The 72,089-nt window shown below is 31.7% G+C and overlaps 2 protein-coding genes and 1 long non-coding RNA gene across 3 annotated transcripts; 2 read left to right on the top strand and 1 right to left on the bottom strand.

The window, feature by feature from the left end:
- The first annotated feature begins 16,910 nt into the window (after positions 1 to 16,910).
- LOC112749047 (uncharacterized) lies at positions 16,911 to 19,892 on the top strand. Its single transcript, XR_011872333.1, has 2 exons — positions 16,911 to 17,731; positions 18,910 to 19,892. It is a non-coding gene; the product is annotated as an uncharacterized lncRNA (long non-coding RNA).
- A 4,109-nt stretch (positions 19,893 to 24,001) lies between these two features.
- On the top strand, positions 24,002 to 26,801 carry LOC112750900 (bidirectional sugar transporter SWEET4). The gene is made up of 6 exons (XM_025799819.3): positions 24,002 to 24,138; positions 24,372 to 24,408; positions 24,502 to 24,718; positions 25,552 to 25,713; positions 25,802 to 25,924; positions 26,440 to 26,801. The coding sequence occupies exons 1-6, from the start codon at positions 24,096 to 24,098 to the stop codon at positions 26,602 to 26,604; spliced, it is 747 nt and encodes a 248-aa protein (XP_025655604.1). The 5' UTR covers positions 24,002 to 24,095; the 3' UTR covers positions 26,605 to 26,801.
- A 24,383-nt stretch (positions 26,802 to 51,184) lies between these two features.
- LOC112750899 (glutamine synthetase nodule isozyme) lies at positions 51,185 to 56,002 on the bottom strand. The gene is made up of 12 exons (XM_025799817.2): positions 55,632 to 56,002; positions 55,250 to 55,289; positions 55,001 to 55,104; positions 54,726 to 54,774; positions 54,479 to 54,585; positions 54,103 to 54,190; positions 53,097 to 53,225; positions 52,772 to 52,846; positions 52,618 to 52,671; positions 51,834 to 51,871; positions 51,608 to 51,767; positions 51,185 to 51,532 (listed from the first exon to the last, which is right to left on the bottom strand). The coding sequence occupies exons 1-12, from the start codon at positions 55,706 to 55,708 to the stop codon at positions 51,380 to 51,382; spliced, it is 1,074 nt and encodes a 357-aa protein (XP_025655602.1). The 5' UTR covers positions 55,709 to 56,002; the 3' UTR covers positions 51,185 to 51,379.
- Positions 56,003 to 72,089: the final 16,087 nt, after the last annotated feature.

Here is a 72,089-nt window from a genome sequence, read left to right as displayed (position 1 = left end):
ACACAATTGACGAAGACAGAGACAAAGAAAAAATAAGACAATTAGCAATGCAGGAAATAATACGAATGAAATATAATAAGAAGGTACAACCAAGAACGTTTGCCGAGCAAGACCTCGTCCTCAGATGAACAGAGGAAGCAAGAAAGCCTCACATACATGGCAAACTAGCAGCACCATGGGAAGGCCCCTACCGAGTTATAAAGGTTGTCAGAAAAGGAGCATACAAACTCCAAACACTTGAGGATGGAGACGTCCTTGGAATTCAGAATGTTTCATCTTTGAAGTTTTACTTGTCATAAAAATGATATGGACAAGAGGAGGCACTCTTTTTCCTACTCTCAATTTTTTATCCCACACAGGATTTTTCTGGGAGAGGTTTTAATGAGGTCCCTCACACCCATGTCATCCACGTGTACAAATCTTGTTAGCTAATAGAAATACAAAATCAAAATCCAACACATGCATTTTACAAATCAAAAAGGTTACCAACAAACCCTACAAAATCATAGTGTATCAAAAGTCAATTACAGTCTATCACAAACTTCCAAAACAAACAACTTTACAAAAAACACAGCCTAACAAACGTTTCAATCTGCTTTCCCAACAGAAACACTCTCGTCCTCCTTATTGGACAGAGCCTCATCATCAAGCAACTGACCATTACTAACGATCTTTGTTACATCCAATTTACTAACATTAGCAGTAGGAGCAACAACTCCTATTTGCACAACAACACGATCAAATCCAAGAGTAAAAGCAGAAAGGACCTCCTCCTCCAACTCAAGAATACGAGCTCTAGTCTTCTCGGCTTCCTCTACTTTAGACTCAAGGTCGACCTTGACCTTCTGCAGCCCAGACTCAGAATTTTTGAGCTTCTCTTTCAAACTCCTCACTTCGCCCTTAAGCTTCTCCACTCGTAAGTCTCTCTCATCCAAAGACTCCTTCAATTTTTTTATAGCAGCAACCTGGTCACCATCTAAAATAGCATCCAACTCGAAAATCCGGCCAATAGACAGAAGCCTTGCTCCAATCACCTAAAGAAAAAATAACAAGTCATTTAAAAAAGAGATACACTAAAGGCAAAGAACAAGTAACAAGCAAAGCTACCTGTAGATAGTGGGCAACCCCAACTTTCCCAGCATCGTGGATGATCTTAACATCAGCATCCACTTGGGCAACTTCATCAGCAACAGCTATGAACGGATAGTAAGAGGACCAGAGAGAATTTCGAGGACCTTCTTTGTAACCATGAAGAACCATCTGACTCTCATATGCTGCACTAATCTCCTCAGCAGTAAAGATAGCAGAACCCTCCTTTACGTTAGTAAGATCAACTACCTTTGACGAACCATCACCCCTTTTCCTCTTAAAACTTCCATCCTGCTTCACCCCACCTCCCTCACTGTCCTTAACAAAGTTTGTAGATGACTCATCCTTTTCCTTCTTTTTGGCTTTAGAAACAAAAGCCTTCAAGTTTGCAGTAGTAAGCGTGGGAGCTTTTTCACCTACAGCGCAACAAAGAAACTAAATAAAGCTACAGCAAAATAGCAAAAAACACAAAATAAACCACACAGCACCTAAATTACCTAGGTACTCCTACATCGCCTCCATATCCCCTTCAAGCTCCAGCAAATTAGAAATAGAAAGCAAAGAAGACGAGGACATTGCACTCATTAAAAAATGCAGAACATACTCTTCGCTAGCCACTCTATTCTCACAGTCTAAAATCTGCTTAGGTTCTGGAGACCAGAAAACAGGTGGTGCACGAATTGTGAATCACACTTTTCACAACTCGTACCACTAACCAGCAAGTGCACTGGGTCGTCCAAGTAATACCTTACGTGAGTAAGGGTCGATCCCACGGAGATTGTTGGTTTGAAGCAATCTATGGTTATCTTGTAAATTTTAGTCAGGAAATCAATTATAATTATCAGTATGAATTGCGAAGAATAAAAGAGCATGGATTAAATACTTGTTATGCAGTAATGGAGAATATGTTGGAGTTTTGGAGATGCTTTGTATTCTGAATCTCTGCTTTCTCCCTGTCTTCTTCTTCATGCACGCAAGGTTCCTCCTATGGCAAGCTGTGTATTGGTGGATCACCGTTGTCAATGGCTACCATCCATCCTCTCAGTGAAAAAGGTCCAGGTGCGCTGTCACCGCACAATTAATCATCTGTCGGTTCCCACTCATGCTGGAATAGGATCCATTGATCCTTTTGCGTCTGTCACTACGCCTAGCCCTTGTGATTTTGAAGCTCGTCACAGTCATTCAATCCCTGAATCCTACTCAAAATACCACAGACAAGGTTTAGACTTTCCGGATTCTCAAGAATGCTGCCAATGGATTCTAGCTTATACCACGAAGATTCTGATTAAGGAATCCAAGAGATATTCATTCAATCGAAGGTAGAACAGAGGTGGTTGTCAGGCACGTGTTCATAGGTTGAGGATGATGATGAGTGTCACGGATCATCACATCCATCATATTGAAGTGCGAATAAACATCTTAGATAAAAACAAGCGTGTTTGAATAGAAAATAGAAATAGTTGCATTAATTCATCGAAACACAGCAGAGCTCCTCACCCCCAACAATGGAGTTCAGAGACTCATGCCGTCAAAGAGTACAAAGTTCAAATCTAAAATGTCATGAGTTGCGAAATAGACCTCTAAAAGTTGTTTAAATACTAAACTAGTAACCTAGGTTTACAGAAAATGAATAAACTATGATAGATGGTGCAGAAATCCACTTCTGGGGCCCACTTGTTGTGTGCTGGGGCTAAGACTTAAGCTTCTCATGTGCTTAGGCTATTTCTAGAGTTCAACGCTAGGTTGTAACCTGTTTCTGGCGTTCAACTCCCATTTGTAACCTGTTTCTGGCGTTTGACGCTAGACTGCAACATGGAACTGGCGTTGAATGCCAGTTTACATCGTCTATCCTTGAGCAAAGTATGGAATATTATATATTGCTGGAAAGCCCTGGATGTCTACTTTCCAACGCAATTAAGAGCGCGCCAATTGGACTCCTGTAGCTCTAGAAAATCTATTCCGAGTGTAGGGAGGTCAGAATCCAACAACATCAGCAGTCCTTTTTCAGCCTGAATCAGATTTTTGCTCAGCTCCCTCAATTTCAGCCAGAAAATACCTGAAATTACAGAAAAATACACAAACTCATAGTAAAGTCCAAAATTGTGATTTTTATTTAAAAACTAATAGAAATGTAATAAAAACTAACTAATTTATACTGAAAACATACTAAAACCAATGCCAAAAAGCATATAAATTATCCGCTCATCACAACACTAAACTTAAATTGTTGCTTGTCCCCAAGCAACTGAAAATCAATTAGGATAAAAAGAAGAGAATATACTATAAATTCCAAAATATCAATGAAACTTAGCTCCAATTAGATGAGCGGGACTAGTAGCTTTTTGCCTCTTGAATATTTTTGGCATCTCACTTTATCCATTGAGGTTCAGAATGATTGGCATCTATAGGAACTTAGAATTCAGATAGTGTTATTGATTCTCCTAGTTTAGTATGTTGATTCTTGAACACAGCTACTTTATGAGTCTTGGTCGTGGCCCTAAGCACTTTGTTTTCCAGTATTACCACCGAATACATAAATGCCACAGACACATAACTGGGTGAACCTTTTCAGATTGTGACTTAGCTTTGCTAAAGTCCCCAATTAGAGGTGTCCAGGGTTCTTAAGCACACTCTTCTTTTGCTTTGGACCTTGACTTTAACCGCTCAGTCTCAAGTTTTCACTTGACACCTTCACGCCACAAGCACATGGTTAGGGACAGCTTGGTTTAGCCGCTTAGGCCAGGATTTTATTCCTTTATGCCCTCCTATCCACTGATGCTCAAAGCCTTGGATCCTTTTTATCACCCTTGCCTTTTGGTTTTAAGGGATATTGGCTTTTTGCTCTTGCCTTTTGGTTTAAAGAGCTTTTGGCTTTTTTCTACTTGCTTTTTTTTTTCTTTCTATTTTTTTTTTGCAAGCTTTTGTATTCACTGCTTTTTCTTGCTTCAAGAATCAATTTTATGATTTTTCAGATCATCAAATAATATTTCTCCTTTTCATCATTCTTTCAAGAGCCAACATATTTAACATTCATAAACAATCAAATTCAAAAGACATATGCACTGTTCAAGCATTCATTCAGAAAACAAAAAGTATTGTCACCACATCAAAATAATTAAACTAGTTTCAACGATGAATTTGAAATCATGTACTTCTTGTTCTTTTGTAATTAAAATATTTTTTATTTAAGAAAGGTGATGGATTCATAGGATATTCATAACTTTAAGGCATAGACTCTAATCTTTATTTATTATTTAATGATATAAATTAGGCATAAAAGCAGACACTTAATAATAAAAGACAGGAAATTAAGGACTTAAAAATAAATGACTCTAACTCTAATACTCATATACTCTTAAAATAGATAAAAGGTTATCTCAGAGTTAGGACTCAACAACCTTTATTTTGGGAGGTAGATGCTTCTTTAGTCTGTGGGGTGCTTGGTCCTTCAAGAGACAGCTTCTGGCGCTTTAGTTCCTTTATGTGACGCCCTTGCTCTTCTTGTTCTTTAAGCAGTTTGCATAGCATGCTGTTTTGATTTTGTTGTTCTTCCTTCAGTTGATTCACAGCTTCTTGCAACTTGGTGATAGATGCTTCTAGGCACTCCCAGTATTCAATTTGAGGGATTTTCGGGAGGAGCTCCTCTGCTTTTCTCTTGATGGGGTCGTCCTACACTTGTAGTCCTTCCATAGATTTTTTGGTGATTGGTTGCTCAACTGAGATATACTTATCTACTCCCATTTTTATTCCAGTATCTTTACATAGCAGAGAGACTAAGCTTGGATAAGCCAATTTAGCATCTTTGGAGTTCTTGTTTGTAATTTTGTAAAGCTTACAAGCAATCAGCTGATGAACTTCTACTTCTTTTTCTAGCATAATACAATGAATCATCACTGCTCTTCTGATGGTGACCTCAGAGCGGTTGCTAATGGGCAGTATAGAGCGCCCAATGAAGTCCAGCCAGCCTCTGGCAACTAGTTTGAGATCTCCTCTCTTGAGTTGGTTCGGGGCACCCTTTGTGTTGGTTGTCCACTTGGCTCCAGGGAGGCATATGTCCTCTAAGATTTTGTCCAATCCCAGGTTTGATCTCATCATTCTCCTATGAAAGGAGTCTGGGTCATCTTGCAGTTGAGGCAGCTTGAAGATCTCCCTTATTTTGTCAGGGTGGGTGTGAACAATCTTTCCTCTGACCAGAGTTCTATAGTCATAGAATGCGGTTCCATCTATTCTCTGCTTGTCCGTCTGCCATAGATTAGCATAGAATTCCTGAACCATATTTCTTCCCACCTTTGTTTCAGGATTAGGTAGGACTTTCCAGCTCCTGTTTCGAATTTGCTCTTGGATCTCCGGATATTCATCTTCTTCCAGATCGAATTTAACTTCCGGGATCACTGACCTTAGACTCATTATTTTGTAAAAATGGTCTGAATGTTCTTTGGTTATGAACTTCCCTTGATTCCAAAGTGGTTTTGAAATATTCTCCTTCTTGCTTCTTGAGTCGGTTTGTTTTTCCTTGGGAGCCATGATCTTAGTGGGTATTGGCTTAGTGATCACGGATAAACACACCAAACTTAGAGATTTGCTTGTCCTCAAGCAAAAGAAAAGAAAGGAGAGGGAAAGAAGGAGAGCCAAGCGCAACTTGTGGAGGAGAGGGGGAGGCCGAATTAGGATTTAAAGGGAAAAGGGAGGGTGGGTTCGAAAATTTTGAAGGAGATATGATAGAAGATATGATTTGTAAAAGATAAGTATGATAGGAAAAAGATATGATTTAAAATTGAAAAGATATGAAAGATATTTGAAAAAGATAAATCTGAATTTTGAAAAAGATGATGTGAGGATTTGAAAAAGATATTGATGATTTGAAAAGATTTTAGAGTGAAAAGAGATAGATTTGTTTTGAAAAGGATTTGAAAATAATTTGAAGAGGATTAAGAAAAATTAAAGGGCTTATGAATTAAGATACATTTGATATCTTTTTGAAAAAAAAAGGATTTAAAAAATTAGGATTTGTAACATGTTTGTGCAAGAAATCATGAATTGAAACATAAAAAATGAAAAAAAATTTGAATTGAAAACGAAATTGCCTACTCCCCACAATCCTGGCGTTAAACGCCCAACTGCTGCATGTTTTGGGCGTTTAACGCCCAGTTGGTGCTTGGTCTGGGCGTTTAATGCCCAGCTGTTGCTTCTAGCTGGCGTTAAACGCCAGAAACCCCTTTGTCACTGTGCGTTTTTCTGAACGCCCAGGATGCTGTCAATCTAGTGTTAAACGCCCAGAAGCTGCTTCTTTCTGGCGTTTAACGCCCAGATGGCTATCTTTACTGGCGTTAAACGCCCAGTTGTGCCTCTTACTGGTGTTTTTTTGCCAGTGAGCTCTTTTTCTCTATTTTGTGTGCTGAATCCTTCTGTAACCCTGTGAACCTATGCAATTGACTCTTTACCTTATTAACATTGAACTTATATGCTTTAGAAATAAATAAAATGAAGAGTAGGGCAAAATAACAGAAAAAGTTTTACCAATGGCTGGGTTGCCTCCCAGCAAGCACTTCTTTATTGTCTTTAGCTGGACTTTGTTGAGCTTTTAAACTAGCCTCAGCCTTGAGCACTCTTGCTCAACATTGCCTTCAAGATAGTGTTTGATTCTGTGTCCATTAACAATAAACTTCTTATCAGAATCAATGTCTTGAAGCTCCACATAACCATATGGTGATACACTTGTAATCACATATGGTCCCTTCCACTGGGATTTTAGTTTCCCAGGGAATAGCCTGAGCCTAGAGTTAAACAACAGAACCTTTTGTCCTGGTTCAAAGACTCTTGATGACAGCTTTCTGTCATGCCACCTTTTTTATTTCTCCTTATAAAGCTTGGCATTTTCGGAAGCAGTGAGTCTAAATTCCTCTAGCTCATTTAGTTGGAGTAATATTTTTTCTCCGGCTAATTTGGCAGCAAAGTTCAGGAATCTGGTTACCCAGTAGGCCTTATGTTCCAGTTCCACGGGCAGATGACAGGCCTTACCATACACAAGCTGGTATGGAGAGGTCCCTATAGGAGTCTTAAATGCTGTTCTGTAAGCCCACAGAGCATCATCCAAGCTTCTTGCCCAATCCTTTCTACGGGTACTTACAGTCCATTCCAGGATTCTTTTTAGTTCTCTGTTAGAGACTTCAGCTTGCCCATTTGTCTGTGGATGATATGGAATTGCCACCTTGTGGCTAATCCCATACCGGACCATGGCAGAGTAAAGCTGTTTGTTGCAAAAATGAGTGCCCCATCACTGATTAGTACTCTAGGGACACCAAACCTGCTGAAGATATGTTTCTGGAGGAACTTCAACACTGTTTTAGTATCATTAGTGGGTGTGGCAACGGCCTCCACCCATTTTGATACATAATCAACTGCCACCAGAATATAAGTGTTTGAGTATGATGGTGGGAAAGGCCCCATGAAGTCAATTCCCCATACATCAAACAACTCAATCTCCAAGATCCCTTGTTGAGGCATGGCATGACCATGAGGCAGATTACCAGCTCTCTGGCAACTGTCACAGTTACTTACAAACTCTCGGGAATCTCTATAGAGGGTAGGCCAGTAGAAGCCACATTAAAGGACCTTGGTGGCTGTTCGCTCACCTTCGAAATGGCCTCCATATTGTGATCCATGGCAATGCCATAAGATCTTCTGTGCTTCTTCTCTAGGCACACACCTACGGATTATTCCGTCTGCACATCTCTTAAAGAGATAGGGTTCATCCCACAAGTAGTACTTTGCATCAGTAATTAATTTTTTCTTTTGTTTCCTGCTGTACTCCTTGGGTATGAACCTTACAGCTTTATAGTTTGCAATGTCTGCAAACCATGGTGTTTCCTGAATGGCGAATAAATGCTCATCCGGAAAGGTTTCAGAGATCTCAAAAGAGGGGGGGGGGACGCCCCTTCTATTGGCTCTATCCGGGACAGATGATCAGCCACTTGGTTCTCTGTCCCTTTTCTGTCTCTTATTTCTATATCAAATTCTTGCAGAAGCAACACCCATCTTATAAGCCTGGGTTTTGAATCCTGCTTTATGAGTAGATATTTAAGAGCAGCATGGTTAGTGTACACTATCACCTTTGATCCTACCAAGTATGATCTAAACTTGTCAATGGCATAAACTACTGCAAGCAATTCTTTTCCTATGGTTGTGTAATTTTTCTGGGCATCATTTAAAACACGACTAGCATAATAAATGACATACAGAAGCTTGTCATGCCTCTGCCCCAATACTGCACCAATGGCGTGATTACTGGCATCACACATTAGTTCAAATGGTAATGTCCAGTCTGGTGTAGAAATAACTGGTGCTGTGACCAGCTTAACTTTCAGAGTCTCAAATGCTTGCAGACACTCTGTGTCAAACACAAATGGCGTGTTAGCAGCTAGCAGATTGCTCAGGGGTTTTGCAATTTTTAAAAAATCCTTTATAAACCTCCTGTAGAATCCTGCATGTCCCAGAAAGTTTCTAATTGCCTTAACATTAGCAGGTGGTGGTAATTTTTTAATTACTTCCACTTTAGCTTGATCCAACTCTATTCCCTTGTTTGAAATTTTATGCCCAAAGACAATTCCTTCAGTCACCATAAAGTGACATTTTTTCCAGTTTAAAACTAGGTTTGTCTCTTGGCATCTTTTCAGAACAAGTGCTAAATGGTTAAGGCAGGAGCTGAATGAGTCTCCAAATACTGAAAAGTCATCCATGAAGACTTCCAGAAATTTTTCTACCATATCAGAGAAGATAGAGAGCATGCACCTCTGAAAAGTTGCTGGTGCATTACACAGACCAAAAGGCATCCTTCTATAAGCAAACACTCCAGAAGGACATGTGAATGCTGTTTTCTCTTGGTCCTGAGGATCTACTGCAATTTGGTTGTAACCTGAATAGCCATCCAAAAAGCAGTAATATTCATGACCTGCTAGTCTCTCTTGCATTTGGTGTATGAATGGTAAAGGAAAATGATCCTTTCTGGTGGCTGTATTGAGCCTTCTGTAGTCAATACACATGCGCCACCCTGTAACTGTTCTTGTAGGAACCAGTTCATTTCTTTCATTATGAACCACTGTCATACCTCCCTTTTTGGGGACAACTTGAACAGGGCTCAACCAGGGGCTATCAGAAATAGGATAAATAATCCCAGCCTCCAGTAACTTGGTGACCTCTTTCTGCACCACTTCCTTCATGGCTGGATTTAGCTGCCTCTGTGGTTGAACCACTGGCTTAGCATCATCCTCCAATAGGATCTTGTGCATGCATCTAGCTGGGCTTATGCCCTCAAGGTCACTTATGGACCACCCAAGAGCTGTCTTGTGTGTCCTTAGCACTTGAATTAGTGCTTCCTCTTCCGGTGGATTTAAAGCAGAGCTTATGATCACCGGAAAAGTGTCACCTTCTCCCAGAAATGCATATTTCAGGGATGGTGGTAATGGTTTGAGCTCGGGTTTAGGAGGTGTTTCCTCTTCCTAAGGAAGTTTTAGAAGTTCTTTTAGTTCCTCTGAATCCTCCAACTCAGGCTGAACATCTTTAAAGATGTCTTCCAGATCTGATTCGAGACTCTCAGCCATGTTAACCTCCTCTACCAAGGAGTCAATAAGATCAACTTTCATGCAGTCTTTGGGTGTGTCTGGATGCTGCATGGCTTTGACAGCATTTAACTTGAACTCATCCTCATTGACCCTCAGGGTTACTTCCCCTTTTTTCACATCAATGAGAGTTCGTCCAGTTGCTAGGAAAGGTCTTCCTAGAATGAGAGTAGCACTCTTGTGCTCTTCCATTTCCAGCACCACAAAGTCAGTGAGAAAGGCGAATGGCCCAACGCTGACAATCATGTCTTTAATCACGCCTGATGGGTATTTAATGGAGCCATCAGCAAGTTGGAGACATATCCTGGTTGGTTTGACTTCTTCAGTTAAACCAAGCTTTCTGATAGTGGATGCAGGTATTAGGTTGATGCTTGCCCCAAGATCATATAAAGCTGTCTTGGTGCAATTACCCTCTAAGATGCATGGTATCAGAAAGCTCCCGGGATCTTTAAGCTTTTCTGGAAAGCTTTTCAGAATGACTGCACTGCATTCTTCAGTGAGGAGAACTCTTTCGGTTTCTCTCCAATCCTTCTTATGACTCAAGATCTCTTTCATGAACTTGGCATAAGAAGGTATTTGCTCAAGTGCCTCTGCAAATGGAATCTTTATTTCAAGAGTCCTGAGATAGTCTGCAAAGCGAACAAATTGCTTATCCTGCTCCTCTTGGCAGAGTTTTTGAGGATAAGGCATCTTGGCTTTGTATTCCTCAACCTTAGTTGTTGTAGGTTTATTTCCTACAAAGGTGGTTGAGGGAGCCTTTTTAGAGGGGTTGTTATCAGCACTTGTGTGTGTCTGATCCCTCACTAGCATTTGAATGCCAGAGTTAGAAGCTGGAGTGGCGTTGGACGCCAACTCCTTACTTGTTCCTGGCGTTTGAACGCCAGAACTGAGCTTCCATTGGGCGTTTGACGCCAAATCCTTGCCTGTCTCTGGCGTTTAAACGCCAGAGTTATTCCTCTCTGGGCTCTTACTGTCCTCAGAGGGATTTTGAATAGCAGTTTGTTCATTTCTTGGCTTCCTGCTGCCCTGAAGTGAGGTATTTAATGTTTTCCCACTTCTTAATTGAACTACTTGGCACTCTTCTGTTATTTGTTTTGATAACTGCTGTTCTGTTTGCTTCAACTGTACTTCCATATTTATATTATCCATTCTTGTATCTTGTAATATCTCCTTGAATTCGGCCAGCTATTTTGTTAGAAAATTTAATTGCTGATTGAATTCAGTAATTTGTTCTGCAGGACTGAGTTCAGCAGTTACTGTTTTAGCCTCTTCTTTCATGGAAGATTCACTGCTTAGGTACAGATGCTAATTTCTGGCAACTGTATCAATGAGCTCTTGAGCTTCTTCAATTGTCTTTCTCATGTGTATAGATCCACCAGCTGAGTGGTCTAGAGAAATCTGAACTTTCTCTGTAAGCCCATAATAAAAGATGTCTAACTGCACCCATTCTGAAAACATTTCAGAGGGGCATTTTCTTAGCATCTCTCTGTATCTCTCCCAGACATCATAAAGAGATTCATTATCTCCTTGTTTAAAGCCTTGGATGTCCAGCCTTAGATGTGTCATCCGTTTTGGAGGGAAGTATTGATTCAGGAATTTTTCTGACAGCTGTTTCCATGTCCTTATGCTAGCTTTAGGTTGGTTATTTAACCACCTCTTAGCTTGATCTTTTACAGCAAATGGAAATATTAATAATCTGTAGACATCCTGATCTACTTCTTTATCATGTACTGTGTCAGCAATTTGTAAAAACTGTGCCAGAAACTCTGTAGGTTCTTCCTGTGGAAAACCGGAATACTGGCAACTTTGCTGCACCATGATAATGAGCTGAGGATTCAACTCAAAGCTACTGACTCCAATGGAGGGTATACAGATACTGCTCCCATATGAAGCAGTAGTGGGGTTAGCATATGACCCCAGAGTCCTTCTGGACTGTTCACTTCCACTTAGGTCCATGATGGAGAAAAGGAAATTGATGTGAATTGCAAATATAATATATTTTTAAATTTTTTAAAAAAAATGAATAAATAAATAAAAAAATGAAATAAAATAAAATAAAATAATTAGAAGTTAAATATAAATTTCAAAAATTAAGAACAAAAATTTAAAACTAAAATAATTACTTAATTAAGAAGATTTGAAAAACTTTAGATATGATTTTTTTTTTGAAAAAGATTTTAAATTTTGAAATAAAAATCTGAATTTTAAAAGTAAATTTCGAAAGTTTGCTTCAAAATAGAGAGAAAATATATTTTTGAATTTAATGAGGAAAGAGAAAAACAATAAAATAGCACAAGATTTAAAATTTTTAGATCTAATGCTCCTTGTTTTCGAAAATTTTGGAGGGAAAACACCAAGGAACACCAAACTTAAAAATTTTAAGATCAAGACACAAGGAAAACTCAAGAACACCTTGAAAACTCACAAGAACAACAAGAACATGAAGAAAGAACACCAAACTTAAAATTTTTAGAAAACTTACATAAATTTTTCGAAAAGAAAAGAAAAGCTAACAAGAAAACACCAAACTTAAAGTTTGGCACAAGATTTAATCAAAGAAAAATTATTTAGAAAAAATTTTAAAAAGAAGATAGCCAATTACCAAGAGCATAAGCACAACGCTCTAACCAATTGAGCTATAAATTTAACGTATTTTAATATTGTATAAAAAAATAAAATTTTCCTTGGAAACTGATATTTTGAAAAAGCATAAGAAAAACAAGAAAAGACACAGAACAAGAGAAACTAAAGATCAAACAAGGAAAATAAACAAGAACAACTTGAAGATCAAGAAAGAACAATGAACACTAATTCGAAAATTTTAAAGGAAAATAAAGACATTCAATTGACACCAAACTTAAAATAAAAAACTAAACTCAAACAGATAGAGAAATTCAATTATTAGTAAAAAAAAATAAAATTTCCAAAAATTATTTTTGAAAAAGAAAATAAGGATTCTAAAATTTTAACAAGAACAATAATAAAAGACTCAAAGAGAAATCACAGATTAATAAAGAAAAATAAAAATCTTTTGAAAGATTTTTGAAAAAAAGTAAAAGACTCTGACCCAAAAGACAAAATCTTCCTAATCTAAGCAACAGGATGAACCGTTAGTTGTTCAAACTCGAACAATCCTCGGCAACGGCGCCAAAAACTTGGTGCACGAATTGTGAATCACACTTTTCACAACTCGTACCACTAACCAGCAAGTGCACTGGGTCGTCCAAGTAATACCTGACGTGAGTAAGGGTCGATCCCACGGAGATTGTTGGTTTGAAGCAATCTATAGTTATCTTGTAAATCTTAGTCAGGAAATCAATTATAATTATCAGTATGAATTGTGAAGAATAAAAGAGCATGGATTAAATACTTGTTCTGCAGTAATGGAGAATATGTTGGAGTTTTGGAGATGCTTTGTCTTCTGAATCTCTGCTTTCTCCCTGTCTTCTTCTTCACGCACGCAAGGTTCCTCCTATGGCAAGCTGTGTGTTGGTGGATCACCGTTGTCAATGGCTACCATCCGTCCTCTCAGTGAAAAAGGTCCAGGTGCGCTGTCACTGCACGGCTAATCATCTGTCGGTTCCCACTCATACTGGAATAGGATCCATTGATCCTTTTGCGTCTGTCACTACGCCCAGTCCTTGTGAGTTTGAAGCTCGTCACAGTCATTCAATCCCTGAATCCTACTCAGAATACCACAGACAAGGTTTAGACTTTCCGGATTCTCAAGAATGCTGCTAATGGATTCTAGCTTATACCACGAAGATTCTGATTAAGGAATCCAAGAGATATTCATTCAATCGAAGGTAGAACGGAGGTGGTTGTCAGGCACGCGTTCATAGATTGAGGATGATGATGAGTGTCACGGATCATCACATCCATCATATTGAAGTGCGAATAAACATCTTAGATAAAAACAAGCGTGTTTGAATAGAAAACAGAAATAGTTGCATTAATTCATCGAAACACAACAGAGCTCTTTACCCCCAACAATGGAGTTCAGAGACTCATACCGTCAAAGAGTACAAAGTTCAGATCTAAAATGTCATGAGTTGCGAAATAGACCTCTAAAAGTTGTTTAAATACTAAACTAGTAACCTAGGTTTACAGAAAATGAATAAACTATGATAGATGGTGCAGAAATCCACTTCTGGGGCCCACTTGGTGTGTGCTGGGGCTGAGACTAAAGCTTCTCACGTGCCTAGACTGTTTTTGGAGTTAAACGCCAGGTTGTAACCTGTTTCTGGCGTTCAACTCCCATTTGTAACCTGTTTCTGGCGTTTGATGCCAGACTGCAACATGGAACTGGCGTTTAACGCCAGTTTACGTCATCTATCCTTGAGCAAAGTATGGACTATTATATATTGCTGGAAAGCCCTGGTTGTCTACTTTCCAACGCAATTGAGAGCGCACCAATTGGACTTTTGTAGCTCCAAAAAATCCATTCCGAGTGCAGGAAGGTCAGAATCCAACAACATCAGCAGTCCTTTTTCAGCCTGAATCAGATTTTTGCTCAGCTCCCTCAATTTCAGCCAGAAAATACCTGAAATTACAGAAAAAGACACAAACTCATAGTAAAGTCCAGAATTGTGATTTTTATTTACAAACTAATAGAAATGTAATAAAAACTAACTAATTTATATTGAAAACATACTAAAAACAATGCCAAAAAGCGTATAAATTATCCGCTCATCAACAGAAAATCTTTCCTCAAGCAAGGAATCCAAAAAGAATGGATAAAAATCCTCAACAATCTGAACCTTTACAAACATTTCTTTAAAGTCTTTGAAAGATTGTTTGTACAGACTAAACACACCATGACCCGGATGGCCACTCAAATTTACCCAGCCACCCCTACGGACTCCTTTAGCTTGGAACAAAGAAAAAAAAAGCCAAGAGATGGGTAACACTCTAGGTATTCTATCAAGCACTAAAAGGCTCGAACAAACGCCCATGAATTTGGGTGTAATTACGTCAGAGCGCAGTTCAGCTAGGCTAAGACTCCACATTCGAAATCAATAAAGGAAAGATGCATACCAAGTTCAGTTAACATGCATGTATAAATATATAAGTAGCTCCAATCAGACCTCTTCTCACAGACTCTATCACTCTCATCACATGGTAAAAACCTAACCTCTAACTCGCTACCATTCCTCACTCACCTAGCCTCGTTCAACTGTTTTACCAACTCAACACTACTGAAAATAGAAATGTGACCCCTTACATCACCATCAACCTAACTATATACATCACCCTCATCAACCACAACTTGTTCCTTTCTCCCCATTACAACAAAGAAACAAGCAAAACAACAAAAAGTACAAGACAAGAAGTTCACTAACCTTTTTTAGTCATGATGTGTCCCTTGGTATAAGTCCAACATTTAGAAGACAAAACGTTCACCACACTAACAGGCAGTTGAAGGGACAAATCCAACTCCCAAGACATTCACTACCCTGCGATCGATTACCTGCTCGAAACAAAAAGAGCGAGAGAGTGGGCAACACACATAAATGCGAAGCCCAAGTACCTGAAGCCCATAAAAAAAACACGTTGACCTTGGGGGCTCCAACATAGTCTCGTAAAAGATAAAAAGCTCCAGAAGCCGAGAATAAAGAAGTTCAACCTGTTTTTTAACAGGCCAAACTTGGGGGCTGTGATCCATACCAACATACTCGACTTCAAGAGCTTTGACCGAGCTCAGCATAAACAGAAAAGTAATCTTCGGAACTCACCAACAAACCGAGATTCTCGGACCAAACAAACCACCGGATAATATCCCTAAAAATTCAATTAATAAGCTCAGCACAACGGCTGGAAATCAGGACTCCCTGGCCTATATAAGTTTACCATCCAACCCTCCTCAGGGCACACTTTTTCTGAGCAAACGCAAAGAATACACCTCTCACTAATAATCTCTTGTTGTTTTTAGTTATTTTCTCTCTATTAAGAAAAATCACTGACTTGAGCGTCGGAGTCTCTTTTGCAGGTTCCATGCCAAGGTCATCCAAGTTCCGAGGACACTCACTACAAGAAAATGGAACATTTGTAACAAAAAATTTGTATCAAATTTAAAATTGTTACAAAAAAATAGTATTTTGTAATAATAATTTGTGATTGTTACAAAAGAATAATGTTTTGTAACAACCTGTTTTATTTTGTTACAAATTATGTTAGTTTTTGTAACGAGATGGTGTTTTGTTACAAAATATTATAATATTTTGTAACAAAAAAAAAGTCGTTGCAAAAATTTAAAATATTTTGTAACAAAATATTTTTTTATTTCAAAACCTTTAATTGTTTTGTAGCAAAAAATTAATTTATTACAAAATTCAACATTGTTTGTAACAAGTTACTTAATTTGTCACAAAATATAAGTATATTTTATAACAAAAAAATTATTTCAAAATGTTAAACACTTTAGAGTAAAAAAATTGTTTATATAATTCTTTTTATAATAATTTTATTTTGTTTCAAAAATTAAAATATTTTACATATTGTCTATATTTATTAATTTTTAAGAATTGTAAATATTAGTTTTATATTCTTTTAAAAAATTAATATATAATTTTTATTAATAATCAAATTTTTAGTGTTAAATAAAAATTAATTTGTGAAAGTTTAAAAAATTTAATTAAACTATAAATATAAAATCAATAATTAAATATAAAAGAAAAAAACTAAGATACACAAATATAATTTAAGTAATTAAGATTTTTGTGTATTTTTTTATAATTGATTATTTCATATGATTTGAAATTAAAATTTAGTAATAAAAGTATTATATAATTTAATCTAAGTAATTTTTATTATGAATAAATTATAGTTTATTTTATTAAATTGAGCTCTAAAAGATTAATTTATTTGGAATGGTTAATTTGATTTTTATAAATTCTTTAATTTTAAGTTAATTAATGTTTAGGTATAATTTGTATTATAATTAGTTGTTTTATATAAATTAAAATTAAAATTTTAGTAATAAAAAATAATAAAAAATTATATCAATAATATGAATAATTTATTTATTTATCTATAATTTTAAATTAGAAGTGTTTAATAAAAAATAATTTGTAATTTGAGAAATAAGTAGTATTCTTAAAATTAATTATATTGATTGAATTTGGTTTTTAAATTAAAGCTCTACACAAACCCTAAATTCCCAATTCTAAACCCTAATTTCTAATTCACTAATCCTAACCCCAATTTCTAAAATACACAGATGTAACACCCTCCCTCTACCACCTGTTCATTCTCTACTGAGCCACATTTACCCTCCCTCATGACTCACTCACCACCGTCCTCTTCTTTCCAGATATACACCCACACACAGACTCACTTCACTCACTCTCAACCTCACCAACGCACTCACACTCAAGTTCCTCACTCTTGCTTCCTACACGCACACACAAAGAAATCGAAAGGGAGAAGAGAGAGCTCGCGAAACAGAGAGGGATGGAGCCGCGCCCTGCCGTCGACCCACGCCTCGCCCCCGCCGCTGTCCTTATCGCCAAGGAAGAGGGACGCCATCGACGCTGTTCAGGGAGGAAGGGAGAATTGCGCGAGAGCCAGTGGAAGAGGGAGCCTCTGCTGCATCACCACCGTGCCTTCATCATCGCTGAACCGCCTTGTCACTGTTGTTAGGGATCGTCGTGAGAGGTGTCACCGTCGCCGACGTGCCCTAGTGCCATCGATAGAAGCCACAACCGTCGCCTGAGAAGAACCCGAAGAGAGAGAGGGAGCCCGCAAAGAGGAACCCGAAGCAGGAACTTTCGTGTCGCGCCGTAGATCTGTCACCATGCTACTGGGCTGTCGCCACCACCGAAGGTCCATCGTCGTCGCCCTGAGTTGTTTCTGCCGTCCAAGCCATCAATGAAAAGAGCCTTGCTACTGTGTGCTAAGTGGAAGAGGAGCCACTATCGGAAGAAGATGCCGCTGCTGCTGCTGATCTGATTTAAGGCTATTGCTGCTGCTGCGGGTTGGAACGAAGTTGAAGTCACGCTTAATTTTGTGGTTTTTGACTATCTAAGGTAGGGGATATTTTATTAAATTAAATATTTTAAACTTTGAATGCCTAAGAAATTTACTGAATTATTGCAAATATATGAATGCTTGATTTATGATGGATTTTGGATGCAGAGTAAATGTGTGATTGGTTGCGTCTCTTGGTGGTTTTATGTGGTTTGAGATCTTTGTTAAAAGAACGTGTATGTTGGTATGAAAGTTTACTGAAAATGTATTGGGTGTTTGTAATTGTGAAAGCATGTTTTGTTCTTCGTTTGAAATATGTTTGAATGATGATTTTAAAGACGCTTGGTAATGCTGATTTTGGTTTTTAAGAACGATTTTGAGTTAAGATCGTGATTGTGACTGGATTGCTGGAAATTCTGGTTCTAATTTTTATGTCAGATGGTGGTTATTGAACTGTTTGTTTGATTAGGTTGTGATATATTGAATTAAGAGTTCTTGGGCAACTTTGGTTAGTCAAAAGAAAGTTAGAAATGTAGTTTTAGATGAATCCTAGGCTTGAATATAGGATTTGGTATGTGAGATTGTTGGAAATACTTTGTGCAAAATTTCTGCAGAAATCTGCATAATGTCGAGCTCGCCGTCACTGGAGGTAAGGTCATTTTGGCATATTTTCAAAAGTTTTGTTCGCATGTGGAGCTTTTTCATTTTGTGCTTACAGGTAATAAATATTGCGTTATGTATTTATGTTGTCACTCTCCCTCTACGTTAATTGTTTTTTCCTTTAATATAATGCAAAATAAGATCTACTTCTGAATAGCTAATATTTGATTAGGCAATGATTATTGTTGCATGGAATGGATCTGGGAATCCAAGTGCAATTTTTAATGGTGATGTCTTCAAGAAGGTGCTGAGTGTGTTTATAACAGCAGCCATATTGAAACTTGGACAAGATAGGGGATAGCAAATTTTACCTGAAGATATATTACTGTCTAGTGTAATTCAATAGCTAATTCTATCATTGTTGCATGTGTTTCTGTAAAAATTGCAATCATCTACCTTGCTACTTTAACCGCTGTTTTGGAACCATTTCTTCTGCCGCTATTAATGTCTAACATGCAAGAGTATCAATGGCCAGAGTCTTTCTAAACTTGTTTACTTTCAAGCTTTTTACATTATGAGGAGGTTGTTTATGGTTTTTCCTTTTTCTTTATCCTGGTTCTGTTTTTCACTTGGGCAGCTACTCTGGATGTGATTCTCAGTTGGAAAGAGAGAGAGGGAGAACTTGAAAAGAGAGAGCTCAGAGAGGGAGAACTTGAAAAGAGAGAGCTCACCACCATTTCTTCCTGTCCCCTTTTCCCTGTTCTGCTTCTACATTCCCAGGTCATTTACTGCATTTTTCTTTCAATTCTGTTAAGTTCATTTAATTCTGTTAATTTTTCTTAGTTAGACTTAGTTAAATATGCATGTTGTAGTGGATTCTAGGTTGTTAGGTAGGCTGAACATAGTTTGTAGAGGAATTAAGTCTAGAAAAATTTTACTGTTTTAAATGTGTTTGGAATAAATTTTTGTTAATTGTTTGTTGAATGATCATGAATGTTGTTTGAATTTTTGTAAATCTGTGATTGGATGATAATAATTTTTTTCTTTTCTGAATCGAATTGTGAACTGCTACTGTTATGTGAATTTAGTTTGTGCAATGATGATGATGAATTTAGATTGTGCACTCAAGTTGTTTGTTGCTTATTTCATATGGATGAATAGGTGAATTTTGTTTAATTGTTATTGTATTCATATGGATATTGATTTGATTGAGTGAATTTGGGAAATATGCTAAATTGCTGCTGAAATGCTGCCAGAATTTGTTTAAATTTGTTTCACTATTAGTTTTTTATTTAAGTTAAATCTCCTCATCTTTCTATGGATTTCAATTACACCGAAATTGAGAATTGAGACTTGTGAGTGCTCTGGTTGGTGGTCTTTTCAAGCGTGTGGCACTTATTAGAAGCTTCTCCATGACCATGAGAAAGGAGCTGAATGAACATGATGGAGTTTGTAATTTGTAGTTTATATTTTGGAGATTTATAATTTCTTGTTTTTCTTGTCCTATATATCTATCTAGTTCATTAGGGTTCTTCAATATGTCTTGTTAGTTTGTACTTTATAGTTTATATGTTGAAGATTTATAAAACAATCTTAGTTAAATGAAAGATATTTGAACTATCTATGTTATTATATATTATATAAATGTTGACTTGTTGAGTAAATTAGTTAATATATTAATTAATTAAAAAACTAATATAATTTAGCAAATTATGTGTAATTTGTATTTAAAAAAATTATTACAAAATAAATAGTGTTTTGTAACTAAAGAAAAAAATGTTACAAAATCAAGTTACATTTTGTAACAAAATTTTATGATAGGAAAAAATATATTGTCACCAAAAATATTTTGAAGATCAAAATTTGTTATTACTTTTGTAACGACTATTGGTTTTTTGTATCAGAAAAATTTGTTACAAAATATAACTTTGAATTGTAACAATTCCGTTTTTTGTTACAAAAACTTTTTGTAATGGGACATACTGCAACGGCCCTTTTTTTGTTACAAAATCCTTTTGTTTCAAAATTTCGATTTTTTGTAACAATTTTTTTGTTACAAATATTGCTTTTTCTTGTAGTGACTTTTCGAGTTAGAAGAGACCTGCCGAGGAAGCACGTGTCCGAGCTATAATTCCGAAGAAGTATCCTTGAACGGAATTGTATTATTCTTAAACTTTTTGTTTTATATTATGTATGTGATTATTGATTTATAAATTTCTAAAATTTTATTTTATTTGTTAGATTTTAATAATTATAAGAATGGGTAAGAATGAGATAAATATTTATATAGACGAATTAGTTTTTTATTATCCACAAATAAGGACAAAACGAGTTTTATGCTGATTTTTGTAGAATAGACAGAGTTGAATAAGGAGAAAATTCGCATACTGTCATCCCTATTTAATTATCTTATAAATGTTTATATTTTTTTCTGGCGTCTTTAAAGTTTTTTTTTCCAAAAAAAAAAAGCTTCTAGATGTTTATAATTGCCTCAATCAATTATATGATTTTATTAGAGAATTTGTTTTTCAGATCTTTTGTTATATTAAGTAAATTTTAAGATAAATATTTCAGATGTTAAAATATCAAAATAAGGGACTATAATTTCGAAGAAGTATCCTTGAACGGAATTGTATTATTCTTAAACTTTTTGTTTTATATTATGTATGTGATTATTGATTTATAAATTTCTAAAATTTTATTTTATTTGTTAGATTTTAATAATTATAAGAATGGGTAAGAATGAGATAAATATTTATATAGACGAATTAGTTTTTTATTATCCACAAATAAGGACAAAACGAGTTTTATGCTGATTTTTGTAGAATAGACAGAGTTGAATAAGGAGAAAATTCGCATACTACCATCCCTATTTAATTATCTTATAAATGTTTATATTTTTTTCTGGCGTCTTTAAAGTCTTTTTTTCCAAAAAAAAAAGCTTCTAGATGTTTATAATTGCCTCAATCAATTATATGATTTTATTAGAGAATTTGTTTTTCAGATCTTTTGTTATATTAAGTAAATTTTAAGATAAATATTTCAGATGTTAAAATATCAAAATAAGTGACTATAATTCCGAAGAAGTATCTTTGAACGGAATTGTATTATTCTTAAACTTTTTGTTTTATATTATGTATGTGATTATTGATTTATAAATTTCTAAAATTTTATTTTATTTGTTAGATTTTAATAATTATAAGAATGGGTAAGAATGAGATAAATATTTATATAGACGAATTAGTTTTTTATTATCCACAAATAAGGACAAAACGAGTTTTATGCTGATTTTTGTAGAATAGACAGAGTTGAATAAGGAGAAAATTCGCATACTGCCATCCCTATTTAATTATCTTATAAATGTTTATATTTTTTTCTGGCGTCTTTAAAGTCTTTTTTTCCAAAAAAAAAAAAGCTTCTAGATGTTTATAATTGCCTCAATCAATTATATGATTTTATTAGAGAATTTGTTTTTCAGATCTTTTGTTATATTAAGTAAATTTTAAGATAAATATTTCAGATGTTAAAATATCAAAATAAGTGACTATAATTTTGAAGAAGTATCCTTGAACGGAATTGTATTATTCTTAAATTTTTTGTTTTATATTATGTATGTGATTATTGATTTATAAATTTCTAAAATTTTATTTTATTTGTTAGATTTTAATAATTATAAGAATGGGTAAGAATGAGATAAATATTTATATAGACGAATTAGTTTTTTATTATCCACAAATAAGGACAAAACGAGTTTTATGCTGAATTTTGTAGAATAGACAGAGTTGAATAAGGAGAAAATTCGCATACTGCTATTCCTATTTAATTATCTTATAAATGTTTATATTTTTTTCTAGCATCTTTAAAGTCTTTTTTTCCAAAAAAAAAAAAAGCTTCTAAATGTTTATAATTGCCTCAATCAATTATATGATTTTATTAGAGAATTTGTTTTTCAGATCTTTTGTTATATTAAATAAATTTTAAGATAAATATTTTAGATGTTAAAATATCAAAATAAGTGACTATAAATATCTTCATTCTCTCTTAATTATTGGTTTTTTCCTAAAAATATTATATATATAAAAAAAATTAGTTATTATATATTTGTATATAAATATATATTATTTTAAGTTATTTTTATTATATGTTTTATATTTTAATATGTATTATATATGAATAATTAATTTAGTAATTGATTTTAATATAATATATATGTGTATATGTATGTATGTGTGTAGCATATTTTTTTCTCAAAATAATGTCATTCTCTTTATTTATTTTTTTCATAATTTATGTTTCATTTTTTCTCCTTAAAAAAAATATGTTAAAATTATTTTTTAATAACTTTTTATTTAAGTTAATTTTAAATATTTGCCTTAATTTTATATAAAACAAAAATTTAATATTAACCTCTTAAACTTTTATTAGTTCTAAAATCAAATAAACTAATCTAACTCAAATCATTGCAAATTGTTTGAATCAGATTAAAATTAATTAGACTGAAAAGTTAAATGAGACCAATTTACTCAAATCCCAAAAAATTATATATTTTGAATCAAAGTATCTAAATGGCAGTGAGTGTGAGCCCCTCTGAGTTATGGATTTATGGGGCTCAGATACACAGCAGTTTCGGCATGCTAGAACAGTGCCGATGCAGAATAAAAGACAGAGGCAGGTGTCATGATCATGATCTTTGGATTGTATGCTATCGGTAATGAGATGTGGATTCTCTCTTTATTTGAGATAAGTTGCGGTTGACTGTTTGTGTGACATATACCATGCAATTGTAAATTGACTAACATTACACCCTCAATTACGTAATCCAATTTGCATCCCCTCACCACATAGCACATACATGCAAGATGCAATGCAACTGCTCTCTCTTATTTATGTATATAAGTATAATTTTTTATTATTAATTTTATTATTATATGTGAATTTTTACCACAAATAAAATAATACTAGCATAATTTTAAATAAATACCTATATATGTGTGCATATGTGTTTGTGTGCTTTAACAAATTAATAATTATATTTAATTAAAATAGTTCTCTAAGAATATTAATTAAGATAATGAATTAACCTGTATCATTGTTGTATGTGGAGATGTATAGCAGCGAAAGAAGGGAAGAAGCTATAGAGACGAAAAGAAAGAACGAGAGAGGACAGAGCGCATATAATTGTGGGAGATAAGTTGAAAAAGAGAAGTAAATTAAAAAAAAATGGAAATATTATAAAAAATTGACCTGCTAATCATTAGTTTTAGGGTAATACTTGGTATACACCTTGTTAAATTTTGTCTCTAACAAAATACTTGCCGGTTTACTGCTCTATGTTAGAAATTAATGATTTTCTTGAATAATATGAACAATAAATTTTAAAATTGACCCAATTTAAATAAAATATATTATACTTTAAATTATTCACCTAAATCTTAATATTAAAATAACTAATAGCATATCTATTTATTATTCACATTATTTAATATTTTTATTGGCTATCCATATTTTTTCATACTTAAAACACTGATTGTTTATCTGTTAATTATTTAATAATATTTGTTTAATTAATTTTAACTCATTTTTATAACAATAATTCTTAATTTTTTATTTTTATACTTTTTAAAAAAGAGTGAAGTTGATATGACTAGAAAATAGAATTTTTTACTACCTATGACAAGATGATTATTTTCTTTTTTCTTTTTCTTTATTTCATATTTCTATATAACTTATAACCGTCTTAACAGCTTGCGCATTCCTGCTCTCTCTCTCTCTCTGTTTATGTGTGAAATTGTATGTGGTGCATTAAATCAGTAGCAAAAGAAAATGGTGAGCGCCGCAGTAGCTCGTAACGTCATCGGCATTATCGGTTAGTTCTTGCCTTGCTTCTTGATTTCTCTTCTCTTTCTCCTCCATTACTTAACCTGCAAGTTGCAACGTCGTCAATTACCTGATTTGCTTTTCTTTCATCCGAATCGACAACGGAAATTCTCAATTTCTTTTCTACTTCTTTAGAATGTCTTCAATCTTTGCATGCAAAAGAAAGAACCCGATTAGAGTAAGGTTTTCGCGTTTGATGGTGTGTTTTCCGTTTCCGTGCAGGAAATGTCATCTCGTTCCTCTTGTTCTTCTCACCTGCGTAATTAACTTCTCTCGATTCCTCTATTTTTTTTTTTGTATAGAATTAAAAATTTTCGGTTATTTTTGTTATTTAAAGAAATATTAATTTCAGGCCAACTTTCTATACGATAATAAAGAAGAAGTCGGTGGAGGAATTCAAACCTGATCCATACATAGCAACAGTGCTGAACTGTGCATTTTGGGTGTTCTACGGGCTTCCTTTCGTGCACCCTCACAGCATTCTAGTCCTCACCATCAATAGCGTTGGCCTTGGATTTGAGTTCATCTATCTCACCATATATTACATTTATGCCCCCACCAAAGGACGTGTACGTCCATTTCCTCTGCTTTTTGGTTTTCGTTTTTTTTCTACCTCTTATTATGTAATCTTTCTTGTGCTTATAAGGCTATGATTGGGTAAGCTGAAAAATTATGCTTATTTCTAAAAATTGTTTATTTGTATAGAAGGTTTTTTTTTATATATATCATTGCTTATTTAAGAATAAATTTATGTTTGGATAATTTAGTTGGAAAGTAGTTTTAATTTAATCTGTGGTGTTTGGATTTTTAAAAAGTAAATGTTTTTGGTAAATTACTAAAACAGGTATGAATCAATTAAAAAAAAAAGTAACATAGCAATGTAATAGGGTAAAATATGGTATTAATTTATTTTTTCAAATTGAAACAAAATTTTTAAGAGAAAATTTCAGGGCCTAATAATCTTTATATTATTGATCAGTAATTTTAGCTAACACATTCTATTATTGTGTTTGAGCCTTTTTCTTAATGTCAGTTTATAAAAAAAATTGTACTAATTCTGTAGCTTTATTTTTTTTTTTTCCAGAAAAAAGGGTCCAAATTTCAGTTAGATTTTTGCTTGAAAACAATTTTTTTAGCAACTCTAATGGCTTAAATTATACTTTTTAAATCACTTGAACATACTAATTTTTGTAAAACAGCTTTTTTCGTTTAAAAAAAAAATTGCTATCCAAACATGCACTAATTCCTGTTACCTAAAAGTACTTAGCTGAGTTATCTGTAAGTTAAGCTTATGTTTTAGGAAGTCATTATTATCTTCACAAAATTAACTATGCCTCTGTTTAATTGGCCATTCAAGAGATGCTCAAAGCATTGTATTAATTATGTAACCATTTATGCTCAGAAAAAGGTACTGCTTTTCCTTTTCATCGAGGCTATTTTCTTTGCTGTGGTTGCACTTGTGACATTGCTGGCACTGCATGATATAAACCGGAGATCAATAGTGGTTGGTGTTTTGTCTGATATATTCAATGTGATGATGTATATCTCTCCTCTTACAATCATGGTACGCCTTTCATTTCTAACCCTCCTGTGAATCTATAATTGTAGTTACTTTGTAATCATTTTATCTTGTTCTTTGTTGAATTGAACAGGCAAAGGTTATAAGAACGAAGAGCGTTAAGTATATGCCATTCTGGCTCTCTCTTACCAACTTCCTTAATGGTTTGTGCTGGACAACATATGCTCTCATAAACCCCTTTGATCTCTTTGTCCTGGTAATTAATTCCCAAAAATGTTCTTGGATATGTATGTTGTAACGTGTAATTCATAGCCACTTAAATTTTGTGTAGTTCTCATTCTAGTACTTGTTCAATTTTTATTTTTGGTGAGTGTTCAATTAACACTTGCTTTTGAAGCTCAATTAATTAACATTAATATATTACTCCTACTGATTTACAATTTTGGTCTGACGTTGTTCTTAAAAATTGTATTAACATATTTAAAATTAGTTGTCATTTTAGAACTTTAATACGAAAGCTCTTTCTATATATTTTACCCTTAACATATTTTGGGATACATGAAAGTGATAGGTTATAACTTATAAATTATTATGGTTAATTAAATGAATATATATATATTAGTTCTTTACTTAAGTCTTCTTTCTAAAAAAATTTTAGATTCTAGAATATCAAATCATTTCCTTAAAGTGAATACATCACTCTGTTCTCAGTCAATTAACAACGTTCCTAAGTGAATACTTGACCACCGTTTGTATTATATATTTTTGTAGATAAGCAATGGTATTGGAGCAGTTTCTGGACTTGTTCAACTCATATTATATGCTTGCTATTGCTCCTGCAAGGAACAAAAAGATGAAGAAGGTGATGATGACACAAAGCCACCTTCTGGCTCTGGGGTTCAACTCTCTACTCCTAACGGAAAGTTTGCTGTTTGATATGTTGACATATATAGGGTATCTTTTGTGCTTGTCTTTCTAATGTGATTACCATAAATGCATATAGTAAAGAATTTATGGCTCAGTTTTCGTTTTCGATTTCTAGAATGTTAACTTGAATACTGTGTAGATATTTTCTCAGACTATGGGTTCATCTCTGGAAAATGTTAGCAGCTCATAATTTTTGTTTGAAGCTATTCATTAGAATAATCTAGAGGATATGATAAATCAATTATGTTAAGTATATACTAAAATTAAATATAAATTGAAAATAAATTAAACAACATATGTATTATATTCAATATGTATTATATTCAAATACATAATGACTGATTTTAATATATATATATATATATATTTTAAATGGATGCCTAATACGTTGGTTTTGGTCATTATTATTTTTCTTTCTAATAGCCACCATTAATATTATTCGAGAACTAATTTTTAGCTTTCAAAAAATGAGCTAACTTCTTTTAAATTTATTTTTGACTTTGGATTTACATTCTCTTTTCTTTGTAAATAATAAGCTAACTTTTTTTCATTTTATTTTTTACTTTGGATTTAAATTCTCATTTCTTTCCTCCAAGACCTCACTCCTATCACCACCAGTACCACTAAATGGTGTTTTCATTCGACGACTTAATACTTAATTTATTTAATTTGATCTTTAAAATTTAAAATTGAATTTAAATTGATTTTTAAAATTATAATTGGCTCAATTCGATTTTTAAAATTAGGTTATACTAGATAACTAAGGACTTTTTTGAACAACATAAAAAACCACTAATAAAGGGATAAATATTGTTTTGGTCTCCAACGTTGAGGGTCAGAATCGAAACCGTCCCCATCGTAATTTGTGATTTAGAATCATCCTTAACGATTTTTTTCGTATTAACATCGTCCTTTTAATTTTTTTCGGACAAAAATACCCTCCACCACTACCGGCACCTTTACCTCCACCACCACCACTAGGGGTGGCAAACGGGCCTAAACCCGCCGGGCCGGCCCGCGTAACCCGCCAAAAAAGGCGGGCCGGGCTGGAAAATTGGGACCGCCAAACAGCAAAAGCCCGCTTAACCCGCACCGCTTAAACCGCTGGTTTTGGCGGGGCGGGGCGGGCTTTCCCGTCGGGCTTAGTATTTTTTTAGCAAGGGGTATTTTTATAATTTTTTTTTACCAAAACCCAACTTTCCCAACCCAACTTACAAGAGAATGAAGATGAAAATTGGGTGTTTTAGATTATGTTTGTTTTGTTTTGGAGACAATATTGTTAATTATGTTTTGGATTATGTTTATTTTGCTTTGGAAACAATATTTATAATTACAAATACTTTAATATTTGTGAATACAAAAATTATAATTTGTTTATACTTTTAGAAATTATAATAGTTAAAAGTAAAAAAAAAAAGAGATTTTTTTATATCTTTATATATATTATTTAATAGTTAAAAGTAAAAAAAAAAAGATATTTGGCGGGCTTAGCCCGCCGTTAGGCGGGGCGGGCCAGTCCGCCAAATGGCGGGCTTCTGGCGGGGCGGGGCGGGCTTCCCCGCTTGCCACCCCTAACCACCACCAACACCAGCACCAACACCAACACCACCAAAAATAACATCAATGAAATCAACACAAATTCAACAAATTCAATAACTAAATCAACACAAGCAGAAGCAGAAAGCAGAAAAAATCAACACAAGCAAAAGCAAAGCAGATGCAGAAGAAGCAGATACAGAAGAAGAAGAAGCAGATGAAGAAGAAGAAGCAGATGCAGAAGCCGAAGCAGGACAACCGGCAGCTCGTGGGCGGCGGAGCAACGACGGCTGGGTAGATCGGCGGTGGCAGGAGCATGCATGAACGGCGGCGACGCACTCCACGGCTGGGTAGATCGGCAGCTTGGGCACCCCTTCCCGGCGACGCACTCCACGGCGGCGGCAAAAGCATGCATGAACGGCGGCGACGTCTTCCTCTGTTCGCAGTTCTGGCAGCGGGTAGTGGGCGGACCGGCGACGATGCAGGTGTCGGATGGTGGCGGCGGCTATGGCAACGGCCTCCTCCCCTCCACCGGTACTCCCTCTCTCTTTCTCAAATCTCCTCTCTCGCTGCTCGTGCTCAGTGGCGAAGGATCCAAAGGTGGCGGCGATGTCAAGAAGCGACGGCGGAGACCCGCGGTGAAGGCGATGGCCTCCTCCCCTCCCTCCTTCGCGTTTCCTTCCGCCCCCACCCCCAACAAAAACGCGTTTCCTTCCCTCCCCCTCCCCCCAAAACGCGTTCTGTTTTTTATTTTTTAAAAAATTTTATATTTTTTATTAAAAATGACGATTTTAATACGAAAAAAACGTTAAGGATGATTCTAAATCACAAATTACGATGGAGACGGTTTCGATTCTGACCCTCAACGTTAGGGACCAAAACAATACTTATCCCTAAAATAAACATCCGATATATCTATTATTCACATTGTTTAGTATTTTCATTCTCTACCTATACTTTTCCTTTAAAATTTACAATAGTAACTCACGTTTGCCCCTAAGCTGATTTCTGTAAATGGCGCATTGATTTTGCACGTTAACTTACTAAAATTTTGAGTCATTGCCTAGATTCCATGTGAGTAAGATCTACTAGACCTTCTAGAAATTTGATTGACTCTCCAACATCCTCACGAAGACTATAATAATAAGTTCAATTTGAAAATTTTGTTGTTTTGAAAGCAACAATCAAACTTTTGGAACTCTAATAAATCTTGATCACATGAGACCTAGGTGAGGAATCTAAATCACAAGTCAATATACCAAATCAACATGTCGTTATCAGAGATTAGCTCAAGGGTTAATGTGAGTTACGATTATAAATTTTGAAGTCCAATTTGAATCTATTAAAATTTTAAGGGTCAAATTAAATCAGACTTCAAATTTTATGGGCCAAATTAAGTATTAACTCTCTCATCGACCTAAGATGAAAAAAGACAAAAAAAAAAATCTGTATTTTGAACATAAAAAAATACTATATTAGAACATCCTAAACTAAAATTTTGAATTTACCAATATACAAATAAAAAAATGAGAAAAAGGAAGGTACTTGCCAAAGAAAAGAACAGAGATAAAAGCTATTCCAACTCCAAGGTCACCACCAACCACAAGTCCAAATTCACAACATAACATTCGAAAATGCAAATTCAAATAACAATATAGCGAAAGAATGAGGTTTAAGTTTTTTCTTTTTTTTTTTTTTTTGTCTAGAGGGTTTAACTATTTTTTTTTTTGTATTAAATCGGGGCTAAAGCCCATAGATGGTTTAGGTTAAGTTATATCATATAGCTACCTCTACTTTTTTTGGACGAAATAACTCCCTTTCTTAGTGAGAATTATTTGTATCTACAATAATCGTACTAAAAAACCTTTTTGTGAGAGAGATTTTTTTCTTGGACTCGGGTGGACGGTTTTACAAAGTTACGCCTTAGTTTTTAATCCACTGAAAATCTTTTAAAGACAAACCGGCATGGGACTCAAACAAAATACTAACTTGACTCTTATTGAGTAGGCCACATAACCCAAAAATTTAAAGCCCAAATGGTGGATTATTAACTAGCTGCATTTTATTACGAGAACAGAAAAAAATAGAACATTAAAATTAAAAATAAGATATAAAAAACAGAGATACAAAAATTAGTATTCTTATATTTTATTTGATGATAAATTATAATAAATTACAAAAGTAGAAAAAAAATACAATGATAAAAAAATATAATTATAAAAATTGATAAAAATAATAAAAAATAATATATCTCTTGTTAGTATTTTTGTATTTTTTTTGTCAAAAAACTTACAAAATATATTAATTTAATGTCTCTAAATATAATATTTTTGTCTGTGTCTTATCTGCCCCAACATTTATTAATTAATAATAATATACGAATAAGATAAAAATATATATATCAAATCAGATATAGTATAAGTAAAATTTTAAATATAACAAAAAATAATAATATTACATCACATTGCGATTTAAATTAAATTGAATCGGTTTTGAGAAATAGATTCAAAATCTAATATAATCTATGTGGTTCACTAAAACTAAAATTCAATCAAATTAAAATTAGTGTAATTTTAATTAATTTTCGATTTAAATTATATTTGGACAAACAATTTAATTTGGATTGATTTAAATTTAAATGTTCGTACATGTAACAAACCCTTACACAATGAGAGAGTCAACCGAACAAATTGATTTGAAGGAGCAAGAGGTAGGTGACTCTTATATGATGACAATTATTGAGGAGGTTTATATTTTTGGTTTCTTCTGTATTTTTTAACTCGGTAGATTAAAGATTAATATATTACGAATCAAAATTTTATTTAAAGATTTATTACTAACTAATAAATTAATACATGAATTAACCACCTAATGAATATATTTACATATTATATGTCCCTACAATATAAGTGATCACTTCTTACATATATTGAGTCCCCAACCTTACCACCATATTTACTTAGAATCACTTTACTCATCTACTATTTCTCCTGTTCTTCCCACAACCCGAATGATTTCTGAACCTTATATAGCATATGTATGTTTTTGGAAATAGGGTTTTATAGTAGAGAACGAATTTATTTCTGAAGAAAATATTCTCCTACCTACATTTATTTTTATTATCCATCCACCTCACAAGGATTGTACCTTCCTCTTCAATCGCAATATGTAAAGCGTCCTCAATGACCTGGATTATTGCTAAAAAAATGCTGGAGTGTAATTGTTGTGTTGTACAGTATTGAGAAGATGCTCTAGCTGTGAGAGTTGTTATAGTTGTAAAATTAGTTAATGAAAATTTTGATCAGAAGTTGATGTTGAAGAGGAAAAAATAATAGAAAAGAAGTTGACAATAGCAAAACATGTAATTGTTTATTGTCGAAATAATAAATTTAATTAAATGTTGAGAATATTGGTCTAAGACATATGATTGTAAATTTTATTGGAGTTTAAAAAGATTTTGTTAGTAAGTACTTTTTATAACAATGTGAATTAAGATAGAATAGCAAACGAGGAAATGAATGTATGTGATGAATGAGAAACTGTTCTAGATTAACGATCAAATTGATATTGGTTCGAAGGATAAACAAGTTTGACTGAAGTAGCACCATGAATATTTGACGAGTTGCATTTTGAGTTAACAGTAATTTGAGTAGTAGATATCAATAATATAATGACATTAGTAAGAAGTGTATGAAAAATGACTTTGGACGAGGAAAAACGAATGCGTTGTTGTAGAATTTGGTTTAAAGAACAATATTTGTTTACGCTAGAGGTTTTAGGGCAAATGGTATATGTTTTCGAATCTCATGTGAAATGTTGAAGGATTGACGGGTTAGGATTTAGTGATCTAGTCTTTGTGATTTGGATTTCGGGTTAATTAGTATTGTTACTATGTTATCTGAATAGTTAACTTGTTATAAGTAGTGCTAAAGCTTGTTAGAGTTAATATTTGTTTGGACTTTATTAGGTAGGTAATGACTTTTGTGAATAATGTGAACAATGGGTTCTAAAATTGGCTCAATAAAGTAAAAACATACTACATCCCAAATTATTCACCTAAATCTTCATATTAGGATAATCATCCGCACAGCTAATAAATTGAACATCCGATATATCTATTATTAGGTTGCGTTTGTTTACAGAGACAGGATATTGAGACAGGGACACTGAGACACAAAATCGTGTTTGGCAGAGGAGACATGGACAGAGACAATGTGTCCAGAGACACTGAATTAGTGTATTTTGTATCTATTTTGACAGGAAGGACACGGAGACACTAACAAGAGACACAACTTATTTTTTATTTTTTCTTTCATTATTCTTATTAATTTTTCATAATTATATTTTTTATTGTTATATTTTTCATCTCAAATTTTTTGAATGAAAAAAAATGAGAATAAATTAAATTTTCATAATTTATTCTAGTTTATCACCAAATAGAATACAAGAACATAAAATTTTGTGTCTCTGTCCATCAGTATCTTGTCCTGTCCTGTTTTTAATGTCTTGTCCTATTTTTGTTATCTACCTATACTTTTCCTATTTAAAATTAGTAATTAGTTACATTATGACCTAATACATGGTATGACAGTTTAGGAGTATTTGTTGTTTTAGTTATTGAAACAAAATCTGCCGATTGTGCAAATTAAATTATTTCATAAATTGTAAGAATTAAATGTGTATATTTGTAATTTAGAATGCGAAACTATTTTTGATGTACGAATATTTCATTTAGGATTAAAAGTTGTTTTAAGAGTACAATTATTGAAATTTAATTTCATGTCCTGCCAGTTGAAATTTTTAGTTAATTTAATTTTTTGGAGTATAGGAAATGAAGTTTTGAATATGAATTTATGTTCTGAGTGTACCTAATGAAATGTAGATTTTGAACATAACTTAACTGCATATTATTCGTAGTTTTTTTTTTATTTTTAGAATTATTATTATTATTATTATTATTATTATTATTATTATTATTATTAAGGTGAACATTTTGTTTTGTTTTTGTCTAAAAATTCTATTTGTTTAACTTAAATGTTCACACACTAATAAATCCATCTTTATCAAACGAGGGATCATAGTACATGGGAAATTATAGTGTACAGATTGGAGGATACAGATATTCTTTTTGGAGTTATCGTGTAGTGACAAGTGTCTAGAGAGAGCCGCTTGTTCGCTGAAAGGGGTGACGTGAAGCATGCACGAAGCCGAATAGCTCGTGTTAGGAGGGAATTGGCTCCGTTTGGGAAGGAGGTACTGTGCTTGAATGGGGGAATTGGGCCCTGCTGGACTGGACTCCATAGTCCATACAAGGCCTTGGATGAAGGTGGGCTGTGAGAGAATCATGGTTGAAAGGGTGGGATAGGTCAAAAGCGTCTCTGTTTCAGTAAATAAGTAACGGGTATATGACCCCTTGACCCGAAAAAAAAAGAAAAAAATAAATAAAAGATTGCATAACCCAATTGAAGGCAGAAAAAAAAGAGACACTTTGATAAAGATGTTTAAAATTTTTTTTTTAAAGATATTTTTTATTAATTAAAATTTAATACATATAATTAATTAAACTATATTATTTTTGTCAAAATTAGATAAGACAAATTGATTTGGTCAAAAAATCAGTAAACCAAATCTTGAATCGATTTAAATTAATATTCTTTTTTATAGAAAATGACTACAATAACCTTATTATAGAAAATTACTAAAATATTTTTATTATATATTTTTTTAATTTTAAAAATCCTAAATACTAACCCCATAATACAGGACATTATATTAGTGTCTTGTCCGTTGTATCTAAATACAATACACAAAAAATAATTTTTAGTGTCTTCATTCTATTATATCTGTCTTAATGTCATGTCTTATCCTGTCTCCAAAAATAAACGCAGCCTATAAGACGGCTATTTTTTTTAGGTATGGAAGTAAGGGTAATGATATAATGATACACTATAATTTTTGGTATTGTACGAAATTGTGGAAGGTATAGAAATAGGACGGTCCAATTAGTGAACCTCAATTTCATTTAATTTTTTTTAACACAAATCGGACAATCTAATTTGTGTACCATCTACTAATCGGACGGTCCGATTTCTACTTTTTTAATTAAGCGATTCCACATTTGAGAATAACATCCCATCAATCCACATTTTTATAAAAACACCGTTGTAACTCCAATATCAAAAACAAAAAGTTCGTATTTACGTTATAGAGTTTGATCACAGCTGCAGCAGAATTGAAGCTAAAGCATGTCATTTAATAGTTCATTATTCATTCAGCTTTCACTCTCATAAATCAGTAAATATCCCTTTTCTTAATTTGTGTATCTCGTTTGGTTTGGTGAAATAACACCGTAATACTATATTAATACCAATAGGCAATAACAATATTAATTAGCTAGGACAAAAAATATTAATTAACTAAAATATGAATTTAATTTTAATTGATATAATTATTTTTTAAAAAATTATGGCATATGCATTTTTTAATTGATGGGAAAAATTGATAACTAATTCTATATAATATATATAAAAGAGAACTTTTTTCTTGTATAATTCAAAAATAAAAAATAAATTATATAATTTTCTTTAATTCATTTGTAAACTAATATTCTAGAAAAATTTGAGAACTAACAATTTTTAGTAGTTTTGGTCATTATTTAGCTAGCACAAATATTAAATTATTTTTAACAAATAAATTTTATTAATTCATGTATATAAATTTTGAAAAATATAGGTATAAACTGTATTGATTTATATGTACAAAATTTTAATAAATATAAATGTAAAGTATATGTTTTTGTGTGTAAAATATCTGTAAATATAATTATAAATTATTGTTGACTAAAAATAATAATATTTGCTAGTAGCGATGTAGCATTGCTCATATTTTAATTCAACTTACTATTTCTCTATCCATAATTCTGTATCCTTTTTAATTATTTGTAAATTTTTTTATCCATATATTTATATATATATATATATATATATATATATATATATATATATATATATATATATATAATGCTTAAAATTGTTAATAATAATACTAATAACATTTTATTTATTCAATTATGAAATATATTTAAAAATTGGCATTATGTTTTCAATTATTTACATACTTATTTAACTATTTTTTTATTAATCTGCTAAATACTTTTAAAGTCTAATAGTATTTAATTTATATATTGGTACATGTATTAAAATGGCTAAAAATACAAACAAAGAAAAATTTTATAAAAAAGAGTCTAATTATACGATGTTTATATACAAATGGTCCTTGGGTGTGACAGTAGAAAAATTGACTTGACTTTTTTTCTTTTAATTTACAATTAAGTGAAATAATTACATGAGCGAAAAAATTTAGAATAAAAAATTGGAGAGTTTTGTATTTATAATGTACATTATCTTTGATTCTTAGAGTAAAAGCACGATTTAACTTTTTTATAATATTTTTTAATCGTATGTAAATTAATTAAAAAAATATTTTAATTTTTTAAATTAAATTCAAAATTTTAATTTCTATTACAATTAAAAAACTTTAATCCTAAAAATAATTACTTTAGGATATAAAAATTAAATATGAAGATTATGAATTCACCTTTGAATCAATATTTGTTATTGATTTTATTTAATTAATAAATATTACATACTAGCTAATATATACAATTTAGATACTATGACAATAATTAACACAAACAATTTAAAATGAATTAAAAATGAGATTTTTTTAAAGTTATAAGAAAAGAGAGTGTATATTTTATAAATAAAAAAAATATCATTTTAATATCTCTTAAAAAAATTTCTTTTAAATTTTACTGAACACATTTTTTAAATTTCTTAAATTTAATAATATCTTGAAGTTAAATCTTGGATTTTGTATGTGTAGCTCAGGGATAAATTAAAATTATTGAACTTATACATACCGAATCAATTAGTGATCAAGTTTAATTTGAAAAGACTTGATGCAATAATAATATCTAATATTTTTATATTTTTTAATAATTAAAATAATTGTTTAGGGTGAAAATTGTTGAAAAAATAACATGGTGTAACACTATTTTATAAAGGAAAAGTATATGGAACCAAAATGTAACCAGCCAAAAAGTAAACAAAACCGTTTAATTAAAATCACTTTTTGAATAATATGTTTGAAAACCGCTTCTGAGATCACGGAGCACAAACCAAAACCCAATTTTTCATGGAACCCAAACACATTTTAGCTGATTTTTTGCTGATATGCTTTTGGTTCCTAATTGTTCTCTTTTATAAAAAATCATTTACAATGCCCCGTTAACTACAAGCTTCAACCAAAATGTATGGACCACCTGTAATATTGATTTATACTAAAGGAACAAGTCAACCATTAAGAAATATAAACATAAATGATCATTAAAAAAAATAAGCCACTCTTTTCGCAATAAATATTTAATCAATAATTTTGTGCTGAATAAAATTATACATTTAACTGCCACTCAAAAATTAAAACAGTAATTTATGTGTTTTCAAGCTCTAGATGTACATTCAACCACCACCCTTTTCCTTACTATAATAACATGCATCACACTGCTGCATACTGCAACCAACGGAACGCGTGACGTTCACTCGTTCAGAACCCGTTCGACTTCACGTCACCAAGCCAGCTTCGTTGCACCTTTTATGAGCTTCTGCCCCCTTCTCTGAGCCAGTTGCATAGTGCAACATGGGGCCAATACGTGTCAACATATGAAACAAAATGACAAAAAATTTGTATATCTGTATGAACTTTAATCTGTACACTAGTGCGACCCTACATACATACTAAAAAGACTCTACACATAATTATCTTCGTTAATTCTAGATTAATATCTTAATATTAGGCAATAACTCCTGTATTAATAACTTTTGAGCATATTCATATCTTATCAACCCCAACACGTGTCAAATTCACACTTTACTAACGTTTTTTAACATCTGTTGAAGGAGTCTTTCATAAATATCGTAGCAAAATTCACCACTTAAATAAAATCACCTCTTATGTCTTCACTTCGTTCGAGTATCTGTCTAGATGATCCTTTATTTCGGACCAAAATAATCCGAAAGCTTAGCTCCTTTATCGATCAACAAATAATTAAGAAAAATAATATAATTCATTTGTTGATTGATTGATTGTTTATCTTTCAATTCCGTTGGATAGTTTAATTTAATTAATTGATCCTTTCTGTCTATCTTTGTTTTAGTATTGAGAATAAATCATTGAGAGGCCAGATGATAACAAATATCTAGCTTCTTGTGATATAAGTCTATTCTTTATTCATTTGGTTTTCCTTACTATTCACATGTGGAAAAGAGGGTGAACAAAGTGAAAATAAATAAAATAGTTTTCTTCAAGCAAAAAATTAAGCAATTAACGTTTAAGATTTATTGGTGAACCATGCATAGGTACACACACATAAAAAATTATTTTAGTTCGTTTTAGAAACTTTCCTCCAACCTTATGTAGCTAGTTAATGTAAAAAACAATTTGTTTAATTTTATTATTAGCTTGTTTATTGGGGATACAAATAATATATATTTAATTATATTACATAAATATAAAAAAATCAACTAAGGATCAACTAGCTATTTATATATAAATATATATTAGAATAAAAAAGACCAAACATTCACTTTCATAATTAAATTTTATAAGCAATAATAATAAAACTATACAAATAATATAATCAAACATGATTTATACTTGATGGAACTGCTTGAACTTAAGAAGAGGGTTGAATCAAGTTGGCTTAAAATTAATTTTTTTAAGCTTTATTTTTGCAGAAGCTAAATATGTAGGAGATTTTTTCGTTTTATCTCATACTCAGAAATAAAACAGAAAAGAAAAGAAGAGATAGAGGCCAGCATGTATCCTGGTTCATTTTCTAAGTGTCATAAAACCTACATCCAGTCTCCACCACAACTATGGTGGAATTTTTACTTAATCAAACAGATTACAAACACCAATACTAATGAATTACAACCCAATTCATCTAGTATCTTCCACTAAGCTTTTTACCCCAAAGCCTAGCAACCCAAGTGCTGTCCCAACTTGGAAGGAGAATCTAGCCAGTTTTAGAAAGACCAAGTGCTATCCCAACTTGGCAAGGAGAATCCGGAGATTCAATTTACCACCAAGTGCTATCCCAACTTGGCAAGGGGAACTAAACCTTAGTTTACAGAAACCAAATTACACAAAAAGAATTCATTTGGCTTTTTCATGCATCTCTCTTGCCTCTTCTCTCATGCCTTTTTCAACTCACATTCTCAAGCCTTTTTTCTCAAATACAGAAAGATGACATTAGATAGCCATAACAAAGAAAATCTGAAATGAAGCACAAATTGAAGGAGAATGATTTCAGCTCAAGTGTTTTGAGATGATGCTCTTGTATCACTCTATTTCCTTGATTTCAAATGCTGAAGTGAGGTTTATTTTATATCTTCAGCTTGCTCTCCAATTTGCCTCTTCCAATTCCTTGTACCATCAACCCGTTGGAGTTGTGTCCATTGGCATGCCGTCCTTGTTCCATTCTGCTCCACTAATGCTACTTGTTGGAGGAGCTGCTCCACCAACTCTGTTGTACTTGGATCTGCTGTCTTCTTTGGCATGCATAGCACTTCTATTTTTGAGTCATTCTAACTGCTGTCTATAACTCTGTATTTTTGTTTACTCTTTCAAACTTGCTAATGATCTTCTGAATTTTGATTCTGAGTTATCCTTGGAGTAGTGATATTTTTTTGTGTTTTTGTTGCCTTTCTAGAGCCACAGCTGTCCCATAATAGTGCCAAATGTCCTTGTTTCTTGTTGCTTCGTTAATCTCTTTTTGTTCCAGCTGTCTTCCTTTTTCCATGATGAAGACAAATGCCCCTTTATCACTTTGCAAATGCAGAGCCTTCTTCTTTTGCACCTTTTTGCTGATCGGTGCTTGTTTAAAGACTTTGGGATTGTGCATTGAATTGAAGCATTAAAGGAATACTTAAGCAACATTGTTGGGCTGAGAAAAGAATAATGGGCCTGCATCACTGAAACACACATCAAACTACAATTGGATTTTTAACCCAATAAATATTTGTCATCATAATTTATTTATCAAAATCAATCTTAACTCAACAATCTCTCCCTTGATGACAAACATGATAAAGAGAATAAATTAATTTAAACTTCTAGCTGAATTGAGTTAAGAGTACTTTCCTTTGATAACCATCCAAACTGTTATGGTGTTGTGTAATGTTCCCCCTCAATGTTAACATTTTCTCCCTTAATTATGGCTTACTTCTTCAAGTAGATATAACTTAAAACAACCAAGAACAATTACCAAAGCAATATATCACAACAACAATAACACATAGCATAGAACAATTAAATTTAAGCAGAGTAACACAGCAACACATAAGATAATACATATCACTAAGCATCATCATCCATAACCTAAGCTAAATCTAACTTTTCTTTTCTTTTCTCCTCCTTTTGTCATCAAGGAGGAAAATGAAAGACCCTGCATAAAATTTGTTAGTGGCTAAACACATGCAGTCTGAAATAGTAGCAAAGCAAAGTGTTAGATTAGAGATGAGAGTAGCTTGGCATCAGAGTTGGAGTCATCGAAGCCTTCATCCTCATTGTCATTGTCAGTGGTGGTACACTCAGCTTCAATTTTCTCTACATAATTTCAGAAAATGTGAGTGCAGCCCTTTGTCTTCTTGAGTGCAGTTTCTTCCATGCTTTCAGCTCTCTTCCTTTCAGTCCCAAAGTTGATGAGAAGATCTGTCAGATTCACGAATTCTTGGAGCAAATCCTTTATGATCTCAGTCATGATTCAAATTTTGGCTGAGTTGGACTTAGGAATAAATGGATTACGACCATAAACCAGAGCTTCAGTATCCCCATCAGTGCTTCTACGCTTGGTCGCTATTCTCCTTACTACACTACCCCTTTTAATGTAAGAATTTAAATTTCCTGAAGATCTCAGTCCCAAAATCAACATTATAATACTGAAAAAAAATTATGAGTAACATGGCATAAAGCAAAGCATTTTTCGAACTCATACATGCATGCATGTGCCTCAACAAAATGAGAAGTAGGGTGAAGGAGTGGAGAGTGGCGTGTGTGAAATGACTCATGAAGAGAAAAAAAATAGACCTAAAGTAGTACAAAGGTCTCAACTTGAAAATATTGAAAAAAGATTTTGAAAACAATTGAGTTTAACAGTAGTAACCAAATGAACCAAGATTTCAAAAGATGAAAAAGTTAATTGTTGAAAACAAAAAAATAAATCCAAGTTAAAATGAAAAACAATTGTTTTAAAATCCAAGTCCAAAGTAGGACCACCACATTTAGACACAAGTGGCCCATCTGAGAGTAGACAAGTAAACACCCTAGGCCCACCAAATCTGATAAGCCTCTAACGAGTCCAAATAGCAACAAATCAAATTAATGAAGATACTCATCATCTGCCCAGAATAGTTTCATCTCGACCTATAAGACAAAACGCTTGAACTAGAATATCAGAAGGATTAAGAAAAATTAGATGAATCAAGAATGCCCAGAGCAGTTCGTAATTTACAGAACCTCTCTTTTATCAATGGTTTAATGAAAATATCAGCTAGTTGATCTTCAGATTTAACAAACTGAATATCTAAATTTTTATTTTGCACATGTTCTCTTATAGAATGAAATCTAGCTTCAATGTGCTTTGTTCTTGAGTGCGAAACAGGGTTTTTTGAAATATTGATAGCACTCATGTTATCACAAAATAATGAAATATTAGATACTTTCAATTTATAATCAGCTAACTGAGTTTTCAACCATAGTAATTGAGAACAACAAGAAGAGGCTGTAATATACTCAGCCTCGGCAGTGGATAGTGCCACTGTTGCTTGCTTCTTGTTTGACCATACATTGAGAGATTTGCTAAGGAAGCAACACATGCCACTTGTGCTTCTTCTATCAATTCTGTCCCCCAGCGAAATCTGCATCACAATAACTCACTAATTGAAAAGAATCAGTTTTGGGATACCATAAACCATAATTAGTGGTACCAAGCATATATCGAATGATCCTCATGACATTTGAGAGATGAGATTCCTTAGGCTTTGATTGGAATTTTGAGCACACACCAACGCTATGTATCATGTCATGCCTTGAGGAGGTTAGATACATCAAAGAACCAATCATTCCTCTGTAATGTATCTCGTCAACATCTCTAGCATGTTCATCTTTGTCAAGCTTGATGTTAGGATGCATAGGGGTTCCCATTAGCTTGGCACACTCCAGTCCAAATTTCTTGAGAAGTTTCTTTGCATATTTCTCTTGATGAATGAAAATTCCCTCTTCAGTTTGCTTGATTTGTAAGCCTAGGAAGAAGGTTAATTCTCCCATCATGCTCATATCAAATTCACTTGTCATTAGCTTAGCAAAATCTGCACACAAAGCCTCATTAGCTGAACCAAAAATGATATCTTCAACATAAACTTGCACAAGAATAAAATGATCATGGTAATTCTTAATAAATAGAGTGGTGTCTGTGGCTCCTCTTTGAAAATTATTTTTCAGTAAAAATGAGCTAAACCTCTCATACCAAGCTCTAGGAGCTTGTCTTAAACCATATAAGGCTTTAGCTAGTTTGAAAACATAGTTAGAAAAAATTTTGTTTTCAAATCCAGGAGGTTGAGCCACATAAACCTCTCTATCTATTATACCATTGAGGAATGCACACTTTACGTCCATTTGGAATAGCTTGAAGCCGCAATGAACAACATATGCTAGGAGCAATCTGATGGCTTCCATTCGAGCTACAGGTGCAAAGGATTCATCAAAATCAATCCCTTCCTCTTGATCATAGCCTTGAGCAACCAATCTTGCTTTGTTTCGGACAATGGTACCATCTTCACCCAATTTGTTTTTGAAAATCCACTTTGTGCTCGTGACTTTCTTTCCATTTTAGTGAGGTACAAGGGTCCAGACTTGGTTCTTCTAAAACTGCTAGAATTGGGATTTTCATTGCTAGCAGGTACAGCTTCTTGAGAACTTGCATTTTGAAGAACTGACTCAGTATTCTTGGGCAATTCAGCTTCAAAACCTGGACTATCATCAATGAAAACACTGGGAACAATGTTAGACTCACAGAAAGTGACATGCGTGGTCTCCTCAACAATTTTGGAGTTCTTGTTATATACTATATAGGCATTGCTATTAGTGGAATAACCAAGAAAAATACCTTCATGTGTTTTAGGATCAAATTTTCTCAAATTTTCTTTGATATTCAATATAAAACACTTACAACCAAACACACAAAAGTAATTAAGATTAGGTGGATGTCCTTTCCATAGTTCATATAGAGTTTTCTTCAAAAACTTTTTTATGAGGGTTCTATTTAAAATATAACAAGCTGTATTCACAGCTTCGGCCCATAAGAATTTGGGAACTTCATATTCACACAACATAACTCTAGCCATTTCTTGTAAACTTTTATTTCTTCTTTCCACCACACTATTTTGTTGTGGCGTTCTAGGACAAGAGAAGTTGTGTGATATGCCTAGTTCATCACAAAAAGATTCAAAGTATTGATTTTCAAATTCTTTGCCATGGTTACTTCTAATTGAAACAATTGTTAAATTCTTTTCATTTTGAATCTTCTTGCTGAATTTTTCAAAAACAGAAAATGCTTCATGTTTATGAGCTAGAAAGAACACCCAACCAAACCTAGTATAGTCATCCACAATAATCATACCATAACTTTTTCATCCAAGACTTTGAGTCCTACTTGGTCCAAATAGATCAAGATGCAACAACTCCAATGGTTTCTCAATAGAGACATCTTCCTTGAGTTTAAAAGAGGTTTTTGTTTATTTACCCATTTGACAAGCATCACAAGTGATATCTTTATCAAATTTAATATTAGGAAGACCTCTTACTAAACCCTTTTTAACAAGTTTAGAGATTTGGAACAAACTAGCATCTCCTAATCTCTTATGCCACATCCATTTTTTAGATTCCATTGAAGAGAAACAAGTCACATTTTGAACTTTAAGATCATCTAGTGTGATACCATAAACATTGTCACTTCTTTTTGCAACAAATAGAACAGCCCCTGTTTTCTCATTTATGATCCTACAATCTAGTTTTCTAAAGGTTACAGCATATCCAAGGTCACACAATTGACTTATGCTCAATAGATTATGTTTTAACCCATCTACCAAAAAGACACTATCAATGCAAGTAGAAAAATCTTTGCCAACCTTACCAATGGCAATTATTTTACCTTTACCATTATCTCAGAATGTGACAAATCCTTCATCATACTTGTTGAGTTTGATGAAAAAAGTATCCTTTCCGGTCATATGCCTTGAACATCCACTATCAAGATACCACATGTCTAATTTCTTCTTGGATGTAAGGCAAACCTGCATGTTCTTCAACTCATCTTCATCATCGTGATCAGCCATCAAGCATAGTTGAGCCTCTTGGTCTGAATCTTCAGAGCCGGTGTCGTTCTCCAAGTCTTCCCATGTTGCCATCATCACTTTCTTTTTGTCTTTCTTTGATTTTTCGCTTTTCTTTAGTTGAGGACAATCTGACTGGAAGTGACCCGGTTTCTTGCAGTGGTGACATGTGAACTTGGCTTGATCTTTCTTGAAGTCTTTGGATGAAGAACTTTCTTTGCCTTTGTTTTTGAATCTCATTAATTTTCTCATTTTTCTTGCAAAGAGCACCATTTCTTCATCTGAGAAACTGTCATCAGATTCTTCTTCTTTGGCTGTCATTCTTGATTTTAGTGATATGCTTTTCTTTTTATCATCTTTGTCTTGAGACATGTGAGTAGTTTCATAGGCTAGCACCTAGCAGCTTGCCTCTTAGCTCATCATAGGTGATTTTGATCAAATCATTCCTTTTGGAGATGGCTGTGCTTTTTACTTCCCACTTCTTAGTAAGACTCCTCAAGATCTTCCTTACCAAGGTTTCTTCGGAATAGCTCTTCCCCATGGCATCCAGATTGTTGATGATTATTGAGAACCTTTCGAACATTTGATCGATGCTCTCGTCCTCCTTCATGTTAAACATTTCATACTCCTTCATTAGCATATCAATTCTGGTCTCCCTCACTTGTTTAGTGCCTTCATGGGTGAGTCTGAGCTTGTCCTATATTTCTTTGGCCGTCTTGCACCTTGACACTTTTCTGTATTCTTCAAAACTGATTGCGTAGTGCATTAGGTTGATTGCCTTGGCATTAAGTTCAACATTCTTCTTTTCTTCCTTTGTCCACTCATTGTCTTCTTTTGCTACAACTTATCCATCTGCATTTTGTTTTTTTGGAATGTCTGGTCCATTGAGAATAATCTTCCAAATGTTGTAGTCGATTGACTGCACGAAGATTCTCATTCTCTCTTTCCAGTAAGAGTAGTTGCTACCATTGAAGTAGGGAGGTCTATTATTTGTCTGCCTTTTAGTGAGTGTGAACGTCATGATGTTAGGATCTATATTGTTGGCCATGGATCTTTACCAAGGTTCTGAAAATCGAACCGGTCATCAAACCGTTCTTGTCACTGGTTCACTGTTCTAACTGGTTCAACCGTGGTCCAACCGAAAAAACCGTTTTATAATAAAATAATAAATAAATTATAAATAAACACTCTAAAATATAATTATAAATGAAAACACTCTAAAGAATCATTGTCCAAGGTTTCTAATTTGATGACAAACAACTGAATGCTGTTAGAAAGCTTCTCTAGGATGCTTCTCCTTCTTCATTTATGGTCAGAAGCGAAGATAGCCTCGCTGAGTTAAAAGTTGCTTCCCTGCCTCCAACTAGATCAAATTATAACCAAAATTTAGAATAAACAAGAAATAAAAATACATGAATTAAGAAAAAGGCTTCAATTTTAGTAAAAACTGAAACTTCAATAAACAAACTATGTCATAATAGCTATGCAAACAAAAAGAGCAACTAATTTTTGAAAAGAAAAAGAACATGAATATATGATTAAATGAAATGAAGTGAGGAAATAATTGAACTGAAACATGTCTAGTAAACTCCTAGGTACCAAGAAAGATCAGTAGTTACATTCAAACAATTAAAAGAAGGAAGAATACATGAAGAATTCAAAATAAGATTACATAGAAATATGTTTAGTTTAGTAACTTGTTCTTGCCATTCAGGTCTCAACTACCTCAATATTGAATCCTACCTCAACTTTATTTAGATAATATACAAATCATGCTTTTAAAAATCTTTTAATTCAATAATACATACTTGATACTTCTTCCACCTTGTGGCTCCCTTTCTACCAACTTGGGCATCATAACACATGCTTGCTCTTAATTGCTCTCAGTATTGACACCAAGGAACCAAAAATATCAAAGCATTCTATGGCTAACCAATATTTCATTCTAGCCATAAATATTACTACAACACTACCTACAACACAATAAATGCACCAAAGGTGAACAATTCAACAACAACATTGAAGCGTACGAGTAAATACATATACTGAGGTATAAATTGGGATCATATCTGATCATGGAGGAGTGACAATAGTTTATCAGTGTCACTCTCTGATAAGCCATTCTTAGGAGTAATCTGCAGCTTGGGACACTTGAAGGGATACCCAGGTAAGCATCAATAAAGAGAAAGACACAGAAGGACCAATTTAATATCAATTCACAATAAAAAAAAAATTAAAAAAGCTATCTTAAATCCTGTTGAATGTCAAACCATTAACATCTACATATAAATTGACAACAAAGGTGCAAAAGACGATAATACAGTAATCAAATAATCAATTATCACAAGATCTTCAATAATCAGTGAAATCACAACACACAAAACAGGAACACAGCAGAACCAGGGCTTATTAGTAATCAAATAATCATTCAAAAAAAATTAAATCAAAACATTCAAATAATCAGTAATCAAATAATCATTAAACATGGCATAAAAAAATGCAGAAGAATTGAGCAATGAACTGCCTTTTGAAGTCTGGGGCTTTGGGGTTTGACTAACAGACGGCGGCAGTGGATCGACGGACAAACGAACGGTGGCTGAGGCTAGGGTTTTTAACTTTTTTCTATGGTTGAGAGGCCTTGACGTTGAGTTGAGTTCTGGAGAGTGAAGAAGGAGAGAAGGGGGCAAGGGGCTCTCAGCGCTACCGAAGCTTTTTTTTTTTTTTTTGTTATAAATGAACGGCGACGAGACGACGGCACGCAGGACGAATACGATGGAGGATGGACGCCGAGTGAGGAAGAAGAGAGAAGCCTCGGACAACCACGGACGGTGGCAATGGCTCACTCACTCCGTTCGGCGACTGTGGAGGGTAGCTAGGGTTTTCTTTCTTTAATATGAGGAGAATGAAGGAAGGAAAGTTAGGAACGAAAAGGGGAGGGGCACAGCACAGAGCAACGCGTTCTTTGTTTTTCCCTTATTCAAAAAACTGGCTGGATCACGGTTCGGTTCGACCTACCGGTTCCCGGCCAGTTCGATGGTTCAATTACGATTTTTAAAATTGGCAGTTTTAGCATTTGTCCGAGTCGTTTTTTGCAGCGATTCACGGTTCAACCGGTTCGACCTACCAGTCCGAACCAATTTTCAGAACATTAATCTTTACTCCAAGCTGTAAAGCTTGACTCCTTGAGACCTTACTCTTGATACCAATTGATGGAACTGCTTGAACTTGAGAAGGGGGGAATGAATCAAGTTGCCTCAAAATTAACTTTTCAAGCTCTGTTTTCGCGGAAGCTAAATATGCAGGAGATTTTTTTGTTTTGTCACATACTCAGAAATAAAACGGAGAAGGAAAGAAGAGATAGAGGCCAGCATGTATCCTGGTTCAGTTTCTAAGTGCCATGAAATCTACATCCAGTCTCCACCACAACCATGGTGGAATTTTCACTATAATCAAACAGATTACAAACACCAATACTAATGAATTACAACCCAATTCATTTAGTATCTTCTACTAAGCTTTTTACCCCAAAGCCTAGCAATCCAAGTGCTATCCCAACTTGGAAGGGAAATCTAGCTAGATTCAGAAACACCAAGTGCTATCCCAACTTGGCAAGGGGAACTAAACCTTAGTTCACAGAAACCAAATTACATAGAAAGAATTCATTTGGCTTTTTCATGCATCTCTCTTGCCTCTTCTCTCATGGCTTTTTCAACTCACATTCTCAAGCCTTTTTCTCAAATACAGAAAGATGACATTAGATATCCATAGCAAAGAAAATCTAAAGTGAAGCACAATTTGAAGGAGAATGATTTCAGCTCAAGTGTTTTGAGATGATGCTCTTGTATCACTCTATTTTCCTTGATTTCAAATGTTGAAGTGAGGTCTGTTTTATATTTTCAGCTTGCTCTCCAATTTGCCTCTTCCAATTCCTTGTACCATCAACCCGTTGGAGCTGTGTCCATTGGCATGTTGTCCTTGTTCCATTCTGCTACACTAATGCTACTTGTTGGAGGAACTGCTCCACCAACTCTGTTGTACTTGGATCTGCTGTCTTCTTTGGCATGCATAGCACTTCCATTTTTGAGTCATTCTAACTGATGTGCATAACTCTGTATTTTTGTTTACTCTTCCAAACTTGCTAATGATCTTCTGAATTTTGATTCTGAGTTATCCTTGGAGTAGTGATATTTTCTTTATGTTTTTGTTGCCTTTCTAGAGCCACAGTTGTCCCATAATAGTGCTAAATATCCTTGTATCTTGTTGCTTCGTTAATCTCCTTTTGTTCCAGCTGTCTTCCTTTTTCCATGATTAAGACAAATGCCCCTTTACCACTTTGCAAATGCAGAGCCTTCTTCCTTTGCACCTTTTTGCTGATCGGTGCTTGTTTAAAGACTTTGGGCTTGTGCATTGAATTGAAGCATTAAAGGAATACTTAAGCAACATTGTTGGGCTGAGAAAAGAATAATAGACCTACATCACTAAAATACACATTAAACTACAATTGAAATTTTAACCCAATAAATATTTATCATCATCATTTATTTATCAAAATCAATCTTTACTCAACAATACCTGTAAGTAAATTTTATAAATAAATATAATCAAACTAGATTTGAATAAAAATACAAAAAAAATATAGTGTTGGATAAATTTTTGTTTTCATAAAATAGTTTATTATTCTATTGTGTAAAATTTAATTGCTTTATTATAAAAAAGTCTTTTAGAAAATATATAAAACGATATATATAAATGTATAATTAATTTTTAATATTCACATAATATTATATATTATCCAAAATAATCTTATATTTAACAAGGATATAAAAAGCAGTTAATATCATATGAAAAAGATATATAAATTTTATTATAATATATTTAAAATACTGGAATCTTTTAAAAATAAATAAATAGAATGATTCTCTCATAATGAAAAGGGCAAAAGAAATTATTGCCTCACATTATTTGAGGTATATCTTCATTTATGGAAAGCCTAGAAGTCCATTCCGAATTGGGGGGTTCATATGAGACGACCTTATAAGTGTAGAAATTCGCATTGGCTATCTTAAGAGGTAGAGACATGGTGATAACAGAGATTAGAGAACAACCTGAGAGTTGGAATATGTTCTGTTATGCCAATAGTTAACATACGGCATATTTAACTTGATTGTTCAGCCATTGGAGCTGTCTTTACTTTAATGGCCGTAAACCAATCCAATGGAATTGATTCAGTGTTGGTGAATTCTTATGAAGAGGATCAGATAAGACAAACATGTGCGATTTTGCAATGGATCATGCCCACATGCAAAATCTGACTCACTGACACACTTCCTTTATTTCCCCAATACAAATTATTGCTACATATATATCATCACATGTCAATTGCACCCTTCTCAAATCTCAACCATTATAATACTGCCAATTAATTATTACGCCAATTTACAACCTCCATATGTCCGTAAATTTTGAACCACCATATGTCCGTAACTTTTTGTAGAAAGATGTACTCTACAGTACATATCAAAATTGTACAGAAAGAACATAAATTTTTCTTTTACTATTTTTGATTGTAAGAAAAAGTTTTTTTTAGGGATTGAACTTGTTAATAATACTATTTTTACTTTTTGTATATTATATATTTAAATATTAAAAATATAATATGTCTTCTGTAAATTGTTTGTCCTCAGAATTTTTAAAAATATAGTAAAATATAATAATTAAATATACACTAAAATTTAGTGAATATTTTAAAAAATTATCCGCATATGTCACCCAATTTTCTAACGAAAATACATGCGAAGCTACATTGAAAGAAAATGACAATTTCTTAGTGAACAGAGGTTGAAAAGTAAAAATTACTGGAAAAGTGCAATCTTTCCTATAGCGTTTACCTAAGAAAATAGGTCCCTTTAGTTTTATATATGAAAACTTTATCGTTATTGAATAATTATTGATAGATACTTAGGAAATTAGTAAATCAGTTTTCAAATATTTAGTTTGTTAGAAAAATTAATTTTAGTGATCTAAATATTTTAAAAAAATTTAGAGACCATAATGTATTTGTTAAATAATAATAATAATAGAGATTAAATCGTTTAATATTTTTAATCAAAATTTGATATAATAGTTAATTTGTGTGACAAAATAAATAAAAAAATAATTTGGTAATGAAATTTAGTAAAAATTAAAATATTTGATTAGATTATTTTTTATCAACTGATTTAGGGTATTACTCTTTTATTTTCAATAACTTTTGTTTTTATATTTTTATAGAAGAATTTTGCCAAAGATAAGATGATACGCAAGTAGAGCTGTAGAGAAGTACCAAAAATGAAATTTAGGAGTGGTATGCTTGATTAGGGGTGAGTACTGGTAGCGGGTATTTGATTATCTGTCTGAATTTAAATCGAACCAATTAAATTGGTTCTATAACCAACGGGTAATTGGATTCAACCTGAATCAAATCGATAGTCTTTGTTAATGTATTTGGTGTTTAACATGTTTAGATTATTTCTATTAATGTTGCATATTTATTGTACTTGTTGAATTTTTAAGATAAAAATTTGATTTTTTTTATGAATTTTAAAGTCATCGAGTATCTAATTACCCAAATCGAACTAATCCGTTCTTAATTGGTTTGGTTTGGTTTGGTTTGAGTCCATGTACAAAAAAACACAAATCCAAATCAAACCAAACTAATTATATTTGTATACACTAGTATATGATTTTTTTTTATCAAAGATATGAGACTCGAACCCACAACCTCTTAATTGAGTATGAAGAGATTATGTCATTTGAGCTATTACTCATCGAGATACACTAATGAGACGTATTCGTGTTATATAGTGTTCTAAGAGCCGTATTCTATCCGTACTAAACTATTTGAATTGCATTATTTGATGACATTATTTGAGGGAGATTATTCAAGACAACTCTTACTAGTTTCGTTACACATACAATATTATATTTTTTAACATCACAATTAAATAAGTCCTCTAATTTTTATGTGATTATTAAATTAGTTTATAAATTCTTAAATTGTTCAAATTTGCCTTTTAATTTCAAACTACTAATCAAATTAGTTCCTATGCTATGTGACATAACATTAGACAAGTTGATAGATAGAAAAAGTGATAACGTATTTCTGTTAATTTAATTTTTCAAATAAAATATTATTTTGGTCTTTATTATTTAAGTCCTAAATTAATTTCTAATATTTTAAACATTTTATTTTAGTTTTAAAAAATTTTAAATCAGTTCAATATTATTCTACTATTCAATTTGACACAAACTATTAATGTATTGAAAATACAATAACATTCGATTTCAATACGTAAGAAAAATTCAAATTTTAGTCATTTTAGAAACAAAACATTATTAAAATTTTAATTTCTATCTCAAAAATTTCAATCCGTACATCTTTAGTTTTTAGAAATACTAAATTTTTAGCAACCAAATAATACTGAAAACGAGTTTCAGTTACCAAACACGAATAAATCTGAAATCCCAGAAGTGGCAACAAACTTGAGTGGTCCCCTTCTTGTTCCGAAAAAAGCAGCAATGCGTGATATGAAAGATTAGGCAATAAACCATTAAATCTATGAAAATTGAGAAACGAGGAAGCAATTCAAGTTATTAGCAATGATGATACGATAGTAATTATTGTCATCCACAACAAAATGCACACACATGGTGCACAAAATGCTTTTGCATATAAAAAAAAGACACTAAAATGATGGGATTAAACACAACATTTATGGGGCTTTTATATATGGTGGTGGTGATGTGATGAAATTGACGATTCATGGCTTCCAGAGGATGGTGGTGTCCGCAATCAAGGAAGTTACGACATAAGGGTCCATGTTAGAAGCTGGCCTTCTGTCCTCAAAGTAACCTTTTCCATTCTTCTCTGTGTCTCTTCCAACTCTTACTGATGCTCCACGGTTTGCCACTCCCTATATCACACAACCCAATAATTATAAATAAGAGAATTTTTGAAAATGATGTTAATTTATATTTGAAAAACTTACCCAAGAGAAGGTGTGGATGTCTGCAGTTTCATGTTTTCCAGTGAGGCGTCTCTCATTGCCTTCTCCATAGGCAGCAATGTGATCTTTGTGCTTCAATTTAAGCTTCTCAATCGCCTTCTTTATTACTTCATACCCTCCATCATTTCTCATCGACTTTGTGCTGTCAAACACACATACCTAATTAATATCACATTAAAATACATGGGATATAATTATTACTATCTACCTGTAGTTAGTGTGAGCACCCGCACCATTCCAGTCTCCCTGGTAACAATGAATTTAAAATTATAAATTATAAATAAATAACAAAAAGTAGGATGATAAATTAAAATATTCCTTATCATCTACGTATTCACGTGGTTGGTTAAAAGCTTAACAGGAATATTGTAGAGTTAAGTTTTTTGTTAAAAAAAGAAAAACAAGTTGAAGCAGAAATAAAAGCAACTTGGCAATTATGGCAAATACCGGAGAATCTTCTCTAAAGGCAAATTTTTAAAGAATATATTTTAAATTATTCCCTAATAAATTTTAAGCCATTTTGATTTTTATTAAACTTTTATTACTTCACAAATTTGAAAAATTAATTTTGTTATACAGATTAGTCTTACTATTACTTTTAATTAATTTTTTATATGAATATTGGACTAATAAATTTCATAGTAAGTCTCTATAAATTTTATTATAATATAATTAAATCCCTGCAAATATTATTATAAGATACATTAATTTTTTCTATAAAGAGATTATTTCGTCTCAAGAACCTTTAAAATAATAAAGGTTTGTTGAGCATGATTTAAAACTATCTAATTAATTAGAGACTTTGTTGGTTTCAGTTGCGTGAAAAAAGTGAGCAACAAAATGATTCATTAAGATAAGATAAATGGGATATGGGAGCATGAAAAATGTCGGGTTTTTCGGTAGGGTTGGAAATGGTGTTCTCTGTTTCTTAAATCTTAAAGGTATTATTTTTAAATAAAAAAATATTGATATTTATGATGATCATTTCTCACCTGGATTGGCTTGGGATCAAATGAAACAACCACTCCAGCAATTTCCGTGATCCTCTGAAAAAAGAAACATATAATTAAATATTAATATATGTTCATTGATTTTCACTAATTAAAAACAAATAAAAAAGAAAGAGTCCAATAAAGGTAAAATTACCTCAAGTATGTAGCGAGCAGCCCAAACCTCATCACCAGCAGAGATACCAACAGAAGGACCAACTTGGAATTCCCACTATAAATATTATTACAAAATTCACATATGTTATCTTATCTTATATTATATGATTATCACTAAAATATAGTAATATTTTACACCCTTGGGGTGCTTTAGTGGCCAACAAGTATATGACAAAATCACAAATGAAATCCACATCATTGTTAACAAAGATCAACATCCAGATGTCACTTTGAAAAGATTAAATAATAATAATAATTTAATGAGAAAGAAGCAAGAAAGAAATGGGCATAAGAATGTTATATACCTGGCCAGGCATAACTTCTCCATTGATGCCACTAATGTTGATGCCAGCATAGATACAAGCCTTGTAATGTGCATCAACAATGTCACGACCATAGGCTTTATCGGCACCAATGCCACAGTAGTATGGCCCCTGTTTCATTTCATTTATTAATCATATTAATTCACTATAAAGGATTCCAGGAATCTGTTAACTCAATAAATATATCAACTTTAGTTACACGATTTAATTTAATCACAATTCACAACTGTACTACTTTAATATTTTTAGTGTACTATGATTAAATTCATGATTATTTTAAGACTAAATTAATATTTGCATAGAAACTGCTGATGAATCTTATATAAAAATTAAAATATGTTGTACATATTTAAAAAAAAATGAAAACTCGTTCCTATATCAGCAGTATTATATGTTAATACAGGTCACGTTTAAAAAAATTAATCGTGGTCAACAGATTAATGAGTACAAACATAAATATATTATAATTATACTTTTCATGTGTGGTTTCCAGAATTGAGATTCCTACCGAACAATTTTTTATTGATTTCTTCTGGTTCATAGTATCAAACACTTTGATTATTTATACAGTAGTGGAAAAAATCAAATCAAGAATTAATTACAAAATTGTTTATCCAAGTATGCTTTTTAAATAATTAAATATTATAAATGATTTTTTATATTGTGTAAAAAAAAGGTTGATAAACACTAATAAATTAAAATATATATGTGGTAGGTGAATGGTGATGTAATCTTTGCTCATAGTCACAGGTACTATTAATGACATAAATTAAGGAAAATTCAATCCACACATGAGTGGACTATTGCGTAAAAGACAAAACAAATTACTAAGAGTTAGCAATTTGAGGCAACATAAAATGCAGTAATAGATGCAACCCTAGCTTAAATTGAGACAAACTCAAAGAAAAAGGAAAATTAGAAAAGGGTTAAAAAAGTTCATCAAAAAAGGAGATTAAAAAAATAAAAAAGGAAAAGAAAGTTGGATTACCTGTGGTCCAGGGTAGCCACCAATTGGCCACCCAAGTGGCCAGTTAATGTCTTTCTGTAACAAAGTATACTCTTGCTCAATACCATACCTGCCACCAAATTGTTACTCATTTGTATTATTTCATATTTAATGTAAGATATTATCTGAAAAAAGGGTTTCAAGAACTGAAAAAGAAAATATTACTAAAGTGGTATGGAAATTTAGTAGTTCAGGTAATTTTTTATTTGTATTTTTATTTTCTAATTTTTTATTTTTAAATTTTGTGAAAGAAAAAATAGTAAAAATAATAAATTAATATTTTTTATTTTCACATCTTTTTTTTAACCGAAATTTTAAAATAAAAAATACTGAAAATTAAATTGCAAACTATATATACCATGGTTCCTCAGAGGCTACATCAGGGTGACTGAAGATCTTGGCAGCATTGTGTCTCTTGTTGGTGGGAATCGGCTCTCCAGCTGGGGTGTATGCATCACAAATAACCTAAAAAATATAAAATTTTTATTTATTTTATTTTTCAACCCCAAGGTTAATGAATAGTTCCCAATAATTGGGAAAAAAAATAAATTAAATTGAAACCAGCATTATTTACAAAATGAAAAAAAAAAAAAAAAGAGACTTACAAGAATATTCTCTCCCCTCCTAAATGGGTCCTTGAAGATGGCTTGTGGGCTTGTTCAACACAAAAAGTAAACCCCACTCATCAATTTCTTGTGAAAATAAAATATCAACGGAAGGGTAGCAGTGTAAATAGAAAAGTAAAGTATTTTTTTTTTAGTTTTTAGTCCTCCAAAAATTCTGACTTGCAAACACATCACAAGCTAACAAACAAAGAAAAACTAAAATCTAAAATTTAAATAAATTTAAAATTAAAAAAAAGAAGGGTAATGGATCATACTATAGGATGACTTCACTATCTTCACCAGGGGCTTGACCAGTGCTAGAACCATCATAGTTCCATTTTGGAAGCTTTGAAGGATCACTCACTGGACCAGAGATTGTCTGTGTTTTTATTGAAACAGATAAAGAAATTAAGGTCAATTTTCACAAAGGAACAAATCAAAAGAATCACCATGAAAATTGATAGCTTTTCACACGTATCCACATGTGTGATTAAGCAACAAAAAATTAAAACTAAAAAGATTACCCTTGCTTTGCTTCTGATGTCCATGCCAGATCCACCAATCCTGTTTTTCACCACATCAAAAGCATTAAATATTTATACCAAGAACAAAGCAAAAAGAACCACAAGAGAAAGTTTACAAAAATATCTCTGCTTTTTATGTGTATGATGAATGATCTTTGATCCCATAAAATCATGGTACCAAAAGTAAGAAGAAGACGTTTCAAAAGATATGAATTCATCCCAAAAAAGAGGTTCTGATTTTTATTTTTATTTTTTCGGATAGAAACTTTTGGTCAAAGATTTCATAAAACCAGAGTCCCCTGTTTTCAAGAGGAAAAAACAGAGCCCACGGTTTCAAACAACAAATTAAAAGATGAAAGTAAGATGAACGAAAAAAGCGAACCATATGTATTCAGCAATGATCTTCTTGGTGCCGGATTCGGAGAGGTTGAGGTTGATGAGATCTGAGAGCAAAGACATGGTTGCTAAGAGTGTGAAAGAAACAAGAGTCGACGACTAAGAAGATGAAGAGTAAACTCTAACTCTGGTTTGTGGTAGAGTGCAGTATTTCTAAACCCTCCCTTTATATAAAAATTTGGAGTTAAGTAAACAAACGGAGAGAGACGTGCGTTAATGTGTTTCAGACTTTTCTTTTATTTTTTTTTTAACTCTTTTTTAATTAAAATGATTAGTTGAGTTTTTCAAATAAATAAAAAATAAGTTTTGTTCACTTTCAAAAATAAAATCAAAATTACATGGTTGGTGGAATTTCGAGTACGAAACACAATAATTTCGCTTTTTAACTTTATCAAAGTTCAAAAATCGAACCCCAATCGAAACATTATCTCTTCGTATGATAATTAATCTTCTTATCTTCTGTTAACTTCAATTTAGGTCAGAATCTCAATATTTATTATTTATTGGTGAGTTTAATAGAAATATTAAAAAAATTGTTGTTCAATGTTTTTTTAAATATTTTTTATTATATATAATTTATAAAAAAATAATTATTTCTAAAATTTAAACTCAAAATATTTTTAATTAAAATTATAAATTATTTGTCATCTAAATTAATTTAATTTTAATTATTTTTATACACATTCAATAAATAAAAGAATAAATCATAAAATGTAAGAATTACATAATAAAATATTTATTTAATGAAATATATAAAAATTCAAAGATTCTATGATGTGAAGAATCTATTTTAGATTAAATTAAATCTGTTTATGAAAGCGTGATTTAAGGTGGGTTGGAGTTGTACGATTACTTGAAATTATGAATGGTAGGTGCTGAGTGCAACTTGATGAGTTAGTCAAAAAGAGGTATCTTCAACTATAACCTTAAAATATTATTTGCCGCTGGTTTTCTTCTTTCTTTCTTTTTTAATAAAAAAATACCCAGCAACTTTGTTATAAGATTCTTGAGAACTGAAAAAAATATTTAACATAAAACTGGTAAAACTTGAATTTTTTTTCTAACAACTCTAAATTTGTTCTAATTCAAATAATTTTTTTTAAATGTACCTAATGTTCTAGTAATTTTAATTATTAATTTTAATTAATATATATTTATTATAATTAAGATTAACAATTAAAATTATTAAAATATCAATATTTTAGATATATTTAAAAATCTTCCTAATTTATAAGTCAGTGTATTTTTCTTTTAATTAAAAAAAATTATTAAATTTGTTTAGTATACTTTAGATAGGATTAGAATATGTTTGGATAACGCCATTTAAAATTTATTTTAACTTTATAAAAGATAAAAATTCCGTTTTTAAAAAATATTAATAACAAAAGTTATATTTTAAAAATAATCATATTAGATATATACTAAAATTAATTACTAATTTATTAAAATAAAATACACAATATAATATAAAATATATATTAAAAATAAATTAAATTATATATATTTATGTATAAATATATAGTGATTGATTTTAGTACGGAAATAGTATGATTGTTTTTAAAATTGTTATCCGATATGATCATGTATTTAAAAATGTAATTTTTGTTGTTATACTTTTTAAAAATATAACTTTTATATTTAAAAAATCTATTAAAGACAATGCAAATAGCCAAATACTAATGCATTCCAAGTAAAATAAAAAATATCACATTTCTTAGAAAATAAATTTTTTATTAAACACAAATATTAATACATTCCAAATAAAATAGAATAAAATATTTCTTAGAAAATAATTTAAATAAAGTAACAAATTATGTATGATGGATAAATAAAAATTTTACCAACTAAGTCTTACTTAATAAGAATATTGGTAGATAAATATTTTATTAAATCATAACTTCCAATTTAAAATTAATGCACACAAAAGAAATTGAAAATACATAATAAATTATGTATGGTTTAATTATCCTTCCTTAAAAATCAACTTGTCATTAAAAAAGAGTTTTGAATATTAGCTTGATATTATTCAGACCAATAGACATATTTTATAAATTCACTTCTTTTCCCACAAGATTCAAAATATTTGAGATGTGGCCCCAGAAAAAGCTAGGTTTGAAAACTTGGTCTCAATCCACCCTTTATTATTATTGTTAAAATCCAACGACCCACAATGTTTCGCTTATCTATATCAATTATCATGTGACATTCTCTTCCTATGTTTTATTTTCATAATTTATTTATTTATTTATTTATTTATTATTTATTTGTTACCATTAAATTGCTTCGTTCGGTGCACTTCGAGAATTGCGGTGGTGTCCGGCGAGGAACAAAGTCTCAAAATTGTAAGGAAACTCGTTATTTATCTCATTCTTATCTAATCAGTGTTATTATATTCTTTTCTTCTTTTTTTTCCCTTTCTAGAATGAATTTATTCTGCTTTTTCAAAGATAATATTATTATTTCTATTTTAATAATATTAATTTGTATATCCACTCTTATTTGAATAATGTGGTTCTTTATGAACAATATTTGTACATTGTTAATTAGCATATTTTTATCATATTAATTAAAATAAATGAAAATAAAAGTATATTGTCAAAGATTCGCAAATTATTTTTTATATTAGGATGAAAATCGTATTTTTAGGATAATGCGTTATAAAAGTATTATTTTTTAAATATAGAATTTTTTTATTTAAACTATGAAAATTAGATTCTCCAATTTTTTTAGAATAAAAATTGGACTATCCGATTTGTTAGAAATAAAAATCGGACCCTCTAATTTATGAGGTTTTTTTTTTTTTAAAATCACAACAAACAATTAGACCTTCCAATTTAATATTAAAAAATTTAAAAAATCAATTTACAAATTAATCAAACTTACCAATTACTGATTTTCATACCAAAATAAAAATACATACACCACTAATAAAATTAAATTACACACATTTCTCTTTCATAATAAAAATTCTTAGCCTCAAAGATAAATATGTTCATATGCACTTTTTTTTTTATATATATTTATATATTTATTAAAAAAATTCACCTAAATAAATTGTTTCACCTTTAAAATTATGCAAATGTATTGTTTCCAAAACAAAGACACAAATGCATTGTTTTATATATCTATGGAAACCGCTACTACCAATAGCAATTTCTATAGATATATAAAACAATGTATCTGCGTCTTCGTTTTAGAAACAATGCATTTACGTAATTTTAAAAGTGAAATAATTTATTTAAGTGAATTGCCCTATTTATTATCTTATCCTTATGACCTTATTTATAATGAGGATTTACCTATTTACTTTATAAGCCTTTTATTTTTTTTTCTCTGAAAAATGTATTTATATATACACTTAAATTCAAATTATATTCATATCATTTAAATAAATTACATTTTTTATATTTATTTATAAAGATTAATTTTTATCGTTCTAATTTTTAAATTATAAAAGTCTATCATAAAATAAGAATGTGTTGCAATTTACAATGTGTTATGGATTAATTTTTTTTATCTCAGTAGAATTTTTATTTAATGAATAAAAAAATTTAGATCCACAGTGAATCTCATAAAAAAAAAGGTGTAATATACAATTCTTTAATCAGTTACCTCAGTTCCACGCAGTGACAACTTTTAAAATCAACACCATTTAGAACCCTTTTTTCCATTTAAAGATGTGTTCTTTGTTTTACATAAGATCATAACCTCGAAAAAATGAATTTTATTAAGCTCTTGTATACTGTAAACTATCAGAGATTTTTTCAAATTCAGACAATTTCATATCATTATTGTTATGGGTCATTGGGTGGCCTTTGTTAGATGACACCTTCTCCCATTTTAGAGATTATTAATTCAGGTTGACAGAATTTCTTCACACTAGTTTCCTTCAACTTTTCTTCACTCTATTTTAACTCTCAAGATTTTTCTACATCCATGCTACTTCCTAGTCAGTTATTTTAGGAATATTTTTTTCTTAACACCTTGACAATCATATCTTCCACTAGAAAAACAAAACATTTTCTGGTCCTTACCTGTACCTTTTTTCAAACTTGCTCCAACATTACTCTCCTGAACCTTCACTACAAAAAAAAAACGTTGAATACCGTTGGAATTACCGTAAAAAATAAATAAAATTTGACGAAATAAATCTCGTCGGTAACATATTACCGGTGGATTTTTTGCGTTCGACAGTAATTTTTGTCGGATGTAGCGAAGGAATATAGATAGTAAAAAAATAGAATCTGTTGAATATTACGTCGGACATTTTCTAATGGTAACATTGGCGCCATATCATACGTCCCGGCGCCATTTTATCGGTGGATTAATCTGACAGTAATACCGACAGATTTTTTTTATATTTTTTGTAAAAATGACTGGATGTTACCATCAGTATATTCCGACAGTAATTCCGATGGTTGTCTTTTTTATTTTTTTAATAATCTTTTTTCGTCTATCTATAATGTAGTATGATAATTAATAATTGAAACAGTGCTTTAAACCTAATCTGAAATATCAAACAGACAAAGTAAAAATACGAAATGATGGTAATTGAAATATCTGAAACAATGCTGATTATATTACATTCTTCTCAAAGTTTGATAAAGAAATACATATCATAAAACTATTATCCCTATTCAAATTCATAATCTTCTACCTCTGGTTCACCATTCTCCTCTTTTGAGGTAGTTTCCTGATCATCGACCCCGTCTTCTTCTTGAAGATCGTCATTCTTAGGTGGAAGTGCGTCGTTATTTATTTCAAGGTCAATGATGTCATCATCCGTAACAGCTGACCTAAGGGTGATCCGCTCACCCGTATCAACCACCATTTTTAAAGGAATTAGGTCATCAATTTGGTAAGGTTTCTGACCTCTGTCCTATCATTAGACTCGATGCGGTCTATTAGCTCAGTCTTAACTATAACCACTCAACTAGACTTGCATGAACCCGAATAAGGCAAATTATATACATTTCGTGGATTTTGAGGTAGAATAAAATTATTGTAGTACCTATATTTTCTGGTTACATTAACTTCAGTGATATCGTAGTTCTTGTGCTTTTGTGTTCCTTATCGCGCACTTAGATCATTCTATTCACATTTAAATACGCACACTTTGTACGTAGTGCGAAGAAATACTCTAATTCAATTATATTGTGCAACACACCAAACCAATCAGAATGACCCTGCCTAAATTCTCACAAATCCACATTCCGATGTTGTCTGTTTTCTTTTAAATTGACCACTGTAAGGTATGGAACCGATATCCATTAACATTGTATATTGGTAGCTAGTTTTCTTATTCATTGGGTTCCAACTAAGTGCAACTAGTTTCAAATCTGTTATGTTAGTTAGATGCACGACGATGCATTCTTAAAACTAACATAAAAAATTGTTCAATGAGGTATCAGGATTTGCCTCTTGAAATAACCTATATGATAGAATAGGATAAAGAAATTTTGATTAGATTAAGAAGTTAGAATCTTACTTATTGCAATATTTACAGACTTAAAAAACTCACATGAGGTAGGATAAAATCTGGTCACAGTTAAGCAACACATACATATGTGCGGCATCGATTTTCTTCTGCTCTAACTAGTAGTCACTGTCCGCACCCATTGCAGCTCCTTTTGGACCAAAGATTGAGTATGTTGTTCCACTTGACGAGGATTCTCTCCTATCATCGTTTCTTTCAACCCTTGTTTTACGTGACTCAACATGAGACTGAAAATAGAATGAGCAAAATATGGATGTTTCTTTATCTAGGAATGCTTTGTAGATGCTGCCTTCATTCCGAGCTTTGTTTTTCACGGTGCACTTGAAAGAACTAATCATCCTTTAAAATGGATACATCCGCCGAAATTGGACTAGCCCACATAATATTGCTTTGTATGGTAGGTGGATTACTAAGCGTTCCATAACGTCAAAAATGGATGGAGAGAATATCCTCTCTAACTTACAAAGTATGATGTGAATGTTCTTGTCCATGATTGTGAGATCATTAATGCTACATTTTGTAGCACATAACTCCCTAAAAAACTCACTTATTTCTGCGACGGGTTTTCAGATGTTGGTTGAAAGTTCTCTGAATGCGACAGGAAGCAAAGACTCCATGACGACGTGATAATCATGACTTTTTAACCCAACAAGTCTACCTTGTGACATGTTTGCACACCTGCTCAAGTTAAAGGCGTAACCATTAGAAAACCTTAATCCTCTAATCTACTTACAAATATTTTGTTTCTGGTCCTTCGTTAGAGCGAACACCGCCTTTGGTTTATCCCATTGCCCGTTATCAAGTCTCTTTAAGTTTAGATCTAGTCGCGTGCAAATGTCCACCTAGTCTAACTGTGCCTTATCGTTATCCTTTGTTCACTCATTGTCCATTACTATGTGCATGATATTATCAACACACGTTTTTTCAATGTGCATCACATCAAGAGAATGTCAAACCAAGTTGTCTTTTCAATAAGGCAACTTCCAAAATATACTTTGTTTAGTCCAATTATGCTTGCTCCCTACCATATCCTGGAGGTCTCATACCTACCTTGTTATCGATGATTTTTAGGATTCTACTAACACGATGTCAAACTTGCCCACCACCCAACCTCACGGGTACCTTTTATTATTCAGTTGTATTCTTTTTGAACGAGTCATTGTTGCACCGAAAATGATGATCCATGTCAAAGAATCTTCGATGACAATCAAACTACAAATTCTTACCGCCATTCGTCAACCAAAATGCTTTTGTATCCTCCATACAAATGGGACATGCATTCTGTCTTGAGTAGACCAACCTGATAACATCCCGTATGCAGAAAAGTCGTTAATGATCCACATCAACACTGCATACAGTGGAAAGTTTTCTACACTATGGATCCACAACTCCTTTAACACATTCACCAAGACCTGCAAGAAGACATCTATTTTGGTCTTTGGATTACTAGGACCAAGTATGTTGCAAGTTAGGAACATGTATGGGTCCTTCATGCATGTTTCGGAACTCGGGTTATAAGGTGTCACGACTACAGATCAACAAGAGTATGCATTAATGAAATTGAAATTCGGTGCGAATCCGTCAGAGCACAAAGCTAGTCTAACGTTTCTCGGCTCGCTCGCAAGTATGGGATGGACCCTATCAAAATGCGTCCAGGTTCTCCGTGTAACGGATGCGTCATGATTTCATCATCTCTCTTGTTGTTACTATGCTAGGTCATGTGAGGGGCCAAACTCATCGATGCATACAATCGTTTCATGTGCAACCATTTCATTAGAAATCTCTTTAAACTGGCGTTTATCAATCTGTTCTCTCTCGATATGGAACCTTGATGATCTATAGAATCTGCATTCAGTTAGGTATGCATCCCTCTTGTAATAGATCATACAACCATTCAAACAATAATCAATTTTTACCAAATTTAGACCAAATTTTAAAACTAGCTTCTTTGTTTCGTAGTGGTTTCAAGGAATTCTAATGGTCCCGACAGGTACCAGTTCGTTGCAAAAGGTGGCCCACTTATCAAAAGACTCTTGGGTATGATTTGACTCCGACTTAATACTTATCATTTTAACACATGTAGACAACTTCGAATGAACGTACCCCTTGAATAAAGGTTTCGCGACAGATTCTAACAAATGATAAAATCTCTTTGCCTCCGGGGTTAGGCTCTTGTTAAGCCTTTTTCAATTTCGTAACATCTGTTGCATCAAACACCATCTCGTTGTATCTCGCTTGGTTGCCATCCTAATTTATTTCTTTCATGTTTAGTTCTCTCACCACCCAAACCCTCGTTAATCAACAATCGGAGCTATTCAAATTCGAGACAAACCGGTTAATTTCCTGCTCGTCTACTTCTCTGTATTCCATCCACATCTAGTACCCATCCTTGAACCTGTTATGGTAGAGGTGAAGCGTTATATCCCCAGATCTTAACCACTTAGTCAGCCGACACTTTTTACACGAACACCTAGATACCCTTTCAAACCTAAACGGTTCCATGTTGAAGACAGGTGCAACAAACGCGTTAACCCCCTCAAAGAATTTAAGTTTTAATTCCCTCGTCCACTGTTATCCCTATCATATATCCATAGACGATGATTTGGAATCATATTGAAACACACACCCTATCATTCAATGAACAACATAAATGACTAAATTTGTTAGAAAATTCGGCATAGTATACCCTATAATTAAAATCTTTCGTCAAATATAATTATTATTTTCTGACAAACCAAACATATTTTAAAATAAATTAAACGAAATTTTGGCAAAATTTTTCTTTAATTCAGAGACATCCATCAAATAAATATAACAATTTTCACAGGAAAAACAGTTGCAAGTATAAATTAGAACAAACACAAATTCAATAACACATTAAATCTTAACCGTTCTAGTGTACAATCCCTTATAACTCCACAATTTTTCAATAAACAAGGGTTTTAAAAAGGCGCCTCTACGCGAACTTCTGCCACTTCCGTCCTAAAACACTATCCTAGAAAAAGTAAGTCCAACATAAAATTTAAACAATTGATTTAGTTAGAGATAAAAAACCTACTTGAAACACGGATGCACAGAATATGGAAGAAGTGAAATCCAATTGATCTCAAAAAAATAACATCGTTCTAATAAAAAAAATTATTAAACTCACAAGGTGAAACTAATTAATTCAACAAACTACACAAAGTGTTCCAACAATATCAAGATCTCTTAGTCTCATCCTGCTTAAGCTACCTTAACTTAATTTAACTTCTATTTACATTAAATTAATATAACAAATCCTAATCACAAACTTCATTACCTTAAATTAATTAATAATTTAATAATAAAATACATATCAAAACCTTAAACTCACAAAAAAATAAAAAAAAAAACTAAAAACTATAAACCAAACCCTAATCACAAACTTTATTACCCTAATTTAATCAATAATCTGGTAAAATACCTAACAAAACTCTAAACTCACAAAATAATGAAAAAAAATCCTAAAAAAACTATACTGAATCCTAATCACAAACTTTATTACACTAATTTAATAAATAATTTCATAAACTACTTAATAAAAAATCCTAAACTCACATAAAAATTTTAAAAAATAAAAAAATATGCCAAAATTATCTCTTATTGTAGCTACAGGATGGTGGAAGCATAGTGGTAACAGGGGGTAGCAGTGACGGCGACAATGCCACTATCACCGACGGTAGTGACCACGAACGCAAACAGCGATAGCGTTCCTAACAGTTCTGGCAATGACCAACAGCTCCAGCGGCGGCAGCAGCGAAGGCTCAAGCGGGTGGCGGCAGCGCCGATAGCTTCAGGGCCAATGTGAGAACATGAGAGGAGGGAGAGAGAGAGAAGAGAAAGAGAGAGAGTTCGCAGAAGTGAGAGGAAGGGGTTCGCATTTGAATTTTATCCCAATATTGCCGTTGGATTTATCGGCGGAACATTCCGATAATAAATTGCGTAAACACAACATTTAACTAAAGCGAGTTACCGTCGGCAAAATCCGACAGTAAATCAGCCGATAAAGTTGGCACCACTAAAATAATAATTCGCGTCACTTATCACGAGTTAAACCCCAAAATGGTCCCTGAGATTGGCGTTGTGCACTAAAATCGTCCCTGAGATTTTAATTGCACCAATTACGTCCCTGAGATTGAAAAAAGTGCACCATATTAGTCCCTGACCTATTTTCCATTAACGACGTGATGACATGGTATGATGACGTGGATTGTAAGTGACACGTGTCACTTCATGATTTGGCCACATGTAATGGTATGATGATGTGGTGACCAGTGACACATGGCATGCTGACGTGGATGGTTGTGCCATGTGTCACAATGTTATTTGGCCACGTGTCCGTTTGTGCCACGTGTCGCAATAGTATTCGTCCACGTGTCATCCATTATGTCATCATTATATATGCACCAAATTAGTCCCTCACTTTGCATTAAGTGATTCATTTTAGTCCTTGAAATTGAATGTCGTGCACTAAACTAGTCTCTTTACCAGTTTTTTCTCAATTTTTTCTATAAATTCAAAATTTTCAATATTTTTGAATGTATTAATTTCAGTTCTATTTTTTCACATGTTCTTCAAATAAAAGTATTTTTATAAAATATTTTTTCTCTTGCGAATACCCTAACCGTCGACTTAGAGTTGACGTGAAGGCTTTTCAAGCACCTTCACTACCATCTCCGACCTCTTTCAGGACTTTTATAAAATATTTTTTCTTGCGGATATCCCTAATAACCGCCGTCTTGGAGTTGATGTGAAGACATTTTAAGCTTCTCTCATTACCATCTCCGACCTCTTTCGTCTAGACTGCAGAGGTCAAAGATGGTAGTGAGGGTGCTTGAAGTGCCTTCAATCTAGCTCATTTACTCATAACAAAAACATGTATTTCATAAGACAAAAAACGTTTATTTTAATTATTAATTTATTGTTAAAAATACATATTTTTTATGAAAAAAATGTGTCTAATCAATCATATAATTATTTTTTTATAATAACATACTTATATATTACAAAATTTACCAATGTTAAATTATTAAAAAAATTATATAATTAAAATTAAAATCTTAAAAATTTTTATGAAAGCACTTGTATTTAAACGATATATGAAAAAATAGAATTGAAATTAGTGTATCCAATATATTAAAATTTTAAATTTAAAAAAAATGAGAAAAAACTGGTGAAGGGACTAGTTTGGTGCACGACATTCAATTTCAATGACTAAAATGAGTCACTTAATGCAAAGTGAGGGACTAATTTGGTGCATATACAACGATAACATAATGGATGACACGTGGACGAATACTGTTGCGACACGTGTCACAAACGGACACGTGGCCAAATAACATTGTGACACATAGCACAACCATCCACGTCAGCATGCCACGTGTCACTGGTCACCACATCATCATACCATTACATGTGACTAAATCATGAAGTAACACGTGTCACTTACAATCCACGTCATCATGTCGTTAATGGAAAATAGATAAGGGACTAATATGGTGCATTTTTTTCAATCTCAACGACGTAATTGGTGCAATTGAAATTTCAGGAACGATTTTAGTGCACGACGCCAATATCAAAGACTATTTTAGAATTTAACTCCATTTATCACTGTCAAATTTAAAGTTGAAACATAAAATCCGACAGTAATCATTTCAAAAAATCAAATTTAATTCGTATCAAATACAAAAATCAATACTAAATCCGACGATATTAAATGTGTTTTTTGTAGTGCTTGTAAACAATTTTTTTTCAAAGAACCACTCCTAAAAATAGATACTTTTCTTTTTCCTTCATCCTTACAACCAATATGCTCTGCACCTCCTCCACCGCTATCTTATCTCCCTCTCCTTTAGTCGTAAATCATTGAGAGACCTGCCAATTCTTTTAGTAGGTTGACTGGTGTCGGAATTTTTAGTTTGAACCTTCCACCAGTTTCATTACTAGCCGTATTAGAATTAAGATTCTCTTATTGATTATCTTCTCTCCTTCCCACTTGGTCAGCTCGCAGCCCCCCTTTCTCTTCTTTCACATTGTCATTCATAGCATCTTGTAACTGATTTTTGCAGATTTTTATTCGTGACCTATGAATTTACAATAATTACAAAAGTTGCTGATTTTCTCATATTTCAACTTTACCTCTATCACCTTTTGATCCGGACAAGCTATTTTAACAACACCATATTTTTATGGACTATTGAGTGAGGGGGTTGTGCCTTTTTTATGTTTTATTTTTAATTTCTTATTACTATAGTAGAAATGTGATTTTGACCGGTCAAACTGCAACACCTAACAATAAAATGGCGTAAATTACATTCGATATTAAAAAGGGGTTGATGTTTAATTTACTGAAGGAGAGATTATTTCAATAAATACACTAAAAATATCTTTTTTTTAAGACGTTTATATATATCATAATATTATTAAATATTTTTATTAAATTGGTTAATAATTTATTTTTTAATAAATCAAAACAAAATCAGTTTATTATAGCAACAATAATAAATTTAATTGTCCGCACTATAATTATTAGATCCGATTTGATCCGATCGATTTACACAATCTAAATCAAATTATACTTAAATTTCTTGATAAAAAGATAAATATATCCTTGATTTTTGTTTTAAAAAAAAATGATCCAGTGGGTTATGTAAATTGGTCAGTTCGACCGAATTTAATAACAATTGAGCTTATTGTTATTATTATAAAAAAAAAATCAGTTTTACCCTAGTTTGTTAAAAAATTTTAAAAATAACGGATTCATTAATACGTTCAATAATAATACGACACATAAATGTTTTTACAAAAAGACGTTTTACGCATCTTTATGGGATTATCCTCTTCTATTGAAATTACATATTCTTTAAGAATAGAGAAAATTTCACTCTCCTTCCCTACGAGATGATAAAATGACACTCCCCTCCCTTCTATTTTATAAATGTATATTCTCCTCCCTTCTAACTTTTAAAAAAACCTCCTCTTTAATTCATTTTAAACATTTTGTGTTAATTAATGTTAACTTTATCTATTTTTTAAGAAAAAATAAATTATTTTTTAAAAAAATACCCATTAACAAAAATTTTATTTTTTATCATTAAATTTTTCTTATTAAAATATCTTTTAATAAATTATTCTTTTATTGATTAAATTATTTTTTAAAAAAAATTAATAATTATATTATTTTTTCTAAAATACCCTTCAATAATTTTTTAATTATTAAATTATAATTTTAACAAAATTTTCGTTAACAATTTTTTTATATTTTACTATTAATTTTTCGATATCTATATATATTATTTTAACATTAAATAAAAAAATTTAGTAAGATTATTTTTCAATATTAATTGTTATACATATTAACAGTGGTAAAATTTTTTTATTTAATATTAAAATAATAAATATTGATATAAAAAAATTAATAGTAAAATATAAAAATAATTGTTAACAAAAATTTTGATAAAATCATAATTTAATAATTAAAAAATATTGAAGGATAGGTATCTTAGAAAAAAATAATTTATTAAAAGATATTTTGGTAAGAAAAATTTAATAATAAAAGATAAAATTTTTGTTAATGGATAATTTTTCAAAAAATTATTTATTTATTCTTAGAAAATGGATAAAGTTAATATTAGTTAACACAAAAAATTTAAAATGAATTAAAGAAGAGGTTTTTTAAAAGTTAGAAGGAAGAAAAATGTATATTTATAAAATAGAAGAGAGGGGAGTATTATTTTATCATCTCATAGGGGAGGGGAATGAAATTTTCTCTTAAGAATATCTTCTTTAAGAATATATATATATATGTGTGTGTGTGTGTGTGTTTGAGTTTAATTAATATAAAAATATAAAAATATTGTTTTTTATCAGATTTATGTAATTGATATCTTTTAACTGTGTAATCAAGTAGGAATATGAAAGTAAGTGTTTTTGTTATCATAGTAATTCGATATATATTAAAAAAAAAAAAGCTGAAACTTATTTTATTTATTTTTTATTAATTCTAATAATAATTAATGAATATTAAATATTTAAATTAAAATAATAATTCATATAAATTAGAGATTCTAATTACTTTTTATATTAATTAATGTTCTCATTTGATTTTCAATATTTCAATGATTAAACATGCTCGTGATGATCATGGTCCATCTTAGAAGGTAGGAGTGTTGTTGCTCTTTGAATGTGGTGGAAGGAAGAACATGCCTCTCACTTCTTCTTTACAGAAGTATTTAGTTTGTGATTTGAGAGAACTCCACTTCTTTGTATTGGACTACGGATCTACTTGTCCTAGTGTGGGGGCAATTGTCCCGTTGAATTTTTAAAAAATTAATAATAAGTATATGTGTATAGATAATTATTCCTGTTATAATAATTTATTTGTCCTCATACTTAAAAAAAAAATAATGTGTAAGAAATCTTTATATTATTAGATATTAATATAATGTTAAAAATTATTGTACCATATAAATTTAAACAAATAATAACTAAAAATAATCTAATTATTTAATTACCTAAAGTTAAGCTTAATTTTTTAAATATAAATGAGATTATTAATATTAATATTTTTATAATATATATCATTTATTTACTTTTTATTGTCTTGTTCAATTTAATTTTGTTTATACATTTAATATTACTTTCATAAAAAAATTTTTTATTGTAATATTATAAAATATCAACTTTGTAATTAAATATCAAAAAATTAATTGAATCTTTGCTTGATGAAAAAAAAAAGATATCATTTTATCTATACGTACATATAAAGAGAATTGTGATGGTTTAATTTAAATTTTTATTTTTCTCATAAATTTGTTGTCTCTCTCTCACATAATTTTAGTCAAAATTCAGACACTAAAATAAAAATTAATAAAAATTTTACATTAGTTCATTCGAGTTATACTCTTTATAAATTTTTTAGTTATTGAGTTATTATTCTTTTTTGTATCATATAAAAAATAATCAATAAAAATATAATTTAACAGATATTAAATGCTTGACTAAGCGCTAGTATTAATAATAAATGTACTACTCATACAATATTACCAAAATATTGAAATAAAAATATTTTTAAATTAATATATTTTTAAATGTGTTAATTGCATTTATTTATTAAAAACTTAATTAATTAATATACTCTAAAATTTAAAGATCTAAATATATTAATGTTAATAATTTTTATTATTTTACTATGTTATTTTGCCCCCACTTCAAAAATTTTGTAGATGTATCACTGGACTAACTCAACATTGAAAGAACTCCAACCATTGTATGTTTAATTTTATTATTGATTTAAATACAAGACAAATGTAAAGAGAGAAACTGTTAATTATCTATTTTTTTAAAAGAATATATTTTATACACTAACAATAAAAAAGTTAAATATCAATTTTTGTATAGAGTTAATAAGAATAATTATTGAGAGTTCTATTTCATTCTCTAATTATCTTTTTTTATATTTAAATAAATATGTTATTTTTTAAAACATAAAAAATAAAAAATAAAAACTCTTCTATTTAAAAATAAAAAAATAAATTAGGAATATCAACCATACTCACCCCCTCAATATCTAAATTATAACAATAATGATAAGCCCTAATTAATAGTGAATATGATCATGATTGCGATTGAAAGAAGGTGGAGTGTAAAAGAGTTGGAGTAGTAGGTAAAGGACATGCATAAGGGACAATTCAAAAGAAAGAAACAATTTGACCAAAAAAAGAAAAAAAAAGAAGAAGAAAGAAACGATACTCAAATCTTATAGGTACCCATCATCGGCCAGCAAATACCAAAGAGAAGCCAACCCTAAAATAAAGTTTGGTGGTTGGGGCATATATAATATTTAGTATATTGATATCTACTATTCAATTTTTATAGTATCTACTTAATTGGCATATAATGCCAGCTACGGATAAAGTTTATACTAACATTATTTAATTTTGTTTTATAGAAGAAATTTAGTAGAATTTTGTCAACAGGTTCGTTAACAAAGCAACCATTTTTTATTGGCAGAGTAATTAACTCATTCGCCTATTTAAATTAATAATAAAAATTTAAATTCTATCATATATATAATAATTTATTAACCAATAATAAATATTTAAATTAAATTCAAATCTATAATAAATTAATCGTTATCTTATCAAAACTAAAAAATACCATAAACAATCAAGCTTCATAATACTTCTAAAAATACTTTAGTTTAATATTTAATTTTTCAACCCAGTATCTCTTAATCCTTCTTTATTTTATACAATGGGTACTTTTCATCATACATCATCGATTAAAACAAAATATTCTTAATTATTTCTAAATCTTAAATTCATAATCTTTAACTAAAATATAAAATATTTATTATATCAACTAATTTCATATTTATTATTATATACATTTAATAGATAAAAAATAGTCATATTACGTATATATTAAAATTAGTTACTAAAATTAATTATTATTTATTAGTATAAATTATATATTATTAAAAATAAGTTAAACAATATATATATTTATATATAAATATATAATGCTTGATTTTAATAATTAATTTTAGTGTATAAATAATATTTTTAAAAAAAATTAACATTAATACAGCATGCAAACAAGCTTAGAGGCTATATACCTATGAAGAGAATCGCCAAGGATAACAACCTCTAACAGAATAGAAAAGGTATAACAACTATAACTATAAAAACAGAAGCAACAAACTGTCATAAATCATAACAAAGTTATCACATACAATAACCATTTTTTCATTTCATTTCATTTATTTATTTATTAACCATTACCGCAGTTCTGCCTCAGCTCATCAATCATCGTCACTGTTTGTCTGTTTTGTTCATATATGTCTCCATACGGTTCATTCAAGTTACTCAATAACGCTAACACTTATATATTGCAACTACGGTACTTTTAAATGAGTTTAACACG

Source organism: Arachis hypogaea, chromosome 15 (assembly GCF_003086295.3).
Source record: "Arachis hypogaea cultivar Tifrunner chromosome 15, arahy.Tifrunner.gnm2.J5K5, whole genome shotgun sequence".
Lineage (NCBI taxonomy): Eukaryota > Viridiplantae > Streptophyta > Magnoliopsida > Fabales > Fabaceae > Arachis > Arachis hypogaea.
Note: the sequence above shows the minus strand (reverse complement) of the source record. Positions and strands in the feature narration are given on the sequence as shown.

What these genes read in the sequence shown, in the direction of transcription:
- LOC112750900 (XM_025799819.3), top strand. Translation starts at nt 24,096, where the DNA reads ATGGTGAGCGCCGCAGTAGCTCGTAACGTCATCGGCATTATCG. An exon ending in CTCTTGTTCTTCTCACCTGC is followed by an intron (nt 24,409 to 24,501) that starts GTAATTAACTTC and finishes TATTAATTTCAG; the next exon opens with GCCAACTTTCTATACGATAA. An exon ending in CCTTTGATCTCTTTGTCCTG is followed by an intron (nt 25,925 to 26,439) that starts GTAATTAATTCC and finishes ATATTTTTGTAG; the next exon opens with ATAAGCAATGGTATTGGAGC.
- LOC112750899 (XM_025799817.2), bottom strand. Translation starts at nt 55,708, where the DNA reads ATGTCTTTGCTCTCAGATCTCATCAACCTCAACCTCTCCGAATCCGGC. An exon ending in GTAGCCTCTGAGGAACCATG is followed by an intron (nt 54,191 to 54,478) that starts GTATATATAGTT and finishes ATTTGGTGGCAG; the next exon opens with GTATGGTATTGAGCAAGAGT. An exon ending in CTGCTCGCTACATACTTGAG is followed by an intron (nt 52,672 to 52,771) that starts GTAATTTTACCT and finishes TTCTTTTTTCAG; the next exon opens with AGGATCACGGAAATTGCTGG.